This window comes from Triturus cristatus, chromosome 10 (genome assembly GCF_964204655.1).
Source record: "Triturus cristatus chromosome 10, aTriCri1.1, whole genome shotgun sequence".
Classification (NCBI taxonomy): Eukaryota; Metazoa; Chordata; class Amphibia; order Caudata; family Salamandridae; genus Triturus; species Triturus cristatus.
In genome coordinates, this window is record NC_140593.1 from 1,220,591,187 (window position 1) to 1,220,663,275 (window position 72,089).

The window sequence follows — 72,089 nt, forward strand, 5'->3', positions numbered from 1 at the left end:
GCTCTTTTCGCCGCTCCTTCTACAGAGCAGGCTCCAAAACCATGGGTTCAGAACATCCCTCCTCCTCCTACAAGAGCCCCACTCAAACATCCCCGAAAGCATACTTTCGCGGAGGCTACAGAGGCAGCAATAATAAAGGGAGAGGTCGTGGCAACAATAGCCGCACCCCCCTACCACTAAACAGTGACTTCCCCCCGATCATTCCACTCATGTCGGGGGACGTCTCTTACAGTTCCTATCTGTCTGGAATTCCATCACAACAGACAAGTGGGTAAGACAAATTATCCAGTATGGTTATTGCCTGGAACTCACTTCTACCCCCCACAAACATTCCTCCCAGACAGCATCCCATGTCCTTGGAACATCTAACACTTCTCAAACAAGAGGTTCTCTCTCTATTACAAAAACATGCAATAGAACCAGTCCCTTAGCCTCATCAAGGCCAAGGGGTTTACTCCCTGTATTTCCTAATCCCAAAATAGGACGGCTCCCTCAGGCTCATACTGGACCTCAGACCGCTAAACCTCTACATTCAGTCAGAACACTTTCACATAGTCACTCTCCAACAGGTGCTCCCACTACTTCAACAGGGCGACTTTCTCGCCATTCTGGATTTAAAGGGCGCCTACTTCCATATTCCATGCACCCCGCTCACAGGAAATATCTCAGGTTTGTGGTAGATGGTCAAAACTACCAATTCAAAGTCCTCCCAGTCGGGATCACTACAGCACCCAGAGTCTTCACCAAATGCCTCGCAGTAGTTGCAGCCCACTTAAGGAGACAGCATATCCATGTCTTCCCTTATCTGGACGACTGGCTCATAAAAGCCAAATCACACAGCAGCTGTGTGCAACAGACACACAACACAATTCAGCTGCTTCACAGCTTGGGATTCACAATAAACTTCGCCAAATCCCATCTCCAACCGTCCAGCATACAACAATGCCTAGGGGCTACAATAGACACTTCAAAAGCTCTAGCATATCCCAATCCAGTCAGGATAAGCACCATACAGCCTCTAATCCAAAAATGTCAGCCTCAACACTCACTACCAGCACGAGTGTTCATGCAGTTAATCGGGATGATGGCCTCCTGCATTCTCATCATCCCTTATGCAAGACTCCAAATGCGTCCCTTACAGGAATGTTTGGCACGTCAGTGGAACCAGGCTCAAGGTAAGCTAACAGATCTGGTGTTGTTAGACGCCCGCACCCATCACTCTCTGCAGTGGTGGAACACACAAAACCTTTCCAAAGGGCATCAGTTCCTCGACCCGGTTCCACAGACAGTGCTAACAGCAGACGCATCGCTCACCGGCTGGGGAGCTCATCTTCAAACTCATACCATCCAGGGCATATGGACCCCCCAACAAAGACAATTCCACATAAACTACCTGGAATTGTTAGCAATCTTCCTAGTGTTAAAATCTTTTCAACTCCACCTCCTAGGCAAAGCTGTCCTGGTCAGTACAGACAAAATGACAGCAATGTACTACATACAGAAACAAGGGGAAACCCACTCTGCAGCTTTCACACCTAGCTCAGAGCATATGGAAATGGGCCATTCTGCAAAACATATATCTCCTTGCAGAACACCTCCCAGGTGTACACAATCAGATAGCAGATCTGCTCAGTCGACAAACACAGCAGATCCACGAATGGGAACTCCATCCTCAAGTTCTTCTTCCATTCTTTCGCATGTGGGGCCACCCAGAAATAGATCTGTTCGCCACACACCAAAACGCAAAATGCCCAACCTTCGCGTCCAGGTATCCACACCCATTGTCCAAAGGCAATGCGCTATGGATGAACTGGATCAGGCAAATTTGCTTACGCTTTTCCGCCTCTCCCACTCATTCCAGTAGTGGTTCGGAAACTCAAAACAGCATTCCCTCACAATGATCCTGGTTGCTCCAACATGGGCCCGACAACCATGGTTCACAACCTTATTGGAACTATCAGTAGTGCCACATCAAAAACTACGTCTCTCACCAAAGCTTCTCACTCAGAACCATGGAGAGATAAGGCATCCAGATCCCAATCAACTCAACCTTGCAATCTGGCACCTGAGGTCTTAGAGTTTGGCTACCTAAATCTTCCAACAAAACTAAAGTATTCACGGGTCTGCTAAGTCAATGGAAAAATACTAGAGCAACAAAGGGCCTTGAAAGGCTGTAACACTGAACATTTCTACAGCAACGGCACATTCTTTAAGGAGGACGGATTCCCATCACTCACCAAGGTGACATGCTCCTCCTAGCAACACGCTAGTGCCACTAAGGGCTACAACCCTTTCAAAGAAAAAGGGGAGCTCACGGATGATTTACCAATTAGCTAAAGCGCAATAACACGCTGTATCAGATCCAGCAGATGTGAGGAAGTGTTTCATGTAGGAGTGATGAGCGCAGTGCATGAAAGTGAGAATGAGTGAATTAAAATTGAACAGTAAGAGAGATTGTTTTTTAAATTAGTATCTCCCACAGCTCGAAAATAAAAACAGTGCAATGACAGTTTTAACAAAACAACTGTCCATGAATAAAAAAAAGAGAGGGTCTACATGTTTCAGCCAAACGGATTAAAGTAATCCTAGGCCTTCTTCAGGACCACAACAAAGTATTGCTACTGCGTGAACGAAAAACATGATGTAAAAACAAGGTTGGAATGAATACAACCAAGTCAGCTGTATTCAGGGATGTACAAAATCCTCTGCAGATTGTGGAGTGCTGTTGGCATCCGTATTGCACGAGGACAGGACCTCACCTCACCTGGCCACGGCTCAGGAAAGGAGGCACCACTCTGTCCGTCGGTACCTCTGGCCTCTTCAGAGCCATACGGCCAGGTGAGGTGAGGTCCTGTCCTCGTGCAACCTTAAGAATTCACTGAAAAAACACAGTTAAAGTGAAGTTAGGGCAACAAAACAAAACCCTAAAAAGCATTGACATTTTCCAGTTATGGTTAGGCAAACTCACCCCAACTAGTGACCCCACCATACACTGCATTGGAGCTCACATATAACATGGGTGAGGACATGAAAAATGACATCACGGAAGCCCGACTAAATAACATCATTGATGACCTCTGTGTTAAGAGTGTTCATCTCCCTTTCAGAAAAGTATTTTTAAGTGAATTAATATTCACTAAGTATCTCGCCTAAAATATTGTTACAACTAATGATACACTCATTGCAGAGCTGGCAATCCACCTAATTTGCCTAACAACACACTCTGCAACAATACTGTAATCAAAGCAAACACAAAAAAAACATCGTCTGACTACGACAAGCATGAACAGACCGATATACCATTACACACTCTATCACCAATGAACATAGAATAATATATACATCTCCACACAAACTCAGACAAAGCGTTTCAGACTCAAACACCTACCTCAGTGTTTAATCACACAAAGAGCGACATATACCCGTGTAACCAACATACAGACATGCGCCTATTCTAACAGAACAGGATAGCTCCATTATTTTGCAAAATGACACAATTTTCAATAAACCTCTAACCTAATGTTTTCCATACTGCCACAAAAACAGTAGATAAAAACAATTAATTATGGAAAATAATTAACCATACAATTTTTATATCTAAATTTCTCATTTAGGTCATAGAAAAAACTCTGTCTTCCATTGGATGATTGAAAACACCTCACGCTCCTCTCCTGAGGGAGAGTTGTAGCCCACACTGTGTACCTTGCGGTCACAGTGTGTAAGAGGGAACCCAATGATGAAGAATGTCACCTCTTGGTGAGTGAGGGTTCTCGTCTTAACAAGACTGTTACCCTTTTCCCGGCACTTACTCCCTAGTTCTTTTGCTTATATTTTCAAACCATTCCGTTACCCTTTTCTGAGTATAATATAGAAAAAACTAAACCAGTGTCGATAGAAGTATGTTATTAGTGAACTTATCAGTGATGTCATAAATGATGTCATTTGACATGCCATAACTGATGCCATACAGCCAACTACCAAAGTGCGTGGTCTTAGGCCATGTGTCACGGGGTTTGCCAGACCCTCCACCCTGCCATCTATGGGTGCCCCAGTCCTATTTGTACCCTCATACCTGAGGCTGGAGGTGAGGAGATGCTTTTTGTCCTCTTTTAGTTTTTACATTCTGTGTTTCAGGAGTCAAAGCACTAAGCCCTGTGAAGGCAGGACCAACAGATGTTTCTCAGTGTAGCCAGCCAATCAGAGCGATTTGGATCCGTGAACCTGGCTCCAGTTTTACTGAACAGAAATAGCTATCTGGAGAAAAAGCTCTCTTGTCCAATCAGGTTTGAATATTTGAATAATTATGGACTCACAGGAGGTTCACTGACATTCCCTAATTAACTTACAGATATCTCTATAATGTATCCGCGTCAAGCTCAAGCTGACACTTTTTAAACACTCATTTCTCATACTGCTAAAGGGATGTACACCAAAACAATTCCATTACTATGCCAAAATGACTGTAATTGCGGTCATCCATTTCCTCCCTCAATCAAGGATCAAAGACTCCCATGCATATAAAAATATGAAATGTCACCTTTGGCACTCTCCCTTTTCGTGGGCCCTGCACGGCGCATCTGCAGAAACCTTGCCCTCTTGATCCCCATAGGGATGTGCTTCTTTCTTAATAAGTTTCATGCATGTTTGTTGACTGGCACCAAGGTTGTCACTCTGGCCAAATCATAACTACGCAGGCACCAGTGTAATATAAATGTACAATGATTTGCTGAAACGTTAGCGCGGTTTGATGCATCTGCACAAAATTTGGCAGGTTTAGTGCACTCATATTATTTTCAAAGTTGTGTTGATTCATGAAGGAGGGCACACTTAAACTGGGAGACAAAAAGTGTTAATTTAATAGTAACTTGGATTCTGTTTCATGAACCTGCATGAATTTGGCAGTCCTTTAGCATGTTTAGATGTCTGGTGGTATGTCAAGTTTTATGAGGATCAAACAAGGGGAGGAGGTTTAAAATGGGTTGGACAAAAATCTGTATTATGTAGCTCTGAGGGATGCTAAACGTACCTTTTTACAGCAGAGGCTTTTGAATTTGTCTAACATTGAAAGTGAGTTTTTTCTGTAAATCCCCCAAATGGTCCAGACCCTCAAGCGAATGGTGTAATGTCATGGCTGTCTTCTTTATAGATAAATTGCTTCCATCTGCTAAGCCCTGCTGGACCCTGTAACATCCCTCGGGGTGAAACGAGTGAACCTCTATTGCGTGGCTTAAGTGACCAAATTGTCTCTTCTTGATGCCGAAGACTTTCTTTCCATAGTCCTTGCCAGAAAGCCATCCAGTGCACCCCCTCTTCTGGCAAAGTTAAAAAACTTAAGATTCCTTACCAAGAGTTTTTATTAATGATGCAATGGTGAGTGGAATGGTTCCTTCCTGACTCAAGCTAGGCAAGACCACAGCAAAAAAACAAAAACATTTTTTTTAAACCTCTAGATGTTGACAACCTGGCAAACTACCACCAAGTCGCACAACTGTATTATTTATTTAAGCTACTAGGCCAGACAGCTTTAAATCAGGTCCATGGGTTTGTGTCCATGTGCTTCTTTATTTCTTCTCTTTCGCTCCTTTAATTTGTTCTTTCTTGTATTCCCTTTGTTTTCCTAGCCTATTTCTTTCCCTTTTTCTTGCATTATCTCACTTCTCTCCCATTGTTTACCAGCTGGATCTGTTGGGCCATGTTGAGACTTGTGGAGCAGCGGGGCAGTGGGCAACAGCTTCTCTCTCTTCCTCCCTATTCTATCCTGGGTAAGCACCATACATATTATGTTGATGATTTGACAGCATCTCCAAGTAGTTGCTCCACTGTCATTGTTTGGCCTTTCAGGCCTGTCTTAGACCTCTGCCTTTTGTAAATCATTAAGTGGAGTTATTAGTGCAATTATAGGCCCGTCAGGGGAGCTAAGGAGAAAACGGTAAAAGGGTTGAAAGCGAAATGGGACTGGAAATGCCATCTGGATAGACTTGCTTCAAAAGGCCAGAGACTTCAAGCAGAAGATACCAAGGATTTCAAGGGATTAAGGACCAGCTATGAGGTAAGTTATCCACCACAGTCTACAACCCAAGGAAATAGTAGGTCTGAAGAAAAATGCAGAATGACAGGGCCAGGCTTATTGATCTTAATGAGTACCTGGCAGGAACTCCATGATGTCAGAAGATCACAAGCTGAAGAACCAGAAGGGTAAGAGGGATAACGGAAGTATCAGACACAAACTAAACACAACTGGAGACTCACGAGGGACAGCCACAGCCGCAAGGGACAGGAAAAGGACAAAACAACAAAAGTGTGGTAACGAAAGGTCGAGTGAGAACCAGTATGACGCACAGAACAGCAACTAAAGGTCATACCACCAAGTGTGTGCTCCATCTTTAAAATGTCTTCTAAACTGATACTGCAGCTTCTTCCCCAATAACTCAGAAGTTAGGATTAAACTCTAATGTATGGTCTAGTGTCTGTATGTGCCCAGTCTCAATTGCCTTGTCTTCCCGCCTCGAAAAATTTGTTAAAATGTTACCAGACCTGCAGGTCTAGTGACATGAATAATCTACTCAACCTAAGTGTAATGGGCCTGATCTATAAACTGGTCTCAAATTGTGTGATACAAGGCAAATAATTCATTTCATCGAGTCACCTTTTTCTTCATTATCAAATATGAGAGCACCTTCAAATATGCGAGTACAGCATGCCTGCTGCACAAAAACTCTCTTGTTTGATTTAATAGACTAAACTTTTGCTCGATGTATAATAAAAATCTAGCCCACAGGGAGGGCACACATGACCCCTGACTTCCCTCTTGGTTCACTAACAGCATTGTCATCAGGGCAGGGGAAGGATTGTTTCTCAGTTCATGTTTAAAAACGCTCACTTTTAATAAATATTATACTAGAGCGTGATGTGGTAGTGCTCTGCCATTAACAGACAGCACACATCAACTGAAATGGCCACAAACTTCCCCACTGACATACAGTTTTACTGATAAAACTATATAGTGTACAAGCTATAATGTCGATCGGGTTTCAGGTTTCAAATATTTATCATTTTCACATCTACAAGTAAAGAGTTCTCATTTGTTTTGACCCTATTAAAATCTTTGCTTCCATCCCACTTCAGAATATTTTTTAAAGTGTTCCCCAACTTCTGAAAAATATTTTAGAAACATTTGTAGTGTTAATTTACAAGCTATTTAAATGTGTTCGGAAAACAATGGACCTCATATGACATTTAATTTCACAAAGCATGATTGTTAGGCTGTTCACTTTACTTTTCTTTTTTTGACTGCAAAGTTAGGGGATTTTGTAAACACAATGGCCAGGATAAAACAAGCAGCAATTTGTCAGAAGACATAAGCTGACATCTGACCTCTTTCTGTGAAAGCACTGCAATGTAACACGGTTTTAAGGCATCCTTATTGCTCATTCACTTTATGAATGACCAGAGCACCTGTTGTTTGCCAGCTAGAGTCTCTTTCCAGACCGGGCCAGTAGTCCCTAAAAATAGCTCGCCCTGATAAAATCTGACCCGCCACAGTGAGTGGGCGAGTAGCTTTCTCAAGGCCTGATCTTCAATCACTTCCTACTCTTTCCAGCCCTGTGAATAAAGTGTCTGAGCTGTGTGTAAACCCTGTTGCTCCCAGGGGCAGGCTATTTAATGGTTCCTAGTAGTTTAATTGAGCCTCCAAACTATTACTCCTCTATTTCTCCTGAGTAGACTCCATATAGTACTCCTTGGTGGTTTGGATTAAAAGTAACTACAATGGGCTGCTCCTCTGTAGCTCCTGGGTAGGCTCCATATAATAGTCCCTGGTGGTTTAACAGTGCCTCCAATTGTTTGCTTTTCTGTAGCTCCTCTCTTACTCTTGGTTAGACTCTGTAAAATACTCCTTTGTGGTTTAACAGTGCTTCCAAAGAGTTCTTCCTAGGTAGGCACCACATAATGCTCCTTGGTGTTTAACAGGGCCTCTAATAGGTTTCTCTACTGTCGCTCCTCTGTAGACTCCATATAATACAGCCTAATGATGTAACAGTGCCTCCAATGGTTTGATTCACCTGCTGCCATTGGATATATTCCATATTATATCTTTAACAGTGCCTCTAGTGGGGTGCTTCATCGTTGCTCCGGGAAGACTCCATAGAATACTTAATGGTGGTTTAGCAGTGCCTCTAATGGATTGACCCTCTGTTGCTTTTGGAACGAATCCCTACAACACTTACTGGTGATTTAACTGTGCATCCTATAGATTACTTTTATGTTGCTCATCCCTTGCTGCTGTGTGGACTTAGTACAGTACTCCATTGTGGTTAAACAGTGCCTCAAATGGATTGCTCCTGAATATATGCCTTATAATCCTGTTCCTGCGTAACAAAATCTATCATGACACATAATCGCACGTGGAACTATGTACAAAGAAGACCAGCAATAAGATTGTCCTATATCCTGAATAGGTTTACTGTGGCCAATGGGACTAGTTTCATAGAGGAAAAGGCATCAGACTGTGTTCAAGCCTCCCTGGCTTAGAAGTCTTTAGTTTTAAGGATACTAAATCCATCATGTTCATTTCTCTGGGTACAGGTGAAGTCCACGAGCAGCCAGAAATGACCTTCACTAGTCCGACAACAGTACAAACACTGGAGGAACACCATGCACAATTAGAGCAATGGAGCATAAAAATGGTAAAGCAAATTGAAAAGAAATATCCTGCAATTTTTATGCAAAAGGTCGGAGTCCACGAAAAACGGCCAGAGCCATTAATAAAACACAAAGAATCGCGTCTCTGTTCTAGTCGGGGACAAAAGCACCTCCAGGAATCCCACAGTGATCAAGGGCAAATTGATAATCAGGGCCCACATGCCCAGGAAGGGTAGAATATGTGCAGTCTACTAGCCGAAAATGACGGACTGCGGGGGCGTGGCTTCGGAGCCAAGCATGGCGGACCTGCCTCTGTAGAGCTCCGCTAGCCCGAGCCCGCTTAGAGCCAAAATCCTCCAGTTATCCTGACCCCGGACACGGCAGCCACTGCGCATTCCCTGCGGAACACGCCGGGACCCCTGTGGCAGAGTTTCGAGGTGGTGGCGAGCGGGGGTGGTCCGGACCCGAAGCCGACGCATTTGAGGCCGTGAGCAGGAGGCTTGCGAGAGGGACGTGCTGTGTGTGCCAGGCCGCCGAGGCGGACCGGCGGTGAGAGCCTCCCCACCTTTGCCGCTTCTGCTCCACGGGGCTGTGAATTGGTGCCGTGGAGGATTTGGGTCGAGGGAGCCTGCCGGTGTGAAGATTCGGCCTGTGGCCTGGGCCTTCTCCGCGGCGCTGTCGTTGCAGGCCCCTCCCCCTCTCTTCCCATAAGTTGCGGTCGGGTGCCGAGGCTCCGTGAGCTCACGGCTCCCCTACAGGCAGTTCCTGGACCTGGTGCCTGCTGTGGCCCGCCCCCCTCTGAGGCCAGAGATATCGGCAGGGGCCCTGGACTCGGAGGCCGTCCGCATATCCTCGGACCTGCCATATATGCTGGGGAGGTCAGGCTGGCCTGCCATGAGGAGACTGCGGAGATTGTGGAGGCCCAGGCGCCTACAGACACGGGCGCTCGCGCATCTGGGCGGGGAAACACACTGCTGCTGCCACTGTTGCCCTGGGGCCTGCTCTCGCTGGGTTGCCTGGAACCCCCTAGGAGCCTTTCCTGCACGATTGCTGTTGGCCCACGTCCCCCTGGAGGTCTGTGGGGCCGGAGGGCAGTGGTGCCCTGGGAGATGTGCTATGGCGATTGGGTGACACATCCGGCTGAAGTCTTTTCATATCTGGGACTGTTGAAGAGCGGAGCAATAACTGTGGGGCCTGACCTGGTACTGCGTGACTCCCCGCCAGTCGCTGGCGAACATCGCCGTTATGTGGAGGCCCATCCTTCCATAATTACCTGCTGTGGCTGTTGGATGGGGGATCGCACCTCGGGCCGCCACTCTGCTTCACAATGGGCAAGGACAGGCATTGACCGGCAGCCCCTAAGCAGAACACTATGGATCACTACACCACCACACCCGCTGGGAAGGAGGTTGCTGAGGGCCTGTCCTCCGACACTGCGACTCTGCTGGCGGCGATCAACCAATCACGTACCGCACTCGAGGTCCAGATAGGGGCGGTTGGTTCCGAGGTGTTGTTTCTCTGCCAGGACCTCAGGAAGGCTATAGATCGGATCAGAGAGGCAGAAACCAGGGTCTCTACGGGGAGGACACGGTGGCCACCCTCCAGAAGAGGTTTGGACAAACTCACCATGGCCACGCGGGAGCTGGCATCGCAAGTCGAAGACGCAGAAGTTAGGGCGAGACACAACAACATCCGCCTGGTGGGCTTTCCAGAGGGTTGCGAGGGCACATCCATGGACGATTTCCTCTCTGGTTGGCTCGGGGCGCTGCTGCCGCCTGAGGCCATGTCCCCGTGCTTCGTGATTGAGAGGGCCCTCTGTGCCTTGACTAAGAGGCCACCTCCGGGGGAGCGCCAGAGGCCTGTGATCGCCTGGCTCCTTAATTACGCCGACCGTGATGCGATCCTCCGATACGCCTGGCTTCACAAGGATAAAATGATTTTTGACTCTCACCCCATCATAGTCTTCCCTGACTACACCAGGTTGGTGTAGCAGCAGCGTCAATCCTTTGTTGCGGTCAAACGAAGGCACCGTGAGCTGAACTTATCCTATGTGCTGTTGATCCCCGCCAGGATGAAAGTGGTTTACAACGCCAAGACTCTCTTCTTTGACTCTCTGGAGGAGGTCTTCACCTGGTCTGATGAGAGACGTACCCTTAAGCCGCATACGCCGCCGCAGCTTGACTCTGACTCTTCGCAGGGGTCGCATAGGAGCGGCCGGCAAGACAGAGACACTACAACAAGGTGCCACAGATCCCGCTCTAATTGGCGAGCCCAGGGTCAATCAGAAACCGCTGAATGAAGTAGCTCTGGCCAGGGGGCTTAGCCCTCCCTTCTATCACTGTATGGCGCTGTCTTGAGGCCTTATCTCCCCAGTGGACTGTATCGGATCCTGGCGTGCTGGGGTCACTTGCACCTGCTCTGACCGTTGTTGGACGATGTACGCCCTGGACATCTTGGGTAATGTTGGGATGGGGGGGCTCCATTGGGGGAACTGCTTGGGTCATCACGTTTGGGGCCCGAGACACGATTCCACCACGACAGGTACTCCACTAGGGTTGGGTTGTTGGTTTCTCTGTTCTGCGCACCAGACACACAGTCACACACTGCCACAGCTTCACCTTCGGTCGTTCCAAACTTTGAGGTTTGAGGCTGACTCACACCGCAGGTAAATCTCCACTGAGAGAACTTAATATTCTTGCTTGGAATGTGCGAGGACTGCTGAACAAGATCAAACAGGGGCGGTGCTTCGCTTAGTGAAGCGTTATTCAGTTGACATCCTACTATTTCAGGAGACTCACCTTCTAGGCACTAAAGCCCCCTGCCTATCCAGATTTGGGTTTGCCACTGTGTACCACTCCGGCTTTGCGAGGGAGCTCAATGCACGGCGATTCTTATTCACTACCGAGTACCATTTCACATTACACAACACTGGTTAGAGCCCGGTGGGCGCTTCACTGTCATCTCGGGTACTGTGGCTGGCAAACAGATCACGATTGGGAGTGTTTATGCCCTCCACTGCTAGGCCAGACATTTATAGATAAAATCACTCAGCTTTGGGGGGACCTCCCAGGCGGCCTGATGATACTGGGTGGAGATTGGAATGCCACCATGGCCCCGCAAGACAGATGGCACACAACGCCGCTTGCTAAACCTCCCCCCGGCTCCAAATTTAATATGCTTGCACATACACTGGGTTGGACGGATTCTTGGCTGGTATTTCATTCTGCTGAGGCGGGGTTCACATACGCATCGGCGGTCCACCCTACACTCTCACGTCTCAATTACATTTTTCTCCCACATAGTTATATTCACAGAGTGGCGCACACATCCATTATGCCCAGAGGCCTCTTGGATCATTCGCCTGTTCAACTCAAGCTGCGCCTGCAAATCCATCTGGCCCCTTATTGGTGGTGCATGTCCCCATGGCTCCTCCGGGATGCCAAGTATCAGGAGATGCTACATCTTGTGATCGCAGACTACCTCAGTTTCAATGTGGGCACCTCCCCGTCTCACATCATTCTCTGGGAGGCGCTTAAGCTCAGAATTAGGGGGGCAGACATTAGTTTTTGCACCGGGGTACAAGCGACAGCGCTTGGCGCAGGTGAGGGAACTTGAGGACCGTTAGGTCCAACTGCAGTGCCAACTGATTGAGGGCTCTGATCCCAGTTCCCGCCGGAATCTCCTACACGTTCAACAGCAGCTCCATCAGCTGCATACGGACAGCGCTAAAGAGGCATGGCTGGCGACTCAGCACAGAATTTATCAATGGGGCGACAAGTCCAGTCAGATGCTCCATAGGTTGTGCCAGGTCCGGTTGACCCCGACACAGGTTCCCCTTCTGAAGTCCCCGGACGGCACTATGTGAACCTCCCCTAGGCCGTGGTCCAAGCCTTTGCTTCCTTTTACGCCGCCCTGTACGAGGAGCGAGAGGTGATAGCTGAGCCTCTTATAGACTAATTCCTTTCTGATATACCCCCTCGCCGACTGTCCGATGAAGTGCGTGATGGACTGGATAACCCTATCACGTTGGACGAACTGCAGGCGGCGCTGACCAATATACACCCGGGCCGAGCACCGGGTCCGAACGGGTTCACCTGCAACTTTATGCGCCCGCACACGGTGACCCTGGGGTCTCACTTACTTGGAGCACTACACGAAGTCCTGGAGCAGCGTATTTTGCCCACAGACTGGCGACACGCCGAAATCATTGTTTTTCTTAAACCCGGTCGTCCCCCGGAAGACCCAGGCGCATACCTCCTCATCTCTTTGCTGAATTTTGAACCTAAACTTTTGGGGAAAGTTTTGGCCAAACGTCTTCGCACCAGTATTCAAGATCTGGTACACCCAGATCAGTCAGGCTTTATGCCACAGTGCTCCACCAGACACAATATCAGGCGAGCCCACAACGCTGTTGCGGAGGCACCCGTCTGGGTCGCCCCGCAGTGGTCCTGCTGGTGGATATCGACAAGGCATTTGACTCGCTGAGTTGAACTTACCTTTTTAAACATCTAGAGACAGTCAACCTGGGTACCCGGTTCATAGCGTATGTGAAACTACTGTATATGGAGCTCACCGTCTCGGTTCATGCGGCCGGATGCTGCTCAGTCCCCTTTCAAATTCGTAGGGGTACGCAGCAGGGGTGCCCCCTATCCCCACTCCTATTCGCCTTAGCGATTGAGCCCTTAGCCGCGTGGGTGCGCCAGGACCCCTTCATCAGGGGACTTGATTGGTCGCCGGAATACTCGGACAGGATTGCGCTTTATGCTGAAGATGCCCTGTTCTTCATGTCAGACCCGTGGGCCTCCGGGCCTCGCGTCCTCTAAATTCTCCATATCTTTGGGGAGACCTCTGGTATCTGTGCCAACCCGTCCAAATCTATACTGTTTCCCATTCATGGCGAGCAGAGGAGTCAAGCCTGGACTTCGAAGTTGATCATTGCAGATACGGGCCTTAAGTACCTTGGAATCTTTATCTCGCGATTTCCCAGCGATGCTTGGACGCAAAACATTGCCCCGCTGCTCCCTGCCGTTCGGGACGAAACGACAATTTGGTCCCAACTACCCCTATCGTTGTACGGCAGATCTGCAATTTTTAAAATGGTGACCCTGTTGCGCCTCTGTATTTTGCTTGTAAACTCAATAAAAATTGTTGTTAAAAAAAAAATGACGGGCTGAGCCTGGCTCCCAGGCATCCTAACCCAGCAGCCCTAGACAATGTTACTGTAATCGCCTGGACTCTATCGTAGTATGCTCATGGAATAGAAGAGGGTTGTCAGTAGTGGAGGGTAAAAAAGAGGTAATCCTAAACCTAAGAATGAAGAACATCGAATCTTTACAAGAAACTTGGCCCAATTTTACAGTCTACAAAACCCCCGCCATTCAATCAAAGGTGGGTGGATATGCCTCAGGAGGAGTTTCAATTTACATGATAAATGAGCTCGCAGTGGTGGCTACCATAATCTATGTGGGAAATGGCAACTGCATCATCATTAAAGTAAACTTGGTAAATAAATCCATTATAACAGCCCTTTACCTTGACTGATGGATGCATCTATTTGCACCCGCAAAAGATATAAGGTCTGAGACACTAGCTCATCTGCTGCTGGTACACAGAGCTAAAAATGAACCATCCAAAGGCTACATGGTTAATTATGGGCAACGTCTACACCAATTCAATAGATGGAGGTGCCAGCATTATTTGCCAGGGATATGACTTTCAAAGCTGGGGTAGCCCCTCATCCCACATGCAATTTCAAAGATAAGCACGGCCAAGAAGAAAGCTCTGCATTGAACGATATGGGGCTGCGCATATTGAATGGCAGATTTAAGAAATACTAACGCGGCCTACACCCACTTCTCATTCAACAGGATGGCCACCCCTGACTACATATAGGTATCAATAGCACACTTCCATCAACTAAACCTATTAGAATCCTTTCATCTTTCATCAGCAATTATGCCATACTGAAATGTGAATGAGCTGCTCTAGGTTTCCGCCGCCCAAAGCAGTGTCTCATTGGCGGCCAAGAGAAACTAAAACCCATCAAGTGAATCAGATGACTCACGGAGGACCAGAATAGGCTTAGCCCTCTCCGGTAGTGGCTCCTAGAGGAATTTGCCAACAAGGCCTCAAGGAACTTAACGAGCAAGGAGCCAAAGGTGGCCTAGATTTCACATCTCCAGGAGGCAACTGAGGCAGTCGGGGTACCACCTAAACCCTGTTGCAGTGCCAATCAGCATGGCCAACCCAAAGAAGAAAGAAGTTGTCTGAAGACAGAACTGAACAAAGCCCTCAGAGTTCAATGCCATCTGTTCATTAAAAATAAAACAAGAACCTTAATAACAGCTTACAAGAGACTGGTACGGGTCAATAAAATGAAAGAGGATGAAGTCAAATGGGCACAGCTCTATAAAACAACAAGATCAAACGACTCAAGGAAGTTTCGGACTCTGATCAATGGCAGCGGCCAAACCCCATTCATCCACGGCCAATATCACCCGTCTGCTAGGAAAAATACATAAAAAACAATACGTTGACACCACCTCCATTAGTTTCTCGCTAGCGCTGCCTAGTTTCGATGAAAAGGGACATATTACCGAAGCAATTAGGAAGTACGTGGCCCGCAAGGCTCGAATAATCTACTCGCCCGCTCGCATTTGTGAGCCAGATTTAATTAGGGCATGCTATTTTTAGGTCCTACTCGCCCTTTCGGAGGACAGACTGATTTTTGACCTCTGTCTCTGAAAGCAAATCAAATGTGACAAGATAGCAAGATTTTAAGTTCTCTTTATGGCTCACAAAGTGAATGAGAAATAAAAATTCCTTTAAATCTTGTTAACTTGTCACATTTGCTTGCTTTCACACACAGAGGTCAAGTGCATTTCAGTTAGGTCGAGTAGATTTTGTAGGGTACTAGACCCGCAGGTCTAGTAAAAATTAAATGATTTTTCGAGCCCTAGTGGGGAAGGCAATTCACCTCATGCGCTGCAACGGCACCGTGGGGACAAACAGCCGGCTGCCTTCAGTCTTCAAATTGGCACCCAACAGGTGGATAAATGCTTTGACCCCATTATTTCACTCGTGCTTCTTGGGTAGCTCAATTCCTAATAGTTGGAGGGTCTTTACATCTCCTGAGAATTTTAGGCTAATCGCCCTTCTCAACATTGAGGGCAAATGTTATGCGAGTTTCTTAAACCAGGAGTTGGAAAAATGATGCAGGAAAAAAGCAATTAACACCCCCGCCTTTTCAAACAGGCTTTATAAGGGGCTACAACATTGAGGACAACTTGGTCTGTCTTACCCATTTGATGTTGAAGAAAGACAAATTATTAAACGTGGGATATATTGATTTTCCACAGCTTTTGATAGTGCATCAAGGGGTAAACTAAACTATGGGCTAAATTAAAGAAATGGGGTATTTCACCACTTCAGCTAAACACCTTAATTTCACTGACTACAGACACATGGGTAAAAATAAAGGTCAGCTTCAGCTGGGCAACATCCACCGAAATCCAGACCAACAAAGAGTTAAAACAAGAATGTATCCTTCCCCACTTATTATTTAATCTATATCTAACTGACCTAAAGGAGCATCTGGAGAAAGACACCCTCCACCCCCAAGCCAGCCGGTCACGAAATTCATGTGCGGCAATATGCAAATGACACCTTGCTAATCGACCAGACGTAAATTGGCCTACAGAAACCATTGGACACCTTGACCAACTACTGTAAGTTAAATAAACTATTGTTTATTGTAACCCAGGCAAAGGTCATGTTCATCAGCCATAAATTAAAAAGTGGGTCTTGGTTCTTTCAACTGGGAAGGTGGGATCCTATAAATATCTAGGGGTACGGCAGGATGAATGAGGCCGAATTGCGGCACATCTTCAGGCCCAGCAAGCTTTGGCCAGATCCTTGACCTGGGCCTTCTGTAAATTGCACAAGTCTGCAGTGCCCTGATCTAGGAGCATTGAAGGTGGTAATCAGCAAGCTAATGGCCTCAGTAGCCTATGGCGTGTTGGCTTTCAAAAGCAGAATAGCCAACTAGTTGGATAGAGTCCAAATAAACTGCTGCTGAAAAATATTCTCATTGCCAGACTGTATAACATCAGCTCAAGTTCGATTGGAATTCAAACTGACACTACAACATCTGGTACTGAACACAAAATTCATGTCCTATTTCCAGACATGCCAACCCTCCCGATTCAGGCGGGAGACTACCGATTTCAAGGCTAGTCTCCCGCCTCCCGATTCCTGCAAGCAAAAACCTGATTCCTCTGGGTTTCAGCAAACAGGGCTTGGTATTGTGTAACGTGCTAATTCTTCCAGCAATAGTCAGAGTGGCGATACAGGGGCTCTAGAAGGGGTGAAAAACCAACAAAGCCTCATTAACAAGCGAATGGTCTTTTAAAGACCTGTGAAGTACTCCGGGCGGCTGCGTGTGTGCCTGGGCTACCACACGGGTGGAAGGGTTGGTATATGCACTGCCAGCAACCTGCCAGGACAGTGAGTGCAGAACACTTGCATCACCCTCTCTCTGCCTGTCATTGCACTCCATGCTTCTGAAAGGTAAGACAAAAACGTGCATTTACGTTTCAAATGTCCGATCCTGCAGCAGCACACTTCCAAGGCCCATACATGACAGTAACCCCATTCAAGGCCCCATTCTCCCGATTTTTTTAAAGAATCTCCCACTTTGGTCTTCTGAAATGTTGGCATGTATGTATTTCCTAAAACTGAAAACGCTGTAGGACGGTACAGTAAAACATCTTCTGTGGCCTGCATTAGAACATGAGCAACATTACTTGTGCAGCTCTCTGAATACCCTAGAAGGCCACAACATTTGGCCCGCCAATCTCCCTCTGAAACAGACTTTGAAATTACTACTAAAACAAGCAAAAATCATCTCTGCAGACTGTGACAGGATGGCCCTGAAGGAGAAATTCCATGGCAGCTGGGCCGTCAAACTTTATAACTCTGGGGTGCTTCCAATTTTGGGGACACAGTGCAGGCTATGCACCACAGGAGCAGAGTCCCTTTTTCATACAATTTGCATTTGTAAAACTACTCCCGCAACTGGTGGGTAAACGCTGTGACCCCATTATTCCTCTCACGCATCTTGGGCAGCTCAATTCCTGATAATTGGAGGGACTTTACATCTGAGAATTTTAAGCTAATAGCCCTTCTCGACATTGATGGCAAAAGTTATGGGAGTTTCTTTAACCAGGAGGTGGTAAAAAGGGCGGGAAACAAGCTATTAACACCCCTCCCCCCCCCCCCCCCCCCTTTCCAAACAGACTTTCAAAGGGGCTGCTGCAACATAGAGGACAACTTGGTCTGTTTTACCCATTTGATGGTGAAGAAAGGCAGATTATTAAATGTGGGATTTATTGATTTTCCACCGCTGAGAGTTTCCCAGGCACACACCCAGCTGCATCCGAGTACTTCACAGGTCTTTAACAGACCATTTACTTGCTAACGAGGCTTTGTTGTGTTTTCACCCCTTCTTAGAGCCCCTGCATATTGCTGGAAGAATCAGCCCCCCGAATTTTGTAGTAGCCCCCACCCCGAAATTTGGCTCTAGTTGCGCCTCTGTTCAATATATACCAGCTGCTAGTTCCAATGCGACCAGGCTCCCACCCATATAATTTAGAGAAGTAAAACTGCCATCACACCTCGCAGTGACGCCGGCTCATTTGCCTTAAAAAGCCCGCGCTTTCGTAGAGACTCTCGCTATTGGACTGGAAGTCCGTCACTCCATGGCGGTGGGTTCTATGAGACTTTGCTTACGCAAATTGGGTGCAGGTACCGTGATGTCAAAGCGAGTGAGACCGATTGGGTGCCAAACCTTTAGCAACATGTGCGCGTGTTCTGGCAGTAATGCGTCGTAATAGCACGTAACCAATCACAGCAGCAAGACTGCTGATTGGGTTAGAAAATAAATAATATTATGGGATGAAGCGGAATCACGAAGCGCTGATTGGCTGGTGTTGGCGGAAGTGACTAGAACTAGAACATGGCGGAATTTTCAGAGGACCTGTCCGGCGGAGGAAAAGTGGAGGGCAGCGGCCTCAGGAACATAACTCGCGAAGCGTCGCTTGAACTGAGCGGATACAAGCACGCCTGTCACGTGATGCTGCACGCGCCCGACCCCGACAGCAAGTTGTTCGGCCGTATCCCACTGCGCCACGCTGTGCTGGTGAGGGCACCACAGTGCGCTTGTGCTAGGCACCTTTGTGCGCATGCGCGGCCCAGTCCTGGGGTCCATGGCATTGTTTCTTTTCGTTGTGCATCACATGATCCTGACTTCCAGCCTCTCGACGAGTCTTATTGTGAAAGTGTCCACACTAGTTAACCACCTCGCCCTTAGTTTCAAACAGTATTGCATTTTAAAAGCTGTTACTCGACCTGAAGCTAGTTAAGCGCTTTCCTTTGGCACCATTTTTTACACGTTACATGTGGCGATAAAGATATAACAGCAAGCAGTAGTGTTGTAGCATCAGACCTATTACATCACAAAATGTTTGATCCTGGGCAATTCGTAGTCTCTCTCTCCCTCTCCCTTACTGTGACCACATGGGAGCCCTTTGAATCGGCTGAGTGAAAGAAATAAAAACACCTGGGGCGTATTCCCAGGACAGGGCCGAGCTTTGTTTTCATTCACACATTTAGGGTTCTTTAATTATAGAGATTATCTTTCCCTATCAGCATATCTAAAGGCAAATGTGTTTCAGGAACTGGGTTGTGTGCAATCCCTCCTGTGTTGCAACTTCTACCACGCAGTAAACACGTGCTTGCTGCACAGCTCCTATGCAGCAGAACGAAGAGAAGGCAGCACCATGCTGTAGTGCCCTGAACCACGCAGTGAGGCATACTGCCAAGGTGGGAGCACTAATGAATATACACACACCTGGTAATACAGTGTGGACCAAGACCCCGAGCGGTCATGCGCCCGTTTATTTATCCCCGGGGGCATGCTTCGCCCTCTGGGGTGCCTCGCCCTCTGGGGTGATACAAGGGGCAACACTGTAGTATTCGCGCCCGGTGGCTCCGACACTACATCACTCCTTTCCTTTAGCTTCAAATTGGTTCTCATTGGATGCCGTCTTCTTACACCGTGCAGCACACAAAGTCTCGCAGCCTCTGGTTTTGAGCCGGATTCGGCCGAGGACCATACATCTGGCTCCAGGAGCGGGAACTTGGCCCGGCTTCCTCAGGGCTCCCGGACAGGGGTAATCGTCCCTAGTTGCACAGAGGGGTTCCTCTTGCTGGATGGAACCTCTGATTCTCTCCGCTTGGGGTGAACCACCACTCGCCCTTGAAGCGTGTGGCAGTGACATGGCTTCCTCCACCAGCGTGTCTTGTACGGATTCTTCTGGTCGTGATCCATCTACCTTCTTGAACCACGATATGTTCCGAGCAATTGTGCATGACCCTCTCTTGGCGGACACCATTGTACCTCGCACATCCGTGACCTCCCACACATCAGGTTCATTGGGTGTTCGAAATTTCTAACCAGGGTGGCGATCCTTGACGATCTTGCAGTCACCCGCCCTTATGTTGGTCACCTGCGCCCTTCTGGCCCGGCTTACTTGTAGATTGATTGCAGTTCTCCTGGCCTGCATGACTTCACCATCGAGCTCCTCCGGGCTCTAGGTAGGGTCTGTTGGTATACTGTCGTAGGGGTCCGCTGGAATAGTAGGTGTGATGGGACACATCGAGTTGTGCAGTGTGGGGTCTAGCGGTACGCGTTCAGAAAATGCTGCAGGCATTCTTCTGCCTCTTCACCCTTTTCCACCCCAATCCTCAGTGACTGATTCAGTGTTCTCATAAACCGCTCCACCTCTCCATTGGCTTGCAGCCACTGCAGTGTTATCTTGCAATGCCGGACGGCATGTGCCTCCAGATAATCCTGGAACTCCTTGCCTTGGCAGGGAGGTCCATTGTCCGACTGTATCTCTTCTGGGAGGCCTATCATCGCAAATGTCCGGTCGAGAGTGGCCTTCACTTGCTGGAATGTTGTGGACGACACAACTTCCACAATGGGAAACTTGGAGTGAGAGTCTATTGGAACGATCGTGCTTCTCTCGTCCGGGAAAGACCCAAAGTCCATGCTGACCTGTGACCATTGTTCTCTGCACGGTTCTTCTGTGAGGAATGGATGCGGCGCCGGGTCACTTCTGGTGATGGCGCAGGAGTGACATGCCCGGATGGTGTCTTCAACCATGGCATCCATTCTGTAAAACCAGACTTTATTGCGGAGGCGGGCTTTCGTCTTGGCTATTCCTTGATTTCCTACATGTGCGAGGCTGGCTACTTGTTGCTGTAAACTCCGTGGGATCACAATGGTCGTGCCTCTCAGCACTATTCCGTGGGGCCCTTCACTGAGCTCACTGCAAGCTCGCCGTAGTTGTTGTCGCGTCATCTGATCTTCCACGGTCAGCATTCGGGCGCCGTCCAGTAAGGGCTCCCACCTCCTGTCAGCCAGAGCTTTCTTCACCTTACCCAGGTTCTCATCCAGATTCGTTGCGGTTCCTACTTATTCCAGGGTCAGTGCTTTGGGGCATGCTTCTTGCAATATCATCCTCACGAGTTCCTCAGTGTCTTCCTCGTTCATGGATGGTGCCACAGGTCTAACCGTGATGGGGTTTCATGATGGGGAAATCCACAGGGTGGTTGTTCCCTGGGCAGAACACCACTTTGAAATGATACGCCTGGAGCTGTACCAGCCATTTTTCATTTCTTGGTGGGGCCAGCCGTGTTGTTCCTGCAAATAGGGGGATCAGCGGTTTGTGGTCTGTCACCACTCTGAAGTCACCCCCAAATTAGTTAAAGGTCGAAGTGGTAGCATGCCCACTTAATGGCAAGAGCTTTTCTTTCTATTTGGGCGTGTCTCTGTCTCCGACAGTGTCTGCTGGCATAGGCCAGGGGTGCGGAATTTCATAAAATATCTAGTTGTCCATGGGGCAGGTTGCTTCATAAATCTACTTGTCCTGTAACAAAATCCACTTGTTCATTTTGTGCCATGTAATGTGGTGACAAATTACGGCAGTAATCTCATTAAGCAATAGTTCTGATAAAGCCTCTCTAATTATGCCAGAGCTTGTATCATTGTAGGGTTTGAATACTAGCAATTCTCTTATGTTGCTACGTTTCTACAGGTCTACATACTGGGGCTGAAGGTAGTGGTGAGCAATAGCTCAAGGGTTGGAATGCCCTTTTGAGTCTGTGCAAACCTACTAGCTAGCATGTTTTAAGGGTTTTCACCAACTCTTTTCTAATCTTTTCCCATACTGAAAAAGGTTGGAAATGTACTCCTGGCAGTGGCAGATGTAAAACTTCTTCAGGGTTGGGGAAGAAAGTGGTTGGAGGAAAAGTGAACTTGAAACATTCAGATTTTCACATGTGCAAATCTACACAAGCACATTTGCTCATGCTAAAATGCAGTTCACAAATATTTTCTAGGAGTACTATTTCTTGGCCTACTTCTGTAAATTCTTGTGAATTCACGGAGACTGTATATATGCACTTAATGCATGGATGCACTTTTGAGACTATATTTAATAATTAGGCCTGGGGTTAACCATGACTTTTGTGTTTAGTTCTCTGTCTCTGTGTCTCTCTCTCTCTCTCTCTCTCTCTGTCTCTCTGTCTCTCTGTCTCTCTGTCTCTCTGTCTCTCTCTCTCTCTGTCTCTCTCTCTCTCTCTCTCTTTCTTTCTTTCTTTCTTTCTTTCTTTCTTTCTTTCTCATTTTATTTAGAAAGCAAAGAATCATCACTGTTGCTTTCAAGCTTCTGCAAATATTTGCATATAATCAGAGAGCGTTCTTGGAGCATTATACATAGCCTCATATTACTAAACTTTGAAAACGTTTGTACACATTTATACTGGAACCACCGTCAGTAGTGCAGGCAGAGCTGACAGTGTTTACTTTTAGTGCTCACCCTAATAATAAAGGCTTTGCATTAATGAACCATAAATACAAGTTTGAACAGTGTTAACACATGGACACACATATTTCCTTAACTGTAGACCATGCCCTTCCTTGATCCATAATGTGGTATTGTAAACTAATAGCTAAAGGGTTTGTGCTGTAGGGGGTTGGGTCTACTTGTCCCAAGGACAAAATAGACATTAAAACTTGTTGCCCTTGACCCCAAACAATATGTCCCGGGCGTCGGGCTATAGGAATTCCACATCCCTACATAGGCCATAGGGACCCACTCCCTGTTGGTTGTTTCTTGTAGGAGGACGCCCCCAATCCGACAGGGATGACATCGACTACTACTTCAATGCAACAGCTGGGGTGGAAGTATGCCATCACGGTCTTGTCCATTAGAAACTCCTTTATGGCTTGAAACGGCCTGTTAGCGGAGTCTGTCCAGTCCCACGGTGCTCCGTTCTTTGTGAGGGCACGTAGGGGTTCTGATAAAAGTTGCCAGGTTCGGGATGAAGCGGCCACAGTATGTTGCCATCCCCAAAAAGCTGCGGACTTCAGTCGGGGATGTGGGTACGGGTGCTGAGTGGATGGCGACGGCTTTCTTTGTGTCGACCTGTAGCCCCTCCTAGTAGAAGATGTATCCAAAAAACTCCATTGATTCCTGGTAGAAAGCGCATTTCGCCCTGTTGAGGGTTAGGCCACTGTTCTCGAGGCGCATGAGTGTGCTCCTCAGATGCATGTGATGATCCTCAATTTTTTTGAAAATGCGAGAATGTCGTCGCTTAGGTTGATGACTCCTTGTAGTTCTGATAGTGCCTCGTAAATGGCGTTCTGAAACACTTCAGCAGCCGACGACACTCTGAAGCTTAGTCGTTTGTATCTCCTTAACTCCACATGCGTGGAGAAGGTTGTTATGTACCTGCTTTTTGGGGTGAGTTCAAGCTGGTGATAACCGGCATTTAAATCAAGTTTGGAGAACCATTTAGGTCCGCCACAATATCGTCCATTGTGGGCGTTGGGTGTCGCTCTCTTTTTACTGCCTGGTTGGGAAGGCGCTCATCGACGGACAGTCGGACTGCTCCTGGCTGCTTCGGCTTGGAGGCCACAACTAGTGGAGATATCCATGGCGTGGGGCCGGAGACTTTTTCAGAGACCCCCAGTTGTTCCAACTTCAGTCTTTTCTCTTCGACTTCTGGGCGTAAGTGAAAGGGTACTATCCGGTGCCTCAGTGCAGTCGGCTTGACAGATGAGTCGATGTGTAACCTGAACTGTTTGCCCTTGAGCCGTCTGAGGCCTTCGAGCAGCATGGGGAATTCACGTAGGATAGCAGCGGCATGTAGTTCGTGGACTTGCTTTGCGAAGAAGACCAGTTCCAAGTCTTCAGCTGAGGAGGGTGCCTCGCTTCCCCTCAGTGACGTGGAATCTAGCGGGGATGCTATGTCCTTCACTGGATACCTCTACCTCGATTACCCCTCTCAGGAGGAGTGGTTTGGTCCCTCCTTACGTGTAAATCTTTGCTTGGGAAGGCGACAGCAGTGGTCATGGTGAGAGAAGTTCATACTGAGCACTGTCCGTTACATTAACAGATGCTCCTGTGTCAATGAGTGTGCTTGATCCGTGGATCCTACTACGAGTATTGAGCACATGGGAGGTGGTCTGTGATGCGGACCAACACGGCTTACGAATGACACCACAAACACTTTGTCGTTGTCCACTCCTAGGCCGTATCTCGGGTCTGGCAGAATGGCGTCCTCCTGTCCCAGGGGGTCGTCTAGGGATAGCTGTCTGACGGCAGCTGCCACTCCGCGTTGTCCGGTGGCATTTGTTCTTGACCTTCGGCTCCTATACACTATGGGGAAATGGTTCAGCTTGCCACACCGGGAGCATGTCTTGCCTTTAGCGAAGCATATGCTGGTGGGAGGGTGCTCCGTGCCACAGTTTCCACAGGACCCCTTTGTGGGCGTACTTGTGTCCGCACGTTGGGTTGCTAGATGTCTTTGGATGATGTCGACCCGCTCTTCCTTGATGGTCAGTGATCAATGAGGCCCCATTGAGGTTGGTTGTCTGTTTAATACTGCCTCCATTTTGTGCGTTCGAAGGTTCGTGGGACTTTGCCAGTACAAATATTTGATTGAGCGACATGCCTGGTTGTCTGAGGCTAAGCCGGCCTAATAGCACCGATCGGCACCCTTGTATGATCTGTGCTCGTATTTCCTCACGTTGGTTGGGGAACGTGCGTAAGCTGGCTAGTTTTCGCAACTGGGCATAGAACACATTGGACTCCAACTCTTCCTGTTTCGCTTGGCGGAGTTTGAACTGCTCAAAATTGGGACCGATTTGAGGGTCGAAGTGTCTATTCAGTCCTGCTACACGCTGAGTCATAATTATCATTGGCTCCGGGGTGTTTGAGTGTTTCAAATAGGTCGTAAGAGTTCTCATCCGCTATAGCACATGAGCAGCGATCGCTTGACCGTGCCATCTCTCTCTCTCTCTCTCTCTCTCATTCCAGTAAAGTAGTGATCCAAACGGCCAATCCATGACCTCCAGCGCGGGGCCGCAGTGGCGGAGTCCGCCAGTTCACTGAATGGTGGAAGAGGTGATATGGCTACGTGGCCATGGGGCTGCAGGGGTTGTTGCGGTGGCTGCGGGGCAGCTACTTGTGGGCCCGCCCCTCCGCCTGACCTGGTGTGCTCATGTTGTCTTAGTATGGCACGTGTGTGGAGTTATGTTTTTTCTGTGCCTTCAAACTTTGAGTTGGTTGAGAGAATCGTTTTTTTCAAAATGCATTTTATTAACATTTTGCTGTTAATTTTAATTCTATTTATATAGCACTTACTACCCCTAATGAGGCATCAGAACACTTTTTAGTGAGTACCACGCTACTCTGAAATCCAAAAGGCTTAGTGGTGAATTAGTGTACGGAAATGGGAGTTAAATTGAGCTGTGGACATGTGAGTCTGTTAGTTGAGTTGAAAAGGACGATTGAGGGATAGAAGAGGCAAGAGTCTAGAAAGTGTTATTTGGGAGATCATAGTAGTAAGAGGAGGTTTGGGATGGGTAAAGGAGAGATGGAGGACGGAAGAGTCTCTAGAAATGGATTAGTGAGATCAGAGTAGTAAAATGAGTTTTGGGATGAGTCTAAGGAGGGATGCAGGAGGGAAGAGTCTGGAATGGGTTACTTTGGAGATCATAGTAGTAGAATGAGGTTTGGGATGAGTCCAGAGTTGAGGTAGAGGATATATTGAGAGAGGTATAGGATGAAGCATAGGGTAGTGCATTAGTGAGACTCACTTTTTTATATTCTACAGTAGGAGTAAGTACCTAGAGGGTATACATGTATAAGGAAGGTAATATATCAAGATTTAAGTTGTATTTAATAAACTCGGGCTTTCAAGTGTTGCTGGACTTTAAGCTAATTTGTGTATACAAAAAAAGTCATTGGGGAAGCTGTGTTAAGTTTACATCAAAACAGGCCCACTTCACAAATGTAAAGAAGAGTAGATCTATATGTCCATACAAATTCAACATTCTGTGCAGCTAAACAGAATTCTAAGCTTTAGGGGAATTTTAGTTGTGGAGGGGGGGGTGGCTGAGGAGGGGCTTTGTGTATGACCAAGATAGAGCAAGTATAGTTTTTCGGAGGGAAGGGCGCAGAAAAGCTTTTAAAGAGAGGAGGGGAGTTCAACCAAGGTGGATTCCAGTTCATCCAAGAGTGACCCCCATGGTGCAAACAAGGCGTGTTTCCTGAGCCCCTCGGCTAACTTTTCGCTTTGGGGCCTTGAAGGTGCCCTGGATTGCCAATGAGAAGTAACAGCTGTCGTGGTGAATAGGAGAGCAAGGCTCGTGAGGCTGCTCTTACCTTTTTTGGCCCCTCTGTAAAATACTTGGAGCTAGTTCATGCCAATTTTGTGGGAACGGCTTGACTGCAAGGGAAGAAACAGTTCATTATGCAGGTCCAAAGGGGTCTGAGCAGAGGGCAGGACCATAGCATATGTGTGAAGTCCGCAGGGCCCGCTGAGCATCAAAGACTGGTAGGTGCAGTGACGAGAGCCCCGACACCTGTTTTGTTACAAATTAAACACACCGTAGGTGACGGGTGAGGTAAAGCTCTGCTGATTGCTGCTGGTGATAGGCTCTGTGCATTATGAAATATTGATTATGTTAATACTTGGCATTACAACTTATCTTGTAGGGAAGATCTAGGGCCAGTGCCCATTTTATTTCATGGAAGGGTAGGCCTTCTTCGGTTTCGCTTTTATCTCTTACAGGAGACAAGGTAGGAGGAGGAGACCCCTATAAAAACGGGTAATATGGTGTCTGCCATGTCCCATGGTATGTATGACATGGGGCGGATCTCAAAATGGGTGATCGTGGTTTGCCAGAGCAGCTGTGTCGCGAAGTGTAACCTGTTGTATAGGAGAAATTGATCCACACGCAAATTGAATAGATTCTGCGTTCCACAAAAGTGAGCCAGTGGTCCTGATCGTATAGATCACTTAATGTGGTGATGTGGGCTTTGGGCTTGATCAGAAGAGTCCTAGAGATAAATGGGCTCGTAGGAGTCGAGAGAGTGAGGAGGGGGGTGGCGGGAGAGTATGGGTAAGCCCATTTTCTGAATTTGAGGGCTGAGGTATACCAGCGTAGGGCGACTCAAAGCAATTTTGGGTGTGTTTGGAGGCGTCAAATCTTGGGCAGCAGAAGAATGTTGAGGTCTTGTGTGCTGTGGAGGCAGTCACCATGGGGGATAAGCCAGCCACCAATCTACTCTATTGAAGCTGCGCTGCCAGGTAATAAAACTCCAAATACGAGGCTTCAGTCCACCCATTGTTGTTGAGAGACAGCACTTGGTAATTGCCACCTTCCATCGCCTGAGAGCCAGTTGATTAAGGGATTCATTAATCGTGTTACTCAAAGTGTGAATGGCTCATCACTTCTGCTTGTCATTTGGTAGCATGCTAGCTGTGGCTAAGATGTTGTCTACTTTGTAAGGCTTCTATAATGGGTTTAGAGGCAACTAGCAGACTCAGTAAAAACGTGGGAGCAAAGAGCTCCTTCGTAGATAGATTTGTTGAAATTGCAGTGATAAAACATTCTTTTAATTCGGTAACAAAAGACTCTGTAGCGTCGTGGCTTTGGGTAAGCCTCTCTCTCCCTTTCTTCAAACTGAAAAATTGTCTCTCGCGCTGGGACCTATGGCGAGCATGAGTAAATAGAGTGGGAGCTTCTCTTTCAATGCCAACTTCTATCTATCTCTCTCTATCTCCATCCAACAGCAAGTCTTCCAGCCTGAGACCCTGATTGTCCTAGTCAGATAGGCCAAACTGTTGGAGAGCGATCCAGCAAAAGCAAGTAGGCCTTTATCCCATGCACCGATATCAGGAACACTTGCCTCACCGTTGACATTGAATTTCTTCTCTTCTGAAGCCCACATGTAGCAGAGCGGGGACAGCCGGAAGGGAGAGACAGTGGAGGCAAGAGTCGCACCTGTGGGCTGAGCGACTCCTTGAAATGACTACGGGTTCGAAGTACTTTTGATGCCGTTTCACTGTGCAAAGCAAGCATTTCTTTGAGTAGCAATCAAAGGTGTTTACAGAAAGCGTAAAGAGGCAAACTTCAAGTTTGTTCAACAGGGGCACAGTGGTCTGGCAGATGCTGGTTTATCCTGACCAAATCTTCCTATGACCGTGTTCTTCAATGTTTGCGAACCTTTGTGTCGCCCTGCCTTCCTCCTTTTTGCCCCCACTTCATTTCCCAAGCGTTGGGAAAAACATAGCTGGACACAGGAAGTAGCACCTGGCGTAGATTGCAGCCTAAATGTAGCCCACAGATAGCCCAAGTGTTCAATAGATTGTTGCTTTTCTACCTTTTTTTAACAGAGCGTATCCATTTGACAAGGAAGGCATTTTATATTGCCGTTGAACGTGCTTTGTGTTAGTCTGCAAGCACAAAAGTGAGCCCAAAGAGTGGGCACAGTGCTGCTCTTAAGAGTCCGTAAACAAGATCACAGTGTTTCAAAACAAGAGTCCGTAAACAAGATCCATGTCCACCTGTACTGCATGCTCCAGTGGAGAAACATCTTGCCGTGCCAGAGCATCAGAAACTAACATTCGCAGAGCACAGACGATAAGAACACCCTCTATCATCATCACCAAACCTTACTCTGCTGGATGGATATCATGGGGGCCAGAGTGGGTCAGATAGTGCTGCAGAGACTACTTCTAGTAAGGTTCAGCCTCCCACTTGCCACATACAGCGAACTTCTTATTACCCTGTTCGAGACATGAGAATCTAAAAAGAAATCGGACGCAATAAAAATGCTTGCTTGTAACTGCGTCTTCTAAGTTGGTATATTTCATAGATTTGCACGCGACATGCCCATCCTCCTGTTGGGGCAGTGGCATTGGAGTGCAGTTGTGCTTTAAGAATCTGGACACCTTGATACCCTCAGAAAACTCTTAATTACTGGAATAGTGAAAAAAAGATGTGTGAAAAAGTCACGCTGTCGCTCTGATGCTGCATGAACTTTTATGGAAGAAAATTCAAGCCAAACATATACAGGCGATAAGGACATGCTGTATATTCCTAGTCTGACCACATGACCCAAAGGCTCTGGAGTTTGATTCTGGATACTTGAACGCTAATTCTTGCATTTCTTGCTGTGGCAGAGCGGTCTGAGTTGTTTATCTCTAAAAACCTTTTGAAGTGGGATCTTTGTGGAATCCTTCGATAGACAAGTGCCTAAGTTGTCAGTGTTAAAATTTTTCATACTGAGAAATGCACAGTCATAGTTCTTGATCCAGTACCAGCATAACATAGATTCCTTCGAGAACATCCTGAATCTTGTTCCTTGTTGAAGTAGGCCATGAACTGTGTTCTTTGTTTGCATAATGACCATCTGAAGTTTCCTTCTTGCAAGTGTGGACTTGATGGCTGGATCGACCCCTGAGATTCTTAAGGTCGATGCTCTGACTTTTATCATTGCAACAAGGGTCCTTGAATTGATAAGCTATCCATTCACGCTCTCTAGCCCGCAATTGAAGAATTCATTTTGGACTGAATGGACAGGGTATTAATTCTGCAGAGCTGTTGCTTATGTTCTTTTTCTGGCATCACCAGGGAAGGAGTCATACAGATGCAGGTTTTTGCCTTAGTTTGGACATGCAGCTCTCTGACTTTTATATTTGTTGATCCAAATATTCTTCCAGGGAAGGTCTGCAAAATTGCAGACAGACATTGGCTCCAGAGAAGACAGGATTTCTTCAAGTTGGATTTGCTTCCAAGAGAGAGGCATTTTCTTAAAAATATACACTCGGGCGTTGCTTGCTTATAAAACAACCCCAAATAGAAGCATTCTCTGCATGGAAAAGACTGGTGTGTTTCAGTGTCCCCACCCTAAAGGCCAGGCATTTTCACGTCCAGGTGTTGATGGTGCAGATGTTCGGTTCAGTCTGAATTCTAAGACCTTGCTTTGGTGTCTTTAATGCATGGTGAGTCATAGAACTTGGTTGTATTTCTTTGCTGTGAAGTGAAGATGTGAACACGTGCATCTGTTGAGTGCATCCAGTGTCTTTGATGCAAAGCAAACATCCTATAGTTTTTAGGTCTCGCCTGGCATGGGCTGCGCACATGGCGCAGTCTCGCTGCCACGATTTAATGATTTGGGGTATTTTCTGTCAAGGGCATTAAGCCCCGCCCCTCTTTTCCACTGGCCGGCATCACCGTTTTATGCTAAACGGTGGCCAGCCATTGGAAAAGAGCTCGTTGTGACGTTTTTGTTCGGCTTTTTGAGCCGTCCCATTTGGACGGGCTCGTCTGCCTTCCTTGCGTCGCAAAAGGTTTCTTATCTTTATGGGGCCAAACACATGGCCCCATAAAGATAAGAAACCTTTTAGCAGGCGAGGCCGTCCAAGTGGGACGGCAGAAAAAGAGAAAAGTATACATCATGGCGAGCGCTACATTTAAGGCTGGGCGGCTTGCCCTGTTCTTAGCCCGTCAGCCGCATGCTGTTTGTTGCTGAGGGGTCAGGGGAAGGAGAAGGAAGGGTAGTTAAATGTGGAAACCACTGAAACTAAAGGGGTCGCCAATAGACCTGTTTACGTTAAGAGAGTCTGCTGCTTCCTTCTTCGGCTTAAGATGCAAGGGGTACCGAAGGGGAAAGCCAGGAGCTGCAAGTCAAGGGTAACATTTGGCCCCTGGCTATGGTTAATCGACCCTGTGTTGTGAATGTTCCTTTTAGGCTCTCATTCTCGTGCTGGGTTTCCGGGAAGCGAGTTCTAGGTAGCGGCGTGAGTGCCTTTGTGTTTGGGGCACATGTCAGTACCCTACTCTCCCGGGCAATAACTGACTCTCAGCTGCCGTCCTCACAGAGAAACCTCAATCCGAGCTCTCCCTCGTGCATTCTATTTATGAATTCCAAATATGGCGCTATTTCCGACTAGTGGCGTCGCAGCGCTGCACAGTCCGAGTGCAACAAGCCACAGAGCCCGGTCTTTGGAAGGCGCGTACTGCGAACAGAACCTACCTCTGTACAGAGCTGCCACGGTGAATGTCCTGTACCCTAAAGTTATGGTTACTGCTTTACAGACGCTGATAAATACTATAACGTACGCATGGGGTATCATTCCAAGGAATTCTTAAAATGTGGCGATATGGTTATTTATTTTTGATACACAATTTATTTATAAAGTTTGTTGAGAGAGTATCAGAGCGCTTTACATCATAGGGTAGGTAGGACACAGTTGTAAGAATAGACACTCGTTCCATATATAAACAGTGCTACCAACTAAAGATGACCGGGCGCTGCTCTGTTCCTTTTTAAGGCGAAGCATTGGACACTTTTGTGTGTACTCTGTGTTGTGCTTAGTACAAAGAATCAATGAGCCAAGCGCGCTGCTGCTAAGTGCGCGGCAGATTCTTCTCTAGAGCATTCTCTCCTAAGCTTTCTTCTGCTGGAAGACGCGCAGCCGCCACCATTTCCGCTTTATACGCAATCTACATGGAAAAGGGCACGCGCTTGTTACTCGCCAGTTGTATAACGCAGAAGTCATGAGATTGGCGGAGAAGCGCCTGCGCGTTCAACAGAGCTCTGAATAGTGCGCGCAGTGCAAACAAACCTCGTGTTTTACACATGGCTCTGGTGGTGCGCTGCGTTACAGCAGATATCTTCTCTGGTAATGTGCCACATCACAGAGGAGAAGCACTACAAGACGTAAAGCTAAAGCTGAGTTAAAGCTTAGATGTATTAGGTGTCCGTCATAACATACTCTACGCTCTGTACGGAACTCTGCAGCCACACCACAGAACATGCAAGGCTTCTGCCGTATACTTTAAGACACGCGTGTCACCAACAACCTGCACAGGTGCACAATACTACACAGAGAGTACAGATGCATGTCACTCTAGGATAGTGGACACTTCTCTACAACCAGTGTGGGTGCATAGCGGTGCCAGTACACTATGCAGTCAGTACAAGTGCTCAATGGTGTGCAAGAGTGCAGTGAGTACAGGTGCCCAGCACAATAGGTCACATAGGTATACATACTTTTAAGGTACGTTTTGCTGCAGAGACAGCACAATGAGTTGCCTTAGTAGCCCCAGGGCCGCCCCCGCCAATCAGTTTTCTTGAAATTCTGAAGCAACATGCTGGATCCTAAACCATGCATGATCCAGGCTTAAAGGCAAGCCAGGGTAAGGTAGTCAGTTCTAAATTACAATTCCTGTCCACGCTGAGGTTGTCACGTACTTTAGCCAAGCCTTAAGCATCCCATTCCCGGGGATTCGTCAAGACGCCCGCGTGTCATGAGAGAATGTAGAAAGGGTGCGAAGAGGAGTATGATGGTACCTACGACACACTGAAGGTCTCTGACGCTTTCACAGATCTGTGGAAAAGGCTTCAATTTGGAAAATATGACATTATGAATTAAACATCACAGACTAATAATTATTCACAACAAGCTCATTGTTATTCATTTATCTGGTACAGCTAACAAGAACTGACAAAGCAAATCGGTCTGGCTTGTGTTGCATATATGCTTTTGTTGTGTGACAGGTCTAGATGCAATAACCAAAACCTCACAGAAGTACCCACCTACTGTTTAGGTGGCAGAATATGTAAAGCACAGGATTTTAGTTTATTGTATTGCAACATTTGTATAGTTGTTACTTCTCATATGTGGGCACTGATGGTGTGCCTACATGAGCTCCATGCTACCCCACATAGGGTGGGTGGTTGAAAGGGTTCTGTTTGTCTTTCGATCCTGTTTGGGAAGTGTTTCCATATAGTATTTGATGACCACAGATTGCATGTTTCAAGCCACCCCTTAATTGCAGAGGCCAGGCCTCTTGGAAATGATTCATAGTTACTCTTTGGCCACGCCCCTTTCAAAGACCCTCCCACATTTTACATCCCATTTAAAGCATTGCTCAAAGGTAAATTTAGCTATTGGGGAGGGAACACATGCCAAATTGGTCTGTGGATAGTGCAGAGAGGGGAGGCAATCTGTTTCCTTTCCAGGAAATCCATCTGGGCTGCTCTTGTATTGCGGAAGCTGCATAACATTCTTTGTAAGTGTGCTTGACCTGGATTCCTCTCATGGTCCCCCCCCCCCCCCGCCCCCTCTCCTTTTACCACTTGGTCCCTCCAGCCCTCTGCTGCGCACTCTCCTACTACCTCTCCTGCTTCCTACCTGCTAGCTGGACACCAACAGTCTGCAACCCACAATGTAGTACCGCTGTGCTCCTAGCCAATAGGTCTCGCCTTTGGGACCTTGTAAGTTTAAAAAAAAAAAACAAAAAAAAACTGAAGTATAAGACCTCATGTTTACATTTACTTTGTATTTAGGATGCAGTAAACGTGACGTCTTACACTTACGTTTTTTTTTTTACTTACAAGGTCCCAAAGGCGAGACCTATTGGCTATGCCAATGCTTGTTCTTGTTTGGTGTTAAGACAGAGTGGGTCTGATAGTTGCATTTTGACCCTTTTTAACTAGAAAATAATAGCTGTATGTCACTTCCATGTTTTTGAAAGCTAGCAACGTTTTCTACTACGTTTAACTGTGCACATTTAACGTGACACCCCCTTAGGAGAGAGGGGACTACGAGGTACCAGACCATGAGATCTAATATCTAGCAGCCCAATGCCATTACAGCAGATTCTGGTACCACCCAGACAGATTTATCCCGTTCCTAATCCCAGATAGGGAATAGGCATAGCCCACGCCCCCACTCTATGGACTAATACCATGTGGTTGTGTGTACCCCTGCATACCTTCAACCTGTTGGTCTTGGAACCGCGTCTGCAAAATGTTTAGCACGCAATTCCCATACTCTCCAGAGAGTAGCACGCAATTCCCTTACTCTCCAGAGGCACAAATGGCGAATAATCTAGTATTTCTGCTTGCAAATACAAGTGGAGTCATGGCCCTACTCAAAAGGGCGAACATAAAGGAAGTAGGACAGTTGTTACCTGGAGGCCAGTTTATTATGCCTGCACAATTTAGTGCTTCATGTACAACCAAACCATTTGACATCTTCCTCTACAATTTGATCTGACACATGCATGGGTCGTGCGAAACTGAAAGACTTCCCAACAGAGCCAAACGATTAACCCAATTGACCCAACTGATGAAATCCTCCAATGCAAGGAAATGGGTCTTGAGACTGTGTGGCCCGATGTCCGACAGGAGACAGACCTGAACGCTGCGACATAGGCCGGCTCCGGAAACCTACCTTGAGATGGAGATCCCGAGGTAAACTGGAGATACTGCTGGCAACAGACAAAAGCGGCAGCTATTAACCATAGACCTAAGATACTTCATTAGAGGGCCTACCACGCGCCACTTGAACAGTACAACGTAGACCCAGGTCCACAGCGATGCCCCCTCTGTAACGTAGAGCAAGCAGACATGCCTGCATGGTCTGGTTCTATTCCCCAATGTATACGTTTTTGGAAAGAAGTATTAAAGCACATGTTGCAGATTACTGAACACAGGATCAGGCCAAATCCAATAACTGTGTTACTGGGATATGTTAAGCTTGTCGCTGCAACAGTCGAGAGATTCACAGCCCTAGCAGTTCTCCTGGCCAAGCGAAGAGTAGCCAGCGTTGGCGCAGAGATGCTGCACCACAGATAGCTAGATGGCTTCAAGACATGGCCGGCTGTAATGAAAAGTGGAAGGGTATGCCACACTGGAAGCTCTTACTTCCTGGCCTAAGGACATATGGGCCCCACTATGTTCGTTCTAGCAACAAGAGAATCTCTGCCGGGCAATACACAGGCTTCGGATGCCTAAATGTAGCTAATTAGCCTGTTTAAGACCTTAATTATGCAAATGTTCGAAGAGAAGAAAAGTGGCGATGTCAGTCTTGTTCTGAATGTGGTTAAGAAGTGGTAAATCTGTGTAATGTCTCGTTGTGGCTTCTTCAAACCTGTAGCTTCTTGAAATGCATAATATAGAGGTGTTATGTTATTACGTATAATGCACACAGGATATGCAATACATTGTTTTATATTGATCTGACTCATTGTATTGTTGATCATTGATGAAAGAAAAACAAATTGTGCAAATCCGATATACCGGACGGTCCAGATGTGAAGACTGGTTTGCTGTACATTGAATTCTGAGTGGAACGCTATTGAGCCGTCTCAGTTGATCTTCCTCTCTTCAGCGTAGTTACTGATGCTTCAGGCGGCGGGAGAGTGGTGGAAGTCATTGGTGAATGTTGATACCTTCCTGGCTGCTCCCCAAGAGTAACTTGATATTGTCTTTGTTAGTGTGACTTTTGTGGCTGGCTGTGTTGTTGCTGTAACCAACAAGAGATTTGAACCCAGAAAATCGGATTTTGGACTCCACCTTCTCTCTTGAAGTTTTTTGTTTGCACAGCACCTGTGTAAGGTTGAGATCTTTGAGTCGGAGCTGAGAGGCCCATCTTATGGACCTGCAGTGACCTTTTTCATTGGCAGAGATGCTGCATTGTCGAGTTCCAGCTGCATCCAAAGGTCTGCTTTCCTTGTCCGACTATGCGGTAAGAGGGTGGGTAGAAGGGAAGTTTCTGCCAGAGATTAGTACCAGACCAGGGCGTTGTCTAGGTTTTTTTTTTTTTTTTTTCCTACCATGGTTTGTGTAGATTAGTCCAGGTAGAAGTGAAAATATGTCCATTCTTTTTTCCAGTATGGATATGACATTTAAAAAACGAGCGGCGTCTGTGTTTGCGTCTTCATAGTTGAGATCTTGAGTTTGTTTGCAGATCTGCTCATGGAATGACTACATCTTGTGAGGCGATCTGTGTGTGATACTCCTGCTGGTATATTGGCTTCTGAAAAAGCAGAGCTGCCGTCTGGATCTGAACTGTGCTAGGCCGTCTGTGAGGTTGTGTGGGAGTAGCTTTTAATGCTTGATAGCGGTTCCCAAATGGTTACTGCTTTTACTTCTAATGCTGAGCTTTCTTTTCGAATTTGGGGATGGGTAATCGCTCTGGGCTTATTCGGGACCATATTGTCTTGCCCTTTTGGACTGCCAAAGGGCAATGCGTAAATACACTCCAGCGTCTCATGACGCGTAAACTGTGCCATGGTTCTATGGCCCGTCTGATCTGGTATCGTTTCTGCGCAGTGGCCTCCAATCTCAAGCCATCTAGGACATTATATGTGATTCTCTCTCCAGCAATATTTTGTGTGCTCTCCACTCTCTTAGATGCTTCTAGACTGGGAGAGCACACAAAATATTGCTGAACCGACTTCACTCCCTCTGTTGGGTGAGTTCTTACCCCTCAAAAGGCTGTGAGGAGGCTACAGGTTGGTGGCAGCTCTTAATTGATCGGGGGTAGGGGTTTCTTCTACACTAATTAGCAAGCAGCCTACTTGCTGTCAAAGAAAATCCTATCCGCAACTCCTAACTCACTTCTGTACCTCCCTTACTTCAGACATTAGAACAGATCAATGCTGCTATCGTTGAAGGCAAAAATCAACGCTTCCATATTTACTCGCATGGTTCTGCTTCGCCCTGATCCCAGAGATTAATCCGTACAGTCTTTGTTCTACTGTTCAAATGTTTACTGTTCATTCTATTTTGTGTTATGTTTTCTTCATTGTAAAGCACACTAATACATTCTGGTTGAAAAAAAACTATATATAAACCTATAAATAACTGGAACATTTCTTTTCCTTCTGAGTTGTGTGTGCAGTATATTTGCAGTAGCAATATGGTGAGTGTAATTTTCAAATAACTGCAGAAAAGTAGCGATGCCTTACATCTGGTGCCTCTCTTCGACATGCATTTTCAGTTCATTACACTAAAGAAAACCTTTCCAGTCTCTTGTACAACAATTACTAATGTGGAACTGTTTTAGAAATCCCCCATTGTAGCTATATAGCAGTAGTCCCTACTTTAGCAACCTCTCACCAGTCTTACATTGCCTAAACCCCTGCCTTTGAGCTTCTACAATAATCCCATGCACACTGTCAAGTCAGTAAGTGGGCTGCATGCTTGCTGCTGCCATCTATATGTAACTTGCTAGTTACTTGCTTGAATCTCAGGATGACAGATTCCGTCTTTCATCCTTTTGGAGTTGATTAAATGAGTACAAGTTGTGAACTATAGTATTGTGGCAAAGTAACCCACTGATCTGTCTCTTGTATTACAGAAGTATCCACCCTTTTCCTTTTCTGTCTTCTGCAGATGATGATGCGCTTTGATGGCCGCCTGGGCTTTCCTGGTGGCTTTGTCGACCCAGAGGATGTGTCTTTAGAGGACGGGCTGACCAGGGAGCTGACGGAGGAGGTTGGGTGGGGTGAGAACCTAAACCCCATCACTGAGGAGGATCATCTGAGCTGCCAGGTTCGCGATCACCCCCAGAAGATGGTCACCCACTTTTACGCAAAGCAGTTGGCCCTGGAAGAGCTATCAGGAATTGAAGTGGCAGCGACGCATGCCAAGGAGCACGGGCTTGAGGTAAAGCGAGATTCTTGAAATTTAGGCGCAGATTAGATTAGGGAAATTTACTATTTGTCACGCTGTAAAGGGATAACTCACACGCATCTTCTTGTGGTTAGTCCTTTGGAGCTTTTCTGCAGCAGTCTGTCTGGTGTGTGTCTGCTTCAGGCATTCAGACGCCTCTAGGGTAATCAGTAGTGGTTTCTCCAGTAGGTGCCACGGAGACGTGAATTTTGTTGCAAAATTATTTCCTGCCCGGTCATATTGGATGCGATAATAGATTGTGTGTATGGGTGGTTCTATCTCATTGAAAACTATTTTGAAGATCTTGCCTGAGCTCTTGTACGATTGTTCTTTCATTAAAGCCTAAATAATATCCATCTGTAATATGTATGCCTATATACAGGGTCCAACAACACCTTTCTTCTAAATAAATACATGTTTATCAAAATCCCTCTCTCTCTCCTGCATATGTCTTCCTGACAGTTCTGCTCAAAATGAGGTGTGACTTTTTAAGGAGGTGTTTTTTAGTGACAAAATAGGGGAGACAATTCGCTTGTGGCTAAGCTGGACCTTTTTGGAAAGCACACTGACAGAAGTGCTGATCTTCTGGCCAGTGGAGTGTTCTGCCTCTTATTACAGACCTAGTTGGAGCAGCATTTTCCGTCTGTGGCCAGACATGATGAATACTACCATTCTCATCTAGTGCATTTTAACCTGGACAGCTACCAGTTCGATGTCTGGATACCTTTTGCTTCTGAGATCTTGCTGAACGTTAAGGTACATGTTGCCAGGTCCTTTCTCAACATTAGGAGGCTTTTCATTGGTAGTGGCTTTGATCCTGTTAGATGGGGAACATACACAAACCTTCCTTGCTGAGTCCCAGGACTCTGCTTCCAGGATCTTGCTAGAAACACAAAATGCCGGAGGCTCATCATCCATAGGCAGTATCTTCCTGCAAGAAGTTGAGTTGAACACCATAAGTCCACCTAAGTTCCATTGGTCCGGCATGATTTTTTTGGGGGGTAATCTACCATGAAAAGGACCATGACACCTGTGTTCCAGAAAGATTTAATTACTAAACAATAAAAGAAATACAGGGCTTCGGAATAGGATTATCTACTGCTCTGTAGCAACTCTCATTCTGGCTCCATGATCACATCGACTGTCGAGAAAAAGTATCCTCCAACTTCATTGGAACTCTTGAGAATTAATTGATTATAATGGAGGAAGAGCTTTGGATGCCATGTTAAGGGCAGGAAGACCCCATAACTTCAATGGATCTATAGGAACGTGTCTTACACAAGTGCTCAGTAACAGCAACACATTATTGCTTTGGGACCTTTTGGTCCAATTTACAGAGGTCCTCGAAGAGACCCTCAACTGTCGAGAGAAGAGGAAAACGTTTTGCAACCTCCATTTCATAGCGACGTCAAAGTTCACTGTGGGTTGAAATCCTATTTGAGCAGAAACATTGTCAATCACAGAAGCCTTCTACCACGGGCGACAGCTGATCAAAGCAATAGAAAATGTTAGTTATGTCAGTTATTAGCAGGTAATTATTTCGTTCCTCTGGTCCAATTTCGCGCACCTCAGTTGGAGGAAACTGTGTTTGAGTCGCCAACCAATGGGGGGAAAGAATAGCCGAAGAGCATCCAGCTCTGTACAGACCGATCTATCTTGTGCTTCAGTAATGCACCTCCAATCGTTCCACCTTCAAGAATGCACAGGCTCCTCCACGCGGACAGCGATGCGCCTCCAAACGTTCCACCTTCAAGAATGCACAGGCTCCTCGACGCGGACAGTGCTGCGCCTCCAAACATTCCACCTTCAAGAATGCACAGGCTCCTCCACGCGGACAGTGACGCGCCTCCAATCGTTCCACCTTCAAGAATGCACAGGCTCCTCCACGCGGACAGTGCTGCGCCTCCAAACATTCCACCTTCAAGAATGCACAGGCTCCTCCACGCGGACAGTGACGCGCCTCCAATCGTTCCACCTTCAAGAATGCACAGGCTCCTCCACGCGGACAGTGATGCGCCTCCAAACATTCCACCTTCAAGAATGCACAGGCTCCTCCACGCGGACAGCGATGCGCCTCCAAACATTCCACCTTCAAGAATGCACAGGCTCCTCGACGCGGACAGTGCTGCGCCTCCAAACATTCCACCTTCAAGAATGCACAGGCTCCTCCACGCGGACAGTGACGCGCCTCCAATCGTTCCACCTTCAAGAATGCACAGGCTCCTCCACGCGGACAGTGATGCGCCTCCAAACATTCCACCTTCGAGAATGCACAGGCTCCTCCACGCGGACAGTGACGCGCCTCCAATCGTTCCACTTTCAAGAATGCACAGGCTCCTCCACGCGGACAGTGATGCGCCTCCAAACATTCCACCGTCAAGAATGCACAGGCTCCTCCACACGGACAAGCTTTTTAAAGTAATGGACGTTGTTCTAGGTAAGATTACAAAAATCTATCTGCAAAGCTATGGCTGGTTGACTCCTCTCCTGCTAAGAAAATAATGCCCAAGAAATGGGTTGAGACACATTCTAATTCCAAGAACTGCCAAAAGGTGAGAAAAGGAAAAGTCCATCTCATTTGCTCTCTTATTCCAGGGATACCCACATCTTCAGCAAAGGCAGTGGATTTGTGCTGTAGACTGAGAGGAGGGTAACAGAAGCGTCTTTGCTGGGATTAGAAGGCTGCATGAACCGCCTTAAAATGAAATGTCTGCGTGCTGGACACTAGGGCTGTTGATCTGGGCCTCCACTCCATTATTGCAGAGGCCTCCGCAAAGGCAGTTCTAGTACAGAGGAGAAACCCAATGACCATGATCTATCCCAACACACGGATTGAAAGGTGATCCAGGACCCCCTTGAAAGAAGAACTGGACTCTTGCTCACATCCTGGCGGTCCCAGCAGCCCATCTACCAGCTGTAATGAAAGCAGATAGAATAACAGAATGGACTTAGAATAGCTGGAATACTCCCAGGAAGGTTTGACGAGCGTGGAACAACACAGCAGAAATGCAAGATGTCCAGACTTCCCAGCCATAGCCCACTGGAATGCATTATGATTCCAATATTAAAAGCAGAATCGAAAAGCACTCAGAAATGTGCGATTAAATACTGAAGCAACGAAAACAGCTAGTCTAGGAGTCCTGAAGTGGACACAAAACTACATTTCTCTAATATTACACTTCTCAAATTGCAAAAGGACACCTAGTGTATTCCTTTCTTAAGTCGTATTCACATTGCCTCCCTTAAAAAAATCCAACATAGTGCCACATGGCCTGGAAGAGGGAGGAGATAATTAAGTGTTGGTCTTTTTTTAAATTTTGAAATGGGCTCTTCTGCTGTCAAAAAACGATAAGCTGTTGAGCATTATATATTTATGATTTATTAAAGGTTTTACATAAATAACGAGAAATCAAGTTATGTCTGTCTTTTTAACAGATGTAGCAAAGAGTGACACATTGCGATCTGAAGAAACTGAACCCTACGTCCTAACCTTGTGTAAGAGGATATGGACATGTACTCTATAGGACCAGAATTTGAGCCTGGGAACTGAGGGGTGTCTGACACAAGTTAAACTGCATCAGTTTATATACGTCTTGCATAAGTGATTTTAAACATATCATTCTAAGAAATTCCTCCGGACTTTATAAGAATGTTGTTCTTTGCCAAGTATGTTGTAAGGTCTCTTCCGTAGGACCAGAGAAGCTTGGGTTGCCATGTTGTTGAGCCAGTAAACCATGGATAATTTTTCTTTGTATTTCTAGTTTCTTAGTTTGCTGTGCTTTGTAATGGTCGTCCTCCTGCTTTCCAGCTTTTTAAGTGACACTCTCTTGATTTGAAAAAGGTCATTTAGGACTAATACCGCAGGCCTGCATGACAGGCAGTAGTTCTGTGATCCGTTCGCTCGCGCCTTCATTTCTACTTTCAACCGCTGAACGTTACCTTACCATTGAAACCTCGCCAGGATCTTTTCTATCACGTCTGCAGCAGAAGGTATTGTTTAGATTGAATTTGTGGAGTTAGGCGTGGGGACCGTACATTCTCAAGACAATTTTTTTTATGGATCATACATAGCTGAAATTCATACTAAAATGTACACAAATAAGCAATGCACTGTTGTTTCTAAAGACCTTCCCCCCCACTGAAGCATAAACGCACCACAAACTTGACACTAGTCTATTTGACTTGGTTTTCTTAAGTTGATAGTATACTCATTCCAATAGTAATTAAAACTTTGAATTTTGGGATATAAATCTAAGATCAAGTAAAGCTTTGCCATTCGGATTACACAAGAGAGAGATTCCATCTGTTTTCTTAACTGAGGTATTTGGGCTTTACATTTTTGTGATATAAAGGTTTATCTTCAAAACCGAGACCACAGATTGACAAAGCTCTCATGTGCATAAAGTTCTAACTTTGATATATATGTGTTGTTCACCCCAGCCTCACAAATTATATATTTTGTTATTAGTTTGGTTATATTGCTTGTACTTTTGATCTCATACATTACCTGTTCCATATACAAGCACACTCCACATATGTTGATGCGGCCTAAGGAAGACCCAGTGTGGTGTACAGAGAATAATTTTTCTTACTCTCAGAAGTTCTGCGTAGTCTGCATGCCATCATGTGTGACTTAGAATGATATGCTTTAGACACACCAATAATGATTTACCTGTGGCCACTCTACTAAAGTTTTAAAACTGTCTCACTACCCTGGGCCCTAAAAGTACAAGAAGTTATGTACTTTGTGTTCAACCTTTATTACCTCCCCCATAGAGTCCCTGTAACACTCAAATGCGCCTTTTTACATCCTCGCATATTGCTGAAGCCGTGGGCTGGTACAAGTTAAGCAGAAAGTTGTGGGCACCTATACAGACACTCGTAGATTTAACTCCTTTAAGATAATGGTTGCCTGACTTAGTTGGGGACTCCAGGACTCAGTGACCCCGATATTGTCATATACGCTGAAGGGTTCTAGAAATGCCAGATTTAAGCTATCACCGCATAATCTGTTTCAGAGTTTACCTCATCCTTCGGAGGCTCCATAATCTTGCATAATTTGTTGGACTTCTCAGAAATGGAGCACTACTGGTCCGAATTAATTACGGTTTTGGTGGATATAACCGGGAAAATCAACATATATAAACCAGAATGTAACATATTGGGTTTATTGCCTAGCCCCGAAAGATCACGAGTATGACTGTTTTTCTGGGCTTGGCCCTACCCCAACCTAAATAGTGCGTCCCTCAGCGGGTGGAGAGCAGAGGTGACGAGATGAGGGGAGCTTTAAGCAGATGCTGTCCGCATAAACACGGGGACATCATTGACCATGAAAGAGCCCAAACCTGGGGGGTGTTGTTGCTGAAATGTATACAATATGAGACCCAGGGAGAACCTAACAATACATAGTAAAAGAAAAAGGTGGGAACCTCTATAGCATAACAAGCATTGGAAAATCCAAAAGGTTTCGGCAATCCGAGAGCTGTAGGCGTTGTTAATGTCTATAGGCGTTGTCCATGCTAATGGCACATCAGCGCAGCCACGCACACTCTTTGCCATGTGAGGCCTGCCCTCCTTCCAGCATCACCAGCAGGGTGTGTAATGTGCCCTTGCTCTTCCGGAGGCCAGAGCACTGAAAGCAGCGCCACAGACACGCATTGACATGGAGAAGCAACATCTCCACAGCAGTTCTCCGCTTACAAAGGGCATCATGTAATAACCATGTTATTCACAATAGTTGGCACAATGTAAGCAATTGTTTTTTGTTGTTGTAGTCTCTGCATGCATGGAACAATGTATATGTTCCTCCTGATTATGTTTATTTCCACTATGTATTTCTTGTCCCATCACTTGAAAGAGATTTATAAAAGCGATATATGTTGGTAAATATAACGTAGTCACCGTTGTTTGCATACGATGAGTATCCTTAATTTTGATGGATGCGACAATTAAAAATCAAGCGCACAGGCATGATATAATACTTCAGGGGGAGATGTAAATATAAACTTGCACTTCTGTGTATTTCATAGAGGCTTTATGTGAGTGAATGCCTGAAACGTGAAACCGATGCAAAGCCTTTTTTTAAGCGACAACTTTGAAAGTAAAACAGAATTAAAAGTAATGTTGCACTGGTAAACAATTGCATTTATTTGTACCCTGATTTGCTGGTTAAACATTTTTCATTGTGATTGCGCCCAAAACACACGCTTAAATCACACTTCTATCACTACAATGGAAAGAGTTTATTTAGGTATGTATCTACACATCAAATCATGCAATTAAAATCCTTCGTTTAGGCGTATGTTTCGGAATTAAATTAGATGCACTCAGAATTAAAAGTAATGTTGCGCTGGCAAATCAAAATAAACCAGTATGTTCACTGCAGTGGGTCTTGCATTTATTTTTAGAGCTGGAGCTACTGAAGTTGTAAATGACAATGTCTTTTACCCATATGTTTTGGTTTGGAGTGGGATTATGTGCTTTGGATTATAATTGTTAGTTGTGTAATGGTTTGGAGTGGATTTGTGTAGTGGAATTATGTGGCAGGGTGTGCAGTGGAAAAGGAACATGGGAATCACAGACAGCGAGAGGCACTGACACTGCAAGCGCCTAAACTAAAGAGAGCAAACGGAAGGAAGGGGGAGATCGACACACTTTTGGCACTTCTTGGGTGGAGAAACACTGTGCATGCTATCTCCTCTATACAGCCAGTGCTCCAAAGGCAAAACGAAGAAATACAGAGCGTGCACACACTCCAGTGTGCCCGAGTACAGCATAGTTACATTCCCACACCCATGGGGAAAGCAAAATAGAGTGGTACTGAAAGTGAGAAAATCAACAAACTGAAATACAGAAATGCAAATGGCACCAACTACAGACAAATGGATGAAGTCTGACAAACTCCTTGTAAATAACTATGTTATGCACATAAGTTTAATATAATCAATAGATCCTGGCTAACACAGACCTAAGAAAGTCAATCAGTTTGACTTTGGCTGCAAGTCTCTCGCATTTGAGTGAGAAAGATGGAAAGAAAGAAGGAAAGACGGAAAAAGAGAACTGGAAAAAAAAGCCAAGAGAATGAAAAAGAGAAGGAAAGAAAGGATACAAAGAGAATGAGGGAAAGAGAAGGAAAGAAAGCAGGCAAGAGAGAAGGTAGAAACGAGAAAGAAAAACATGGAAAATGCAAGTAAGAGATGAGGAAAGAAAGAAAAAGAACCTAGGAAAGAAGGAGCAAGAAAGGTAAAAAGAGGATAACTTAATATAGAACAGGATGAAATTGACTCATCTGGTATGCTGTGAAATAGCATCAGTCAGAAAGACAAAACACTCCAAATGGAATTTACTACAGCATTGGCAGGAGACTGGAATCTGATAAAGATGGAATGTGCATCGGACGCGTCCTGCTATCACGTCAGGATCTAAACACAAAGGTGACCAAGTGAAAACAAGACCACTGGAACTGAAGGGCATTGGCTTGTGTGCGATGTGCTCCTTGTGGAAGAGCAAAATGCAATAACTCAATGTGAAGTTAACCAGTGGCTGAAGTAGGCTGACCCACTGCCCCATGCTGTATGCTGAAGGGGGCGGAAGCAACATGTGAAAGGCACAACAACCGACCGAGGGAAGAAGAGGTGTCAGAAAGCCCCTATATGGAAGTATATAGTATGAATATTTTAGGCAAAATTAAAAAGGTCTTGGCTAACGCCAGAGCTGGCAAGTAGCACGAAGAGTACATCCATGCGGAATTTTGACATGGCCAGTCTACAACAGGTCATCAGAGTACATGTGCCGGAACTGAGAGAGCGGAAGTACTGAAAGATTCTGAAGACTCCATAAGAACAGAATCAGGTCCATGTTGCTGAGATTGCTTCCGCTTAAGAGAAGATAGATGAAATGCAATAAGATCGCCGACAGGCTTTTGAGGAATGTATGTATGTGCCTTCGGTATTTGTTACGCAGTTGCACTCAGTCTGTCTCTGACATTTTTATTTGCATCAGCCCTTCCAGGAATATGATGCATATATCATTGTGCCCAATGTGTGTTTGTGTTGTTTCGGACACTCCCCACCCACATCTCCAAAGAGCAAAGAATAACGAGACTTGGGCAGCAAAGCTACATGAGAGCTGGACAGGTCCAGCTGCACGACATTCTCCTGCCCTAACTATTCTTGTAAGGAAGGGCGCCGTAGGTGTAACGAGGAGCTACATAAGTGTGCTGTGCAGGCAATCATGAGACAAAGCTTTCTCAACTCAACTTGCTGGCATGGCTGGTCTTTGTGTTGAGAGGTGGCAGGACGTGGTCAGAGCGCTCACGTCAAACAGGCCTTTTTTGCCATCGGTCATATCTTTCTGTGCACCTTCTGGTACATCTGCAATCGTGTCCCTGCAAAATCACTGGTTGAACCTCAGAAGCTGTAGAGCAGGGCCATGGCTCCCTCAGAACCCCTGCTTTTTAAAAAAAAAATCTACCCGTTTTAGGTGGTGGCTGGAAGACAGGATAATACCACAAAAATGCAGAAGACCGCCATACCATTGTCATTGTTGGTGTTATAAAATGTTACTCCATGCTAACATGAGGGCCAGCACAACAGCGCCTGCATGGCGTGTTTTAAAATGGAGGCTTCTTTCCGTTGCCTGTCTCAGTTTGTAGTGGTCGCCATTGCCTCGGTTGGGGTTTAGTGAGCGCCTGCCTTATGCCGCTTCTGTGCCTATTGCGGGCAGCTACTTTGTGGGAGTTTACAAGCACTTTACAGCTTGTGCCCTAGGGGCACAGTATGGTTGGTTAATTGAGTGTTATGGCTGCGCATAATTTGCTAAGTGTTCCAAGGGAAATGACATCTGCTGAAATTCCTGCAGAAGTAAAATAAAACTATTATATGAACCTCAGAAGTCGGAGTAATAAAAGACCATTACTGAGCAACTCCACCTGTACTTTATTACCTAAAAAAAGTGAACATCTGGTAACAAGACAAGTAAAAAAGAGAAGCACACAAAAACACCACTGCCCAGAGAACTGCCCTATGGTGCCAAGTCGACATGAGGAGAAAAGGCTGCCATATACAAAACTAAATCCAAGACTGGAGCAAAATGCGGCCAAACGCAACCCTCTCGCCACTCCAACATACCAAGAGCCCTCTCTCGATAAGTACTTTAAGGGAATGGCAAGTTATAATTTGTATGACTTCTGAAATTGCTGCTAACCATTAAAAACCCTTTTCTGTAAACCAATTAAAGGAACAGTTCTGTTTGGCTCGAAAAGAAACTACGGAAGGGCAGCTTATACAAGACCAAGGATGCCTGACTTCTTGCCACAGCAGTATGGAGACCGCTGTGGTTGAAGTGACCCTTTAAACCGCGTCGATGGATGAAAGAATGTGCCGCAAAACATCCTGAAAACACAATGACTAAAACCCGAACAGATGTTAAAGTAGGGATCCAAACGCAGCATTACAAAGACATAAACTTTTCATTAAATCATCACAAATGTCTCCCTGGTTGCCTGATTTATTTGAAGTAGATTTTCGGCTTCATCATAAATTGATAAATAAGATTGTCTTTTCATTTCAGGATTACTAATCTGGAAACCAATTTATGGTGTAAGTAAATTACTACAACTCAAAGCTGCTCTTAAGATCCTAGCAGGGAAGACTCCACTGGATGACCAAAGCTAAATGTCTTTGAGGAAAACAACAATTTATACACCGCGTTGCTGAAACAATTTCACATTCTAATGACTGTCGCGCTCAGCAGCAGCCAGCGTGCTGGAAGAGATTAATTTGTTTCATCAGGAAGGGAACTTGTTTTCTATTATTTACCTATTGACGGTTTCATGTAGTGCACCAGACCCAAAAGGTCTTCAAAGCCCTGAAAATAAATGCACACATATGCCATACATATGATATAAAGAATACTGTTACTAGGAAAATGTTGAAAATTAAATTTAGATGAACACACGAAATTGTATAATTGCTCTACCAATGCTGTGGTTGGCGTTGCTCAAAGAGCATGCAGGGAACATTCAAGCAGTTAATCTATCAGAGTAAGAAGAAAGGGTGTTGCAGTAGGATACAAGGGTGGGGGAGGGGCAGAAAAAACTCTACCTTGAAATTGCTTCTTTTAAAATCTCTAAAAAAATAAATGTAAAAGATTTTTGTTCTACGTGTTATGCGAGAGCCAAAACGGTGCAGCAAGGCTGGCAGGCTAGTGCTTGGATTGGCCATTATGCTTGTCCGACATTAATCTACTACGTATTTAAGTTCTGATTGAGGGAAGTTGTACATGACGCTCCTCTCAGTTCCCACGTTAATCACACCTCTTTACTTGACTGTCTGGTAGGTATTTAAATACCAGAAATCGTGTATTTCCTCCAGTTCAATTCTCACATTGTGTAAGCTTCTTGGACTTCCATTCAGCGGGTAAAATAATTCTGGCTCCTCATTCTTTCAAAAATAAAATCGCCCTCCACCATTCGCTCCTGTTTTCTCTGGATGGCCCACTTGCCAACATGTCTCTGGCCTTTTCATCCCGATGGACTTGCATATGAAAGTAATTCCAGTAGTGTGAAGTAGTAGTATTTATTCAGGTTTTTCCATTCTGTGTAACAGCAACCAAATAGCGTCCATGTTATAAACACTTTTTCAAAAATGCCTGAAAACCTATTGAAGTCCCATCATGGAATACACTCATTGACTAGTCCAGCGACAGTTGGTATTTAAAATATAAGCCAGGACACAAGTTTTATGCAAGAAGGGGGCAGGTTGTAGCAATCAATGGAGGATGACACGGTATAACTTAGAGGGGGCGAGGGAGGAGGGAGTGAGTCAAGAAGGGGCTCCCTTTAGGGTGTGCCATGGAAATACTGGGAGGCCTCTATACACATTCCCTCAAAGGAATGCAACACCACCCCAAGGAAACATCACATCCTACAGTTTTGTTTGACTTGAGAGACCCGTTAAAGGGGCAATGCTGCGTAATTGTAATCCTGCTTTTCAAATAAATGAAAAATTAGAAAGATGAGCGGTGCTTAAAGCCCATATTCTAGATACAGCATGCCTCGAAAGTGACTTTGTATGTGCTGCCTAGGTAAGACCTAAAAATAAACGCAGTATGTTGAAAGTATTTAACTTCGATTTGCAGGTGCAACATTGCATTTAATTATGTATGCGTGTGAATGACTTTTACAACGTGCACTTAAAGGCTTTGCATCGCTTGATTTTGTTTGTGAAAGCGCACCCAAATAAAGTCTTTGAAATGAAGTGATAGAAGTGTGATTTAGCCACAGACGAGCTTGGAGCAGTGAGTGAAACAGCGAGCACTCGAGTTAAGTGCTCTTTAACAAAGAAAGCAGCAGTTCCTGAAACGGATCCTAAAATGGAAGCAGTGGAGGGATCGTGTAGTTGCTCCATGCTCTCAGGGAGGTCTAAACACAGGAGGAGGCTTGACAAATTCATGCCACGGACAAATTGGGAGAAAGAATATGAGAGCGACGATGGAGACGGCGAATGGGAAGCTTATGGGTGGGCTGAAGCCTACAAAGTATACATGTGTCCGCGAGACCACGCATGCGCTGTCCAGCTGAGACCTGGAAAGGGAAATTCTGTGATAAATGTAGTAGATGCAGGAAAGTTAGGCACTCAGTCTGGATCAACCGTCTCACCTGTCAGAGGATATGACACTGCCTCCTATTTCTTTGTGGACACTTACAATCTCCTCCCCCTTGGCGACCAGGTAACTTGATGATCGGAGGCCCTAAACCAGGTAACCGACCCACTGACCAGACCGAGTATTGCTTGAGAGTGAGGACTTGACTGGGGTCTTGCAGGGTAAATATTTAACACGTTTGTTGTTTGTTTAAATGTTTTACTGGTCATTTGATAAATTATACTTTGTCGTGATTTGGGGAATTCAGTTGACAACGGCACCATAGTGATCTACAGCACAAACCCAATCTGGTATGCGCACCCAAGGAGGACCCCCAAGTCCACACCCCTCTGCTGAGTACGACTGGGTGATATTCAAATGCTATAGAATCGCGTTTGTGGCTGTAACCAGTAATCAGACTTCATGAATGATGACATGGCTCCACAAACCGTGCAAGTGAATTGTGCAATGTCAGACATAGACAAGTACATGTTAAGAGGCTGATTGTGTGACCCTTTCTAAAACCATTACAGCTGGCACAGGCTCTCGTTCGCTCGTGAGCAGGATGGCAGGAGTGGTGAGTCTGCACACCGGAGGCTAGGGTGGTGTTAGGTGGCGAATAGGCAAGTTGAGAGTGGTATGCCTATGAAGATGATGGCAGGGAGCAGAGAACATCCCATCGGTGAGCAGGGAGACCGGGGGCTCTGGGCTGGTGAATTGGTAAGTAGGGAGTGGTGTACTGGTGAATAGCTAAGTAGGGAGTGGTGTACCTATGAAAAGGATGGAAGGGTATTCCAACTTGATGGCAATCTGATGTGGATTTGAATACTAGAGCGCAAGGCACCTTGGCTCTTGAATGGAGAGCAGGCCAGGAGCATGACTGATCTTTTTCTCTCTCTCGCTCTGTCCTAGGTTATGGGCATGGTGCGTGTCCCACTCTTCACCATGCGAGATGGTAGCGGGGGGCTGCCTGCCTTTTTGTCGAACCGCTTCATCGGCAACTCCCGGAGCCAGCTGGTGTACGGGCTGCGGGTCCTGAAACTGGTGCGTGAAGACAAGCTGTGGGAGGCCGCCAGGGCGAGCCAGGTGCGCTAGAGATGGCGCTGGAGAACCACCATGTGGAGAAGTTGGAGAGAGCTCCCCACTTAGACTCTGCCGCCCATGGCACGCATATAGCTGAAGGTGAATTGGTTGTGACTGGAAATGTGGCCGTTTTAGATGCACAATGAGTTTACTATGTTATTATTTTTTTTGACCATTGCTTTTTGATTATGCTTTAGCGCTGTTCTTTTTACGTGGTAACCATGACAGTTCTTGCCCCTTTTCTTGTAAGAGCTTCAATGGTTTATGAAACCAGATATGCCATTGGCACTGTAGTTCATGAATGAAAGCTCTTTCCAGCCAGGTTCCACTACAAAGCCTTTTGCCTCTAGTTGAAAGCGGCTTGGAAAGGTAGTTGCTCCTGGAGTAACTGCTGTGCGCCGTAGCGTTACTCCTCTTGTGAAAGAGCCATGCACCTCCACAGTATGTACGCTGCGATGCAAGACCTTGTGAAGCAGGTCCCTCTCCCAGTCTCGCCTCTGCTGTCCAACAAGGTGATTTGAAGCCGCGACTATGAGGCACCAGTGGTTCATTTCTGGACAGTGGAGTTGCAGCTGAAGCCACCTTAAGGCCCTTGAAAATAAAGTAGAATTGATGACGCCCTCTTTTAGAACAATTCAACTAAACATCAGTTGCCATGCTGAGTTTGGTGCAGCAGGGGTACAGTTATGAAAGAGGGGTAGCAAGATAACTCCAACTAAATCACCAAGGGCACTTTTCATTGGAACCTGTTTTTATTTTTTATTTATTTTTATTGTGAACAAAATATTGGGGCAAAGGACAATGTAGCGAAGGCCGTGCTAAAGTGCAAACCATTCATAAACACCGGGTGCATCAGAGCTTGCCCTACAGGTATGTGCAAGGCCTCTTCCTCTGGGCTCATGGGATGTGCATGCTGCAGGACAGGGTTGCAGCACAAAGTTATTAATTGTGGAGAGGAATGACGGACACATCTGGTCCTACAGACTCCATCTCCTTGTACATCCTATGCGCTTTACCTTTTCTACATTCTTTTACATCTTACCACTATCACCTCTGGAATCCTTTTGTGCATGTTTAACTATTTGCTTCACGAGATGCCTCGTGCCAATTCTAGTCTGATGATTGTGTGGACAGTTATGGAATAGATCCTTGGACCACTACCAATTGCTATTGGTTCTTCAACAAGGAATAATCTTGAGGGGCTAACACTCTGAAGATCGAAGCCTGGGAATATTATTACTTGGTACCACGCTCCACGGTGTGCTTTCAACCTAAGATTAATCTAGAATAAAAAGAGGTCTTGGTTCAGACTTTCCCATTTGACCTGTTTAATGAAGACCTGTGTTTTCAGAGGCTCGTGTGATTAAAAACTGGCCTTGACTTCGGAACCCCGAGACTTTCAAGGATTTTACTACTCTGACTCCTCCAGTATTTCCTGTTGAAGGTCCTGTTGTGCTGGTGCTTCTGACTTCCACAGATCTCAAAGCACTGGGCCTTACTTTGTAAGTCCAACCTCCTGGACCATTTCCCTTCTTTGGAGAACCAACAAGGTCCCACAGAGGTCCACTCCTGAGGAGAGACTATCCAAGCCAAAGCGTTGTATTTTTAAAAAAAATTTTTTTTTTACTGCTTCTTGGATGTGATGAACTGTGAAATGAGGTTCTTGGACCAGATCTCCCCTGAAGCCTGTAGAAAGGTGTGTTTGCCCTCTCAGTCAGAAATGCACACAGTGGCAACTGGAGGATGGCATAAGCCTCATTCCTTGGTCGTATCGAATAAAAGCACTATTCCTAAAGGTACACAACTTCTGGAGGAGATGTATTTCACTTCATCTCAGTCATTATTGTGTCAGCAGCTCTGAACAGGATGCAACGCTGTGCATCTTCAGGAGAAATGACCAATGAAGATGTCTCAGTTCAACTCCTCTGGACGGAAGGCGGTGCCATCTTGACAGAGTGCCACCCAAAGATGTGCGATTCGCTGGCTGATTTCTTTCTTGATCCCCTGCATTAGCATCATGGACAGCCGAGTGAGTTTCATGCAATGATAAATGAAGGGAAGCCGATGGCTTTTCTGGCCCTGAGCTCGCCATCTTGCACTGTTCTTGCCGCCGCCAGAAGAATGAACCTCCGGTTGGGCACGAGAGTCACATGAATTGGCTCCAATACCCGCTTCCCCAACCACTTACAGTAGTGAAAAGAATAGGTTTTAAACTTCCTATTCAGTGACAACTATTTTTTATGAGCAAACTGCAAAATCTAACTCTGGCCACCACAGTGAAATCCCAAGCGGCCCTTTTACTCATGAAAGAACACGGCTAGGTCCCTTCCTGGTTTAGATCTTGGCGGACGAGTTACTCATTCACAACGGTGATGGATATCCCGTCTGCCGAAATATAAATCCCATTATATCCAATTGGATTTGTATTTCGGCGGACGGGATTTCCGTCACCGTTGTGATGGAGTAGCCCGACCTCCAAGCTCTAAATCGGGCCCTTCGTCCGTTCACAGCTTCCAGTGTCCATAGGAGGAAGCAACAAAGTCACCTGAAACTCTATTTTGAGCTGGATCCTTTAGAATGCCGAAGCACAGAACTCCAACCAGAGAATGGATTAACTCCCTCCTTGCAAGCTGGAAGGGATTATTTTAGACCAGTGGATCCTTGAGGTGATGGATCACAGATTCAGGCTTCCTCTGCCCTTTCTCCATCGGATTTCTGAAGTCCCTCTTGAGCAGGTCCATTGGCTTCCGCAGGAACAGTCAAACTTAGAACAGCACTGTTTTACTTCAGCTTTGCCACCCGACCATTCCCTTGTCTGAAGTACCCCCGTTGGTGGCTGCCTCCATGGAAGCAAGTGGACTTCTCAACAGGCTGGCCATTGGCCCTTTGTCCTGCAAGTGGTACCTCAGGAAAGCACCCCTCATTCTCTTCCTCCCATCAGCGGTCAGCATAGATCTTTCAGTGTCCAGGCAGAACTGCAAATGAATTCATGATGGATAGGCCTTGATTTCCTGCCATGGTGCTGAAAGACCTCTTCCTGAGACGCCCCCTACCCCAGCTCTTTAATTTTTATCCTCATTCTTTTTAGATCTTGCACGCCTTTTTTTTTTTTTTTTATCCTCTTTCTCTTTTTTGATCTTACACTTTCTCTTTTTTTCTCTCATGTCTCTCGCAAGGAAGACTTCTCTCTCGCTTCTTGACTTAATGCGTGAATTAGATCTCAGCTGATGGGTTACTCCGTCACAAGAGTGACTGATATCCCGTACGCCAAACTATAAATCCCCTTATATCCTATGGGATTTATATTTGAGTGGACTGCACATCCATCACCGTTGTGACGGGATAACCTGTCCGCCGAGATATAAATCAGGCCCTTTGTCAAACTGCTTTCGCAGCAGCAATGTTTTTGTCCTTGTCCTCAGGCTTTTATTTTATTTTTATCTTGCTGCTTGTTTTGTGAGACTACAACCTCAGGCTCTCAACCCTGTCCAGAGTCGACTTCAGACTTCTGAAAGCCGCCAGAAGGTCTGCTATAGCACAGCACGAAAGCAAGAGGCAAGAACCCAGAGTTTTCTTTGCATTTAGATGGTTTTCTCTCACTTGTGTCGCATCTGGGTATGTCTGAAATCCAAACTCCATACCGAAGTCTGACATATTTGTTTTCCCTCACTCAGAGCACTGTCATTAAGCATCTTTTTCCTGCTTAAAACATTTTCCCTTTATGTGGAATCCCCTCCCTATGTGGGATTTTAATGTTTGGTCTGTTCTGGCTCTCAAGACTTTTGAACACTTTGCTATTAATGAATTTAAACTGGTGAATTGGCATACTGTGATGTTGGTAGGGGTGACCTCAATTCAGGAGTCCGTGAAATATCAACTTTATTGTTGTGAGCTTTGCACACTTTTTCGCAAGGACAAGGTGGTCATTTTATGTACAAACCTCTTTGTTTCTTTTAATGCAGTAACCGGAAGCGCAAGCTTGCTGCTTCTCAAATTCCTCTTCGGATGCAGGAAGGACTCTGGTTGTCCTGGTGATCCTTTATGCTTTATAGTGTGCTATAACCGGAAGCAGGCCATGCTGCCCTTGGAAGGGAGAATCTGTCCCATTGGGTGCGTTCTTCTATCATTTAAAGCTAAAAGGTTGTAGGCCAGCCTACACTCATGCAATGAGACTCAAAGCAACATATGCTGCTCTCCACCGCTGTGACCCTTGGTAATCCCCACTAGGCAGACTTTGACCCATCCTCAAGTGTTGTGTTATTGCCGCATTATGGATGTGAGCTGCAGACTCCTGTGACTGTATTCTGGCTTTGTCGCTTTAAAAAGGCTGCCTATTCCCTATATGTGCTTTTCTATCTTCTTGTGAGACTGGATGAAAAGGTCTGTAAATCGCAGTAAGCACGCATTTCTCCTGTAGTGTCTCTTGTACACGTGACCTGTACCATGCTCCAAGCCATTCCTCAACTTATTTATTTGCCCTCTGGCTCACGGCTGAGTACATGGGGGGCTAATGTGTGGAGGTCCAGGTGAGAATTCTCTGATAGGTTGTAGTATAGATTTTGGTTTCCATTTTTTTTCCCATCCCCCCCACCTTGACTCTCAACAGTGTGTAATTCTTTATGTTCAGTTCTGCGACCAGGACATCGTGTGAGCCAGGAAGAAGAGACCCTAATCCTAACTGTAAAAGAGTCTCTGTGGTGAATAATTTGCAATCCTTCAACAAAGCAGCTTGTTTTTAATTGTAAATGTTGTTAATTTTTACTAAGAAATATTCCTCATTTGACCTTGAGGGGTTGGCGGGGGGCAAAGAGACTTGTCTGCACTTGGACCGAGCAGGTCCTTGGAGTTGTCTCCCTGAACTGGGAACATTTTGGAGATGACTTGGGGCCTGATTTAGGTCTCGGCGGACAGGTTACTCCGTCACAACGGTGACGGATCTCCAGTCCGCCGGAATATAAATCCCATAAGATATAATGGGATTTATATTTTAGCGGACGGAATATCCGTCACCGGTGTGACGGAGTAACACGTCCGCCAAGATCTAAATCCAGCGCGAAGTTACTGTCAAGAGAAACTGTCTGCCATCGACTGGTATGCAGGCTGTCAAGATGCTGTTAAGAGGTTGGACACATTTTGTTTTTTTAAAGAAAATGTCTTTTGTGTGTTTGTCTTCCTTGTAAATTTCCATTGCTATGAATTTTTGTACAGTGTCATTGCTTCTAAGAGGAGATTGTTATCCCAAGTTGACGGTCATATTGTTTCCTTATGGTTTTTTTTGTACTTGTTAATTTGTACTTGCGTTGACTTCACTGAGTTTGTCTTCTGTGAACCTTGAAATAAACCTCTATGTAAACTGTACTAAGGCTTTGGGCTCCTTTTTTGGGTGGCTTGTGCAGGTTGAGTCTGGTCCTTTGTAATTTCACATTCTGTGACCGTATCCCCAGTCCAATGGAGCGGTGTTTTGTTTTGATCGTACTTTCATTGTGGACGTTACACTTCAACTTGCTTTGATTGAATCGCTACAAAAAGGGGTCCAACCCAAAATAAAGTACATATTTCAGTGTTATATATTTTTATATTTGTCACCATAAGTATATGTCCAGTTAATAATAACATGAAAGTTAACCACTGTCAAGTTCACATGCTACTGAAATAAACCCTACTATAGGTACAGGCCTTAATCTTATAAGTATTCCAATAATTCCTATACAAAGAAATATGGCCAGACTCAACCTTCAGAAACTTCTTATAGTGATGAGTTTGGCACGTGGCCTGCCTTAAATCTGACCACATGTCACATGCGAGATGGTCCCTGCACCTGCTTTTAGTCAAACCAAAGTTCTGTGTCTGGGTCACTGTACCTCCTACTAATCGGGCCAGTCTTCCTATACAATCTGTTAGTTGCTGACACAGTGCTAGAAGTTTGTATTTAAGTTCGCAGACATCGCTTCGGGTCCCACTTTTAAGGGAATGTGATGTGAGAGTAGAGTCTTCCATCGACTGGAATCCCTACTTTGGAGTGTCCTGCTGTTGACGCTTGATCTATTGGTAATTCGTCAACAATTCAGGACCGTGTTAAAGACCTTTTCTGTTTCGTTGAACTTTTCTCTTTTAGTTTGACTTTCCCTGTGGACTGTTTGAAGCACCAAGGTACCTTTAGGTGACAACATGATTGAGAGCTAAATATTTATCTCAAGACTGTTCTACTTTTAGAAACCCACAAGTCCAACATTGAGTTCAAGTCATGATAGGCAGGTTACAAAGACAATATTTACCACTGCCAGTAAAAAGAAATGTTTACACATTTTTCAAGAAAATACTAGGTTGCCCAGGACTGCTTTGCTTGTGGTTCCAGACAGCTGCTACTTACCCAGATTCCACTGCTCACCCGCAGATCGGCAACTCCACATTTTCAGCATTCTACATTTTTCTACCACACCCCCAATGCTCTTCTCAATGCTCCTCCTTTTAAAAACTTTTTTAGGTCTCGCCGAGCAGCACGCATGCATTACTCTAGGAGGGCCTTTAGCCATCGGACTTCACTTTTCAAGACTGCGCACGCACTACTCCCGCAAACATTGTGCACGCACTGCCCCCGAAAACAGCTGCTGCTTGATGACAGAAGTAGCTGAAAAGCTGAGGTATGAATGAATGACCATGTGTGTACACAGCACCATCCGATCACTCCTTACAAGCTTATCTCATATTCCCTTGTAATTTACACCACTCTGATTCATCGGTGCATGCAGTTTCACTCTCTGCACTGCCACAGCAGACTCCCTCTAATACCATTTGGCACCTTCATCCAGCGATTCTATGGCCGTACCTCTAAAACCCTTGACCCACCACCTGCCAACGAACCCTTTGATCCAGTCTTCTCCCCCCCCCCCCCTCCTACCTCTACACTTCGGAATCCGTTATACCAGCACCCGTTTGTTGTGTCTTTCACACTAATGTTTTTCGCATCTATCCTTGTAATCCCGACTTTACACCCTTGATGATTCCATGTGCGTACAGGTCCATAGCCGAACACTTTCCCTCCCTGTACGTCTTAGTCCTACCCTCAGGTAAAGCTCTTTGTGACGCTGTGCCCTGTGTACTTTAGGAGTTAGGGCAGGGGCCTCCTCCACGCTTCCAGTGTGGGGTCTCGTGATTCTTTTGATGGGGTCAGTTCGGGGATAGGGCGCTAATCCACTTCCCCAAGTGACATTAAACCGCGCATGCACGACATTGTGTGAGGCTCCTCCTCCTCCTCCTTCCAGCAGGACCCGTGCCTTCTCCTTTCTGCTAGCAGCTAGAACAATCCCAGGACACTCTGCGCCACTCCCACGCCGAGCTTGGCAGTATGGGCATGGGCAACGTAGTGTCTCTCTTGTGGTTGTGAACTGCTTCCGGAGTCTGTGGGTCGCTACTGCTCTTCTACGGACCTGGTTATACAGTGAACACCCGAGCAAGCCCCGATTTGAGCCGCGTGTCTGAACAAACCTTTCCTGTGGAAATAAAGGTCTGACATTTCGCGTCATTTCTTAGTAAGTAAAATATGTTTTCCTAATGGGCGTGGACGTGTACATTAAGACTAAATTATATGTTATTGTACAACAGAACTGAATAGAATTTTTCTGTTTTAAGAGTTAAGATTTCTTGATTTTTGCTTAAAATACCCCGCCCTTCAATACAAGTCATGGGGTCATACATTTGCCATATTCCGCTCACCACGCCGTTTTTTGAAGGGTTGTGTGCAGTGAAAGATGAAATATACGATTCTAACTTCAGCTCTAGAATATATGGAGAAGGCATAACACCCCCCCAAATACACACTACGCGGCAACATTTTAGAAGAGGAACGTAGGAGATTTAAAGAAAATAATCTGGCAAATTTATTTCTTCCTTTAATGTAAAGGCAGTTTCCGGCGGGAAACAGCCAAAATAAAGTCATTTTGGTTTTAAAAATTGTGAGTCTCCTGCCTGTATCGGGCATGTATGCAAATATTCCAGGAGGCTGTTTACCACTATAACTCTAGCCCTGAACTTAAGGGGGGAAAGGTATTAAATTGCCAAGTATTTTTAGTGGGGGTCGAAAAGCAGTAAACGGCAAAAAAATAGGAATACCCAAAGTAGAAGAAAAAACACATTTTTGTAACGACGAATAAACGTTATCTATATACAAAACTCTGCAACCAGCTCTTTCCGTATTTTCTCATAATAAAATAAACTTTTTAAGAGAAAAATTTAGGGTGACATGCTTTACTCTTACTTGACCCCGTGGGATGATTGCCAAGGTACTGCAAGAGATCCCTTTGTGGACATTTTGGAATAGTATTTCATTTAAAGTAAGGTTACCTTGCCACGCTGAGCTGTGTGTAATTAGTTAAAAGCCCAGAACTGAATACTTTTATCCTCCTGTCATGGAGAGGTGTAATGATGACAAGATTTGTTTATAGTAGTTTAAGGTCAGGGTAGGAAAGCTCCAGTAAAATATTTTTTTACAGTTCTGGTATGTGCTGCATTTTAAAAACCATCGCCCCAGTAACGTTGGCCGGAACTAGCAGCATAAAGGATTCTTTAGACCGTGGTATAGACCACCAGCTGTCCATGGATCTTGCAAGCAATGTACTGGTGTTTTTTAGGTCTCGCTTAGGCAGCGCGCATGCGCTGCACTAGAAGATGACCTTTAGAAATTGGTCAGCTCTTTTCAAGCACTCGTGCTTGTGCTGGCATCCACCTTGCGGGAGCGAGCAGAGGCGCGCGCTAATTGAAAACAGATGGCCCGCACGCCGCTGCTCGCTCCCACAAGGTGGATGCCAGCACAAGTGCTTGAAAAGATTTCAGCGCGCAGGGGCCATCCCGCTGTCCGTCTTCACAATGCTCCCACCCCCCTCGCGTACTCCGTAGTCCGGCTGCGGAAGTCACCTTCTTCAGGGAGCTGCGTGTGTTTATTCTTTTCGGTATTTTTTATTCTCACGATTCCAAGCATTCGCTGTTTTGGGCACCATGCTCCTGCACTCCTCTGAATTTCACGGCGAGTGACGCACAGATGTAGCAAACACCAGCACGCGCAGGGATGAGCTCGTGTCAAACAGACAGACGAAATTGATATATTACTACTGTGTGTGAGATATGCTGTCAGAATGTGGGTGTTTGTGCATGAGCGTGCGCGTGTGTGTGTGTGTGCACGCAGATGTATGGCTTGTACGAGGCAGATGTCATTGTAGCTGTTACAATATTGGGGAGATGGTGTGTTGGTCGAAATGTCTGACTACTATTATGCATTTTTATCTGCGTGAAATATCGTGTGTGTGTTTCTGTGTTTGGTTGTGTATTTGTGCTTGCGTGTGTGTACCCGGTGGTTATTTTGTGGGTTCTCGCTTGCAATACATTGAATTCTAGCGCTTCCTCTGCATTGCGGTCCCCTGTGACTGTCCACTCACCTGGCTGCTCTGGACACTCAGCTGGTTGCTGGAGATCACTGCATTGAGTGCGCACTGTGGGTCGGAATACAGCTAGAATGGTTGATCCTAAGTGGGCACAGCAGCTGCATGAGCCTCCTGCTCAGAAAGTACATGTTGCATTTTCGGGCTTCTGTTTCCAATCCCCGAGTGCAGAGCTCTAGTCCCTTGCCATCACCTCTCGCACATTGCAAGCCATTTCTACACGTTAGGAGTCGGTGGTGGGTTCCAGTAGTGCCTCAATCTCAGGTGCCCCCAGCCTACTGCTTTTAATGCCGATCCAGCTGCCCATGGCACGTTGCGCCACCGCCATCTCCTGCAGTCCATGCAGTCCAGCGACAGGCACGGGCTGGGGCCTGTGAGACCAGACTCCGGGTGATATAGGATTCCCCCCGTACACCCGACTGCCATCGTAAGACTTTTTTAGCAATCCTATTGCAGGAAAGACTCTCAGAAAGTGACAGCATATAAAAGAAAAGCAACTCAAACTAAGCCAATGTAGTCCTATTTTAAATAATGTTATTGTCAGTGAATATGAATTATTTGAAAGTAAAATTTTTGTACAAAATTGACCCAAACAGTCCTGATCCATGTTTATAGTCGTGTTTATTCGAGTCAAAATAAAGTAAAATTTGATGAATGCTTAAACTTTTTGATCTGTTTCCATTACGCTGACTTCACTCCAAAGTGTCTCCTCTATTACCTCCCAGCCAGCATTACTTTGCTTTTCACTACAGAGGAATTAGAGGGCCTCTACCAATTTTCCTTCAGCAGCTGGGGGTGCTGGCACCGTGGCTCACAGTCATGGCTGGGGCGAGAGCGGCAAATATCATTATAAGGTCAGAGGAAATTGTAGTACAACTATTCCCAGATATCGCTTATATTGATGAGCACAGGTGCCTTAAACTGTTAACCGATCTTTACAAACTCCAAAAGCCCCTAGAAGCTCAAGTGCTTGTTTGGCTCAGCGCTGCACGTCACAAACCATCATTGCTATTTACTTTTCCCACTGTGTGTTGCACTTGGCAGGCAGTCCCTTTACTATACCCATGATTTACACATGCGTCTCTATTACACTTGGCTTTTGTTTCTGGAAGTGACATCTTACACGAGCTTCTCCGGTGCCAGCTGTTTGCTGTCAATTGAACTGAAGCAAAAGCCTATAATACTTTAAATAATTTCTTCTCAATACAGTGCTATAATGTTCCTAGTAGTGTCAAAGCTTCCACATTAAACAACAGTAGATGTTGTAGCACCCAGCATAATGTGCTGCATGGCTAAATACTTGTAAGATCCCAAAGGCGAAACCCATTGGCTATGCCAATGCTTGTTTTAATGGATGATTGAGGTAGACACCCTGCGTTACTGCTCCTATCACCTCTTGTAGGAAGCTGGGTCTTTATACAGTGGAACAAAAAGAGGTAGACTGTGTAAAGAGTCCAAGCAAACCCCAAAGGAATTAAATAGGCACAAATGACACACCAAATGCTCTCTTTTGTAGTAGTGTGGGCGAGCAATTGGGCATATCAGAGGATAGTGCTTAGCATTTATTACACAAACAAAGGCGGTAAGTGAGACCACCCTCCAAGAAATCTGACACCAGTTTTTAAAAAGAACACCTACTTTTATATGAATTTAGATACCAAGATCATTGGGATCGGGTAGGTACTTATCGGGTTATGAATTTTTACAGTTTTCAAAAATGGACACATTGCATTGTGGATCAGTAACGCTTTCGTATGGAGGAAAAACATGTTGCATTTGGGCACTTCTCAGTGACTTACGGGACTGTTCTTCTGCACTTTACGTGAATATAGGGCAATGTCCAAGGCCACACCAACAGGTCACCTCGGGGGGAGGAGGGGTCTGGGGTGTCCGGGTCCAGAGGTGTCCGGGTCCAGAGGTGTTTCACGTTGCTGTTCACTTCAATGGGAGAACAGGCTGGTTACATAGAAGCTGCAAGCTGGGACTGGGGGACCGGTCGGGGGAATCCACAGGGGGTCTCACCCCTTGAGATCCTCAGGCACACAGGGAAAACAGGAACCACTTCTCCTCTGGCTGTGGGATTCGGATTCAGTGGTGTCTATTGGGGTCGGACTCCGGTGCAGGAGTCTCTCACGGTTTGAAGGGACCTGCAGAAAGCGACTGCAGGTGGCGACTGGAAGTCCAGTCTGGGCAAACCTAAGCGTGGGCTTGGCTCTTGTGGGTCTGGGGACCCCATTGGCACAGTCACCTTCCTTGGATTTGGGAGCGTGGGTGCATAGGGGCTTTGAAGCGTCGGGTGGTGGCAGTCACAGATTTATGTCTTTGTTTTGCAGAAGATGGGCAAACAGGACAGCGTGGGTCACTCACAAAGTGGGTCTCACTGTCCTGAAGTCCCTTTACGTGCAGGTCGGTCTTCCTCAGCAGTGGTGTCCGGACTGGACACAACAAGCCTTGGCAGCCCTCCGGGTTTCTTTAGAGACTACACAGCAGCAGGACGAGTCTGCTTCTTCCACGATTGTTGGAAGCAACATTCAGGCTGGCAGGGTAAGTGCCAAGTCAGTCGTTGCTCCTCTGTTCTCGTGACGGGACTATTCTTTGTCTGCTCCTTCTCGTGATCCGTCGGAATTTGAAGTCTTGTTATCAGGGGACCCCTAAATACTCAATTTAGGGGTGTTCAGCAGAGTGAGGATTAATAGCCAATGGGCTACTTAAACCTGGGGTCACTACACCCCCTAGATGACCACTTCCTGTGGGGAGTGGGCATCACCCTGTCGCAGAATTCCTAATTCCACCACACACAATATGGTGGAATTTCTAAAGTCGTGTTCATGTCCGACGTGGTCACTGTAGAGGTGTGCCCAGCCTAGCAGTGCAACGCGCCTCCTCCATAGCGTCTCAATGTGCCAAAGGGCTCTAAGCAAAGGGTTTCGGCTTCCTCTCCATTGAGAGCAGCCAGATTCGCATTTCAAGGGCGGTGGGGCTCTTTTGAAGTTTCCTGCGTGGAATGATAATTTACCAGCCATTCCTGGGGGAGAAGGTGATAATACCTCTACCCAGAGCAAGCATTGTTTCTGTCCTCTGAGAGTGGGGATCTCACCTCTTAGGGGTTCAGAAACTCGTCTTGTGTCAGTAGGCTGGACTGAACTAGTCAACTTGACACTATATAGCTGGTAGGTTTCAGGGAGTGCCTCTAAGATACCCGTGGGGTACATGCTTTAATAAATCCATCACCCGAATTAGTGTGGGTTTATTAATAAGAGATGTTTGATACCAAACACCATATTTTTCAGAGAAGCCATTATGTAGCTGGGGAACTCGATTTGACCAGTGCCCAGTACATAGCTTAAGATGGCTTTCCTGCTCACTTGTAATATCTAGCAACAGAACTAGACATCACAGGGGCATATCGGCTCATGCAGATTTGTCATCACATAAAATGTAAGGCACCCTGCCTTAGGGCTCAAAGGCCTGCTGTAGTGGTGAGTTGCCTATATTAAATGCAGTGACTTTGGCATGGCACACAGGAGTGTGTCATGCCATGTTTTCACTCCTATTATGCACCGTGTCACCCAACCTGCACTGCCAGTCTGTGTGGAATTTGTATCAGAGTCTCTTAGGGTGGCAAAAGATATGTTGCAGCCCTTAGGGACCCTCTTTAGTACCCATGCCCTAGTTACATGCAGTACCATTTACTAGGGACTTACAGAGTTGCTAAAGTCCTTAGCCAGTTGTAGACCAATTCGACTTTACCTTGTTTGAGGGAAAAAGCACCGGCTCTAAGTTCTGGTTAGGAGGCCTCAGAGCACTGTCAGTCGAACAGCCACATCTAGTAGCTCAAAATGGAGCAGAGCAAAAAGTGTGTGGGGGGTAACTGCAACAAAAGCCAAGTTCCCTACAGCTGTGTTCTCCATGTCCCTTCTTTCCTTTCCACTTCAACCCATTTCTCTTCTTTCTCTTGCTCCACTCTGCCTTATCGTCTAGCCTCCTTCTCTCTACAAACCACTGTTTAACCCTACACCACCCTTTTTTTTTTTAACCTGGGTAGTGAAATACCTTATCCCAAATTCCACATTCTCTCGTCCCCGGCCCTTTCTCCAAGCCCTTTCACCTCACACCTCATCTTTGGCCTCCTGTCACCCTTTCACACCACTACCTCATCAGACGACCTCTGAATTTCACTCCCCACCATCATTCCCATTTCTAGCCTCCCCAGACCAAACTCCGTGCCTCTACTTGGCACGCACGGATACCTCATGCCGGCACACAGAATACCGAAGCACTTGGATTAGAAACTGGCCTCATCTGGCCCTTGATAACATTCATTGAGTTGAGCATGAACAAAGCTTAGGGCATATAAGACACATGACCTTTCAGGTGGTAAACGTTCTATTAGGTAATACACATTATGTACAGTATGACAGCAGTGCTGTACACTGTGGCAAATCCAGGAATACAAATGGATGTCCAGTAACTTGAGGAAGGGGAGCGTGCCTGATTACAACACTCCAAATAAATGCAAACTCCATGATGTGAACAACCCAAAGGTTGACCTAGAAGGGAAAGGCCACCAGCAAGCCCATACTCCTCTCGAAACGGCCCAGACTAATAGCTTTAAATCCAGAGAATGCACCGTGTGCTTGTCCGTCATCTTTAGTTTTCTGCCTCTCCCAACACGTTAGTGTACGTTACTGGTGTGCATGTGCCCATCCCCCTTCCTGCTCTCCCTCCCTGTTGCTACTTCTGTTGTGTTTGCAACCAAGGTAGCTACAGCAAAGCCGCTGAGCGTTTCTTGCAAGAGTGGCGCTGTCCTCTAGCGCGTGCAACTTCCTCTTCCTGCTGCAGTAGCCCAGCTATGGCCAAGTGGCGCCTTGGAACTAACTTGGACGAGGATGGCTACTGTTCTCGATATAACGGTTGGTTGCTTTTGCAGATCGGATTCCCCTGTAACGTGCAGGAGACCATGTAACCTGCAACAACATCCTTACTAAAGGGGAGATAATGACACCGGTATGAGCTTCCATAGGTCATAAAGTAGATGTGCTTCCAGCGTAGGAAAGTGCACTGCCCACAGTCACTAGTACCACTCCAAGAACTGCAGGGTCAGGGTAACGGGTAAACTGTATATTAGGGCACGCCTTGTGCGACACACCGCATTAGCAACTCGCATCTACCCTCCACCTGTGTTGAATATTAGGGTGGGCGCTCCAAGGCTGTTGCCATGGATGACAAAGGTAGAAGCTGCGAGTTGCTGATCCTGAGGTAGGGGAGCACCTAGTCAAGCAGTACACCAGTCCGCTCTACCATGCTATTTCCCTACACTTCAAAAGGATCTAATCTGTTAACCATTAAACTTATTAGAACCATTAATGCTCTTGGCTACTACAACAAAATATAAAACATGTGGAGCAAATGCTTGCAAACTTCTACAGCTGTTTGGCATGCACAAAAACACTGAAAAGGGAGAAACTTCGAACTGCTAGGTAAAAAAGAAAAGCTAGAGGCAAACCCTGGCTTCTAGAAATCCACTATACCAGACAAATTGAAACTCTGATCTAAACCTCTCTTGTTTAACACCAGGAATTTGCAACTAGAAAACATCAAACTTAATTTGAACCTGCTCTTCTTCAGGAAGATTTGAACATTCCCCTCTTGAGAACTTCTTAAAGGCGTGTTTGCTCTTTTGCTGTACCTCTTCAATGCACGATTCTGTCCACCCCATAGGGTGTGTACGTCTTACTCTTGTTAACTTTAGAGTGCTCTGTTGCCTACGGCGCCATGTTCCTGCTATTTAAATGAATGGAATAAATAACAAGAATGCAGTAATCCAACTCCAATATTCTTATTTTTACTCGCTGTCAGAACTCTACAGTAGCAATATCCGCCTATGTCCTGTATTCTCCTGCCTCCAAATCTCTTCAAGATGAACACTTATTCAATCATTGAGTTCAATATTTCACCTGCTATCCCTTCAACAAGGCCCTCCCCATGGCCCTGTATAGTCATGCAACAGCTTTTATGGTCCACCCTGCTAGGCCTATGTATTCGCAGGTGGCATGTCGTGGCGGTTTAGTCGTGCCTGTGCCCCAGTGTCGCCGTAGTGCCCCCATGACTGCCCTGTGAAGTAGAAAGTGCCCCGGTGGGATGTCCCAGTCTGTACTGAACTCTTCAAAGGGGAGTAGCTCCCCGTCCCGGTATAGATCTCCCACTTTCGTGGCTCCTGCCTGTGCCCAGTCATCTATCCCCCTCCATTGCCCCCCCCCCCCCCATGTGGGAGTTCCCCAGAAGCGTCATTGGCCATTCCCGTGAGTATGGACGTTGTGTCCTAGTCTTCTGTAGGCACCTGCCCCAGCATCGGCGTATCACCTCTAGCCTATCCGGGATAAAGGAGGGCGCTCTTCTGTCCGGTGTCAGGCTCCCTGCTACCCACTGCGTGAATCTCTGCAATTGCCCTGCCAGGTAATATGCCTCCATATCAGGCACAGCGAGACCCCCTTCTGACAGTGTCCTTTTCAGAGTGGTCAGGGCCACCCTCCTTCTACCAGTCTCCCATATAAACACGGAGATGCAGGAGTCCAGCTCGTGAAACTACGCCCCTGGTATCCACACTAGCAGTGAGGTAAAAAAGTATAGTAACCTGGGGACAGCCACCATTTTTAGTAGAAAAATACGGCCCATCGCCGAGAGAGGGAGTCCTCCTCAGAATGTCATGTTGTCCTTGAGCGATCGCAGTGCACCCCCAATATTCCCTTCTTGCACGTCTGCCATAGAGTGGAACACCCTCACACCCAGGTATCGAAAGCATCGGGGCTCTGACGGTGGCGTGCACTCTTCTAGCAGGAACAGTCGGGACATCTGCCAATTAACCTGCAGCCCCGACAATGTTCCAAACTCTTCCATCATGTTCTTTGCCCCTCGCAACTCTCCCTCCGCGTGTTTTAGGAAGAGCAGAAGATCATCAGCGTACAAAGCTATGTGGTGCACCTGCCCCCCCCAGCTGGAGTCCTCTATATTCTCTCCCGGACCGTGCTTTGCACGCTAGTGGCTCTACAGCTAGAGCGGACAGCATTGGGGAGACGGGACACCCTTGGCGTGTACCTCTCTCCACCTGATACTGCTCCGATATCGTGCGTCCTGTGCGGACCCTCGTTACCGGGTCAGCATATAGCAGTTGCACCCATCGTAAGAATCCCTGCCCAATCCCCATTTTGATAGGATGGCGTAAAGAAATCTCCATTCAAGGCTGTCTAATGCCTTTTCTTTGTCGATTGCGAATATCGCTTTCTCCCGCTCCTCCATCGCACCTAACTCTATGATGGATAGTAGAAGGTGTATGTTCAGAGTCGTGTTTCCGCTTGGGATGAAGCTCGCCTGATCCTGGTGTACCGGGAATGTCATATGTGGGAGTAATCTCGTTGCTAATAGTTTGCTTAAATTTTAAAGTCAAGGTTCAGCATCGACAGGGGCCTATACGCCGTGCACTTAAGGGGAGGCTTGTCTGGCTTAAGCAGCGGGATGACCTCTGCCTCCCGAGTGGTGTTCGGTAAGTGGCCCCTCTCCCACAACTCCGCATACATCTCTGCTAACCTAGGGGCTAACTCCTCCACATATGCTGCGTAAAACCCTTGGGAAGCTCATCTGCTACCAGGGTTTTTCCTCGCACCAGTTCCTTAATAGCCACTCTGATTTCGCGTTCCGATATTTCTGCGCCTAGCTGGTGTGCGTCTTCCTTCGACAGGGTATGGAGAGGAAGCTCCGACAGGTATTCATCTATTTCACCTTCCCTCCTAGGCCCAGAGCTCCTATAAAGTTGCTCATAATAACTGCGGAATCTGTTGTTGATGGCATTCTGTCTATATAGAGGATGTCCTTCTGGGTCTGCTACCTCGATTATAGTATTCCCTCTCCGAATGGGGTTGGCAAGCAACACCAACAGTCTGCCCGCCTTATCCCGCTCAGCGTGAGTTCTGTCTGTGTATGCTTTAAAGTCAAAACACCTCAACCTTTCTTTCTGCACGGCCACCTCTTCTTTCGCCTTCAGAAACCCCTGTCGGAATTCGGGGTGGTTCGGGCGTCTGAGCTCGATCTCCCTCAGCACACGATCTGCTCTTTCAACATCAGTGAGTAACGTTCGCGGTACTCCGATAGACACTGCCATGCACCGCCCCCTAATTACTACCTTAAAGGCCTCCCATTCTGTTACCCTGGAGTCCGTGGAGTGAGCATTATCCTCGAAATATGTGACAATATGGCCCCTAATCTCATTTAGGAGCACTTGGTCCTCCAGGGTCTCAGGCTTGAGGCGCCATGTGGGGATGGGTTGCTGCTGTACCCCCCCCCCCCAGTGCAACGTAGTCAATATCGGGTTGTGATCTGACACAGTGCGCGTTAGGTATTCTGTGCCCTGAAGCCGTGCATGCATGTCTGGTGAATATAAGAAGGTATCTAGTTGCACATGCAAGTCGTGCACATGGAGGGGGGAGAATTCCCTGTCTAGTGGGTGGTGCGTCTCCACATGTCTACCAACCTCCATTGAGCCTGCCAGCTCCTAAAAGTCCTGGCTGTCCTATTGACCTGGGAGTCGCCAAGTGGTGGGTGAGACCTGTCCAGCTCCTGGTCCGCTATGCAGTTGAAGTCCCCCCCCCTTATAATCAAACCCGTCATGTGTGGTGCAAGGAGCCTGGACATCTGTTCTAGAAAGGCCTCCTGGTGCGTATTCGGTCCATATATGTTTATTAGCGTTGCATCCTGCCTATCCAATCTCCCTGATACGATTACAAGGCGACCCCCTGGATCCACTTTGTGTCCCGTGTGTTGAAAGGGAACCCCCGCTTGCACCCAATCAAACCCCCCCTTGCAAACACCGAGAAAGAGGTATAGTAGGCCTGTCCTCTCCATCTCCGATGTAATGCCGCCCCTTCAGAGGCCAAAGTGTGCGTTTCCTGTAACATTGCTATATGAATCCCTCGCCTGTTCAGGTGGGGAAACATTTTGTTCGCTTGTGCATGGAGTGCATCCCCCGGACATTCAAGGAGAGGAGGTTATATGTCGCCTGTTTTGGCAACTGTCCAAAGTTCATGTAGTGACAAAGCTAGTGCTCACCTGGAGGAAAGCCTTCCGCCCCCACCCCCTTGGATCCTCCCCATCCAGTGGTTGGATAGCATATTGCTCATCCATGGCCCCTCATTCGCTCACGTCAACCCCTGGTCGAGTCACCTCGACCCAACTCAGTAGTCCTGCGGGTATGTGCGTGCCGTGTGGCCATCAGATGATTTCCTCTGCCATCCCGGGAGTCACTTCTGGAAGGGTCTGGCTGGCCTCCCCCACCATACTCGAGCTGGTGTCAGAGTCTGAGTCTCTTGGGTCCTCCCCGGATAAGGAGGGGGTGCCCCTTGGGTGCTCAAGCATGCTATCGCCGCTACCGTTCTCTCCCTGTCCCGCCGAGACTCCTCTTCCGTCGGGATACACTTTGGTTTCCCCCCTTTTCCTGGGGGTCTCAAGGAATCCTCCTCTGGCTTTTCCTGCACTTCTTCTCCTCTCCATTCTTATGACCCCTGTTCCTCGATACATTCCTACAATTCTTGTGGTGTAGTAAAGAACTTGGTCCCCTCAGTGGACATCATCCGGAGCTTAGCCGAGAATACCATGGAGTATGATATCCCCATTTGTCTCAATTTTCGTTTGGCTGAAATGAAAGAGGCTCTCGGTCTCTGCACTTCCCGAGAGAAGTCTGGGAAGATCCGAACGGTGCTGTTTTCTATTTTGAGGTGACCTTTGATTCGTGCTTGGCTCAGCATGTGATCCCTGTCCTTGTAGAATAGGAGTAGTGCCACCACTGGCCTCGGTGGCCTCCCAGGTGGGAGCTCCCAGGCAGGAACCCTGTGCGCCTGTTCCAAGGCAAAGTAAGGTGACGGGCCCTCCTCCGCCACCTCAGTGCAGATCCAGTTCTCAAGGTAGGCACCCATATTGTTCCCTTCAAGTTTTTCTGGTAGGCCTACAACTCATATGTTGTTGCTTCTCGCCCTATTTTCGGCATCTTCCACCATCAGCTCCAGCACATGCACCCTTTTTTCAATGTCCATGAACTTGTGAGCAGCCGTAGACACTTGCGGTTTCAGGTCTCTGACATCCCCTTCGACTGTGGTGACGCGATCTGCTAGCTTCATATAGTCTGCCCTTAGCAGGCCCAAGTCTTCCCGGAGCGTATCAATTTTGGATTCAACTGCCGTTCTTGACGTTTCTATGGCCTGCAGAATATCGTAGAGAGATGCGTCTTCATGAGCTTAATTCCTTTCGCTGCGGGCCCCCGTTCGCAGCCACAACGCACCAGGATCTTCTCCCGTCGACTCCTGCTGCTCTACATCCCGTCTTTTGGAGACTTTCCCGATGATGGTGGTGGTCCTTTGGGGAGGGCATCCTTTTCCCCAACTCTTCCGGTCGGTCACTACATACCCGCAAGGGTTCCAAGGCGTGGGGGGAGCTACAGCTATTGGTCGAACAGCCATGTCTTGAGTTGTCTCCTGAAGGTTAGAAGGTCTTCGGTTTGTCGTAGGATGAGGGGTAGGGTGTTCCAGGTCTTGGCGGCGCGGTGAGAGAAGGATCTGCCTCCGGCTGTGGTTCTGCGGATGCGTGGGACGGTAGCCAGGGAGAGGTCTGCGGAGCGGAGTTTCCTGTTGGGTACATAGAAAGAGAGTCGGCTTTTGAGGTAGGCTGGGCCGGTCTTCTGGAGTGCCTTGTGTGCGTGGATTAGGAGCTTGAAGGAGATTCTTTGACGACAGGGATCCAGTGCAGGTTCCTCAGGTGGGGAGTGATGTGGTCGCGACGCGGGACGTCGAGGATCAGGCGTGCAGAGGCATTCTGGATTCTTTGCAGTCTGCTGATGAGCTTGGTTGGGGCTCTGGCGTAGAGGGCGTTTCGGTAGTTGAGTCTGCTGCTGACTAGGGCCTGGGTGACTGTTTTCCTTGTGTCTGTCGGGATCCATCTGTAGATCTTGCGGAGCATACGGAGGGTGTTGAAGCAGGTGGAGGAGACGGCGTTGACTTGTTTGGCCATGATGAGTTTCGAGTCGAGGACGACTCCCAGGTTGCGTGCGTGGTTTGTGGGTGCGGGGGGGATGCCCAGCGACACGGGCCACCAGGAGTCGTCCCATGCTGAGGGGTAGGGCCCGAGGATGAGGATCTCCGTCTTGTCTGTGTTCAGCTTAAGGCGGCTATCCTTCATCCAGTCGGCGACGGCCTTCATTCCCTGGTGGAGGTTGGATTTGGCGGTGAGGGGGTCCTTGGTGAGGGAGAGGATCAGTTGAGTGTCGTCGGCGTAGGATATTATGTTGAGGTTGTGATGTCGGGCGAGGGGTGCCATGTAGACGTTGAACAGCGTCGGGCTGTGGGAGGATCCCCGCGGGACGCGGCAGATGATCTCGGAGGCTTCGGATCGGAATGGGGGGGCGGACTCTCTGGGTTCTGCCGGAGAGGAAGGAGGAGGTCCAGTCCAGGGCCTTGTCTCGGATCCCTGCATCGTGGAGTCGTGTGCGTAGTGTGCGGTGGCAGACGGTGTCGAAGGCGGCGGAGAGGTCCAGAAGGATGAGAGCCACTGTCTCGCCGTTGTCCAGTAGGGTTCTGATGTAGTCTGTGGCGGCGATAATGGCGGTCTCGGTGCTGTGGTTGCTGCGGAACCCTGACTGGGAGGTGTCCAGGATGCTGTTGTCTTCGAGGTAGCGGGTGAGCTGGCTGTTGACTATCTTCTCGATGACCTTAGCTGGGAATGGAAGCAGGGAGATGGTCCGGAAGTTTTTGAGTTCGCTCGGGTCCGCCTTGGGTTTCTTCAGTAGGGCGTTGATCTCGGCTTGTTTCCAGCTCTCAGGGAAGGTCGCGGTCTCGAAGGAGAGGTTGATGATGTTGCGCAGGTGGGGTGCGATGGAGCTGCCGGCTTTGTTGAAGATGTGGTGTGGAAACGGGTCAGACGGCGAGCCGGAGTGGATTGTGCCCATGGTCTTGATTGTTTCTTCGTTGCTCACGTTGGCCCAGGTTGTCAGGGGGTTGTGGTTGGTGGGGTGTGGTGGGTCTGGAGTGTTGGGGCCTGTTAGGGTCGTCCGGGGGTCGAAGCTGTCGTGGATATCGGCAATCTTGCTGTGGAAGAAGGTGGCGAGGGAGTCGCACACGGCTTGTGACGGCGGGATGTCGTTTGCGTTGGAGCTGGGGTTGGAGAGTTCCTTCACGACGTTGAAGAGCTCCTTGCTGTTGTGTGCGTTGTTGTCGAGACGGTCTTTGAAGGAGGTCCTCTTGGCGGTCCTGATGAGGTGGTGGTGGTTGCGGATGGCGTCTTTGTGGGCAGCGCGGTAGCCCGGTGACTGTTCGCTGTGCCATATGTTCTCCAACTTTCGGCAGGTGCGCTTTGACGCTAG

At 46.8% G+C, this 72,089-nt stretch overlaps 1 protein-coding gene across 2 annotated transcripts; it reads left to right on the plus strand.

Annotated features, from left to right (window-relative positions):
- The first annotated feature begins 18,624 nt into the window (after positions 1 to 18,624).
- Positions 18,625 to 55,619, plus strand: LOC146797115 (U8 snoRNA-decapping enzyme-like). Of its 2 annotated transcripts, XR_014969686.1 has the most exons (4): positions 18,625 to 18,838; positions 37,257 to 37,529; positions 50,091 to 50,360; positions 54,224 to 55,619. XR_014969686.1 is itself a non-coding variant. In XM_085629760.1 (3 exons), exons 1-3 carry the CDS (start codon positions 18,656 to 18,658, stop codon positions 50,271 to 50,273), a joined length of 639 nt encoding a protein of 212 aa, XP_085485886.1. In that variant the 5' UTR covers positions 18,625 to 18,655; the 3' UTR covers positions 50,274 to 55,619. The 2 variants fall into 2 exon arrangements, 1 of the variants encoding a protein (XP_085485886.1); XM_085629760.1 differs by having other exon boundaries at positions 50,091 to 55,619.
- Positions 55,620 to 72,089: the final 16,470 nt, after the last annotated feature.

What these genes read in the sequence shown, in the direction of transcription:
- LOC146797115 (XM_085629760.1), top strand. Translation starts at nt 18,656, where the DNA reads ATGGCGGAATTTTCAGAGGACCTGTCCGGCGGAGGAAAAGTGGAGGGC. An exon ending in CACTGCGCCACGCTGTGCTG is followed by an intron (nt 18,839 to 37,256) that starts GTGAGGGCACCA and finishes TGTCTTCTGCAG; the next exon opens with ATGATGATGCGCTTTGATGG. An exon ending in CCAAGGAGCACGGGCTTGAG is followed by an intron (nt 37,530 to 50,090) that starts GTAAAGCGAGAT and finishes GCTCTGTCCTAG; the next exon opens with GTTATGGGCATGGTGCGTGT.